At 46.9% G+C, this 72089-nt stretch overlaps 1 protein-coding gene across 1 annotated transcript; it reads right to left on the reverse strand.

The window, feature by feature from the left end:
• Positions 1 to 3739: 3739 nt before the first annotated feature.
• Positions 3740 to 54640, reverse strand: LOC129387218 (uncharacterized). The gene is made up of 3 exons (XM_055075979.2): positions 54204 to 54640; positions 29390 to 30437; positions 3740 to 4023 (listed from the first exon to the last, which is right to left on the reverse strand). The coding sequence occupies exons 1-2, from the start codon at positions 54599 to 54601 to the stop codon at positions 29420 to 29422; spliced, it is 1416 nt and encodes a 471-aa protein (XP_054931954.2). The 5' UTR covers positions 54602 to 54640; the 3' UTR covers positions 3740 to 4023; positions 29390 to 29419.
• Between the last annotated feature and the right edge of the window lie 17449 nt (positions 54641 to 72089).

A 72089-nucleotide genomic window follows, 5' to 3' on the forward strand; every position in this document is an offset into this window, starting at 1 on the left:
GTTTGTCAGTTCTTTTTTGCGTATTTATGTCAAGGAATTACGGACATTCCCTTTCGGAACTTCACGGAAATCCACAAGTGTGACTCAATGGGAAGAAATTAAATATATATATACATTTCAGAATATTGGCGGGGCATCAAAAGGTTTGAACTGACTACAACGGGAGGGTAGTCCCTTCTAACAACATATTCATTCATGACACTTACAGTCGGAACATTGCTGGCGCGTTAAAGCAGTGTTTTAGTGAGGGATGGGCAGTGAAGTCACACGACAGGAGGAAGTCGTTTTTCAGACTCCCGGCAGAGGGCGCATAGACTTGAAGAAGCGCCAAACTGAAACCGTAACGCGATCTATTACAGCTGGCGTTGGAACGGCAATGGTAGAGGGAGTGTTAGGCAGTCTGTTTGTTAGGCAGTCTGGTTTTTGAGAGACAGCCGAGACGGTAGTGAGTGATTATGCATGTGCGCCTCTTGAGCTTGTCTATATGTATGTGTGCGCCAGCGAGTGCCTCAGTATTTGCGCTTGCATGCGCGAAGTACGCGTATGCGTGTGTGAGCGTTCGCGGCGCGTGTGCATGTCTCCATTTGCGTGTGCGTGCGCTTGCGTTGCGTGCGTGGGCGCGTGGGAATGTGCACGTGTGCGAACGTGTATGTTCGTGTTTCACCATGCACGCGTGCGAACACACCTGTGCGTGTTTATGTGGGCATGGATGTCTGTGCGTACGTATAGCGTGGGTGTGCGTGTGTGTGAGAGAGAGCAGACGCCTATGTATTTCGCAGTAACAGTGCAAGAAGCACTGCAAGCCGTTGTTCTCTGTCCATAGCGCGAAACTGCGTCCCGAGAATGTATGCCTCTGTGGCAAGCGCCACTGCGACGGGCGAGGGAACTGGAGCGACTACGCCCTCTCTGTACGAGGGGGGGATGGCCTAGGAAAGCAAGCACACTCCGCCAACTCAATAATTATACAACGATAGGCGCACATAAACTTGTAAACTGTTTTCTTTTTTTTTTTGTTGAACGCTGCCCAGGATATATAACTGAATAACTCATTTGCAAGTTCAATAATGGTCGAGAGATCATCACTGTTGCATGATGCGCAAGATGGAGCTAGCATCATTCACTGGAGCTAGTTGGCCACGGAGGCGCACGAAACACTTCCAGTGTACTTGGCTTCAGTTCATGCAGATTTGTGCCATTGTATATTTGAAACAAAGAAATAAATAAAGAAAAACGAGCCCCCTCATTTCGGCTCTTCTTGAAGCTCACACACACAAACCTTATACACCGACATTCAATGACTTAAGAATAAATCAACATGACGTCGTCAATGACGTTTCCGTGGAGCAAAAATCAACGCGAATATCACTGACTATATTTTGTGTAGGGTCAATAATTCATGACACATAATAAAAAAATATTTATTCAACATTCACTCAACGATACACTTAAAAAAAACATTGTCATTTTTTTAAGCTTTGGTGCTTGCTCCCCGTTTTTGTCACAGCAAAAAATAACTGGTAACAACGCATCTCTGTCATCTCACGCCGAGGCTAAAGTTCCACTGATGTACTTGCATAATTAGAGATAACAGACTTGTTTCGACGTCATGAGCCGCGATAGTGCTTTTGAGATGGCGCCACAACATTAGGGTTGCCGATGCGCTGACGACGACGAGTGTTTTAAAACTTTCACTCAAGCATTTTTACATCCACGCTTGATGAATTCCGCGTGATAGCGTGCTAAAACAATGATCGCTCAATATGGCAACCCGCTGTGGTTGCTCAGTGGCTATGGCGTTAGGCTGCTGAGCACGAGGTCGCGGGATCGAATCCCGGCCACGGCGGCCGCATTTCGGTGGGGACGAAATGCGAAAACACCCGTGTACTTAGATTTAGGTGCACGTCAAAGATTTCCGGAGTCCCCCACTACGGCGTGCCTCATAATCAGAAAGTGGTTTTGGCACGTAAAACCCCATATATTATTACTCAATATGGGAATCGATCTTCCATGGAAGGTTCCGCATGCGCACTGGGCCTAACACATGACATGTCACGCAAAGCTGAAACACACCCAGTGTGTGTTTCAATGCTAGCCGTAGATGATTAAGTAGACAGCTAAGCAGGTTTTGCGACTCGTTACAGTTCTGACAAAGCCGGCTTTGCGAAGTTTGCATTGAAATGAAAAAAAAAGGTCTAGGCTATTCTGCTGTTAAAACAAGGAGGAGGGGAGCTGAGAAGAAAGCTTCAAACTGAAGGAAAGGTCGCCCGAGAACCACAAAACATTACCACACTTTCCTATGCGCTTGATTTAAGCCACGTTGTGTTTTCATGAATTTATACACCAGAAAATCGAGGAAATAGCGATGATATGTGGCTCATCATAGTCTTGGTTCATTTTGTGCCATGAAGCCATACCACGCGGTCACCCCTAGAACAGTTACAACCTCCCTCTCTTTTATCGCATAGACTGCATAACTACAGCTACACCCGCATTGGCGGCACTACACATGATTTCAGCTTCTCCTCATTCCCGCGCGTCTTTTGCGAACATTTACTCAAACATTTCATTGATAACACTCAGCCCGTCCGCTCGCTAACGTGATTGATACAACTTACGTCTTATGTTTTGCGTATGTATAATCCATTGCGCATTTCCGTTATTGTGTTCCGTGATACACAGGTGTTGTCTTGTACTTCATATCATTTCTTCCGAATTGCAACATATTGCAATCTAATATCCGAGATCATTAGTTTTGTACTTAGCTCTGCCTTGCTGTACTTGCCGTTATGTTTCTTTTTATTGTTAAACTACTTTGTGTAGGTTTTTTGTATTGGACTCCCCTTACACAATGCCTATGTTGAGGTCTGTAAAGTGTAAGTAAATAAAAATGAATGAATGAATGAATGAATGAATGAATGAATGAATGAATGAATGAATGAATGAATGAATGAATGAAGTGATATTACGCGCTTTGCTTACTTCTTTATGTCGACGTGAGATGGCGTCAACTTTCCGAAACGACTTCCGGATGCCTTTGTTACTTTGGCACGAAGATGTCTTCTTAGCTGTCAACGTAGAGTGTGTCCTGGACTGGCTAGAATTTGAACACACATTTAAGAGGAAGCTTTAGCTCGCAGGCTCCTATTCAAGTACACGGGAAAAGTGAAATCGTTTTTATCGGCAACGACGGCACCACATTTGATGAAGATTGTTGCATTTAAAACAAAAGTTAAAGTCTAGTGACTGGTAGAAGCGAATTTTTATTTCAGCCTTCAAATTTTTAATGAAAATTATTTAAATCGCCAATTTTGAGTAAACTAAACTATGAAGTTTACAACTCTGTGGCTGAGCAATGAAAAACGATATCGCAATTTTGTAAAATGCACCTATAGTAGGTATGAAGCGGTCATATCTAGAGTATCAAACATGACTCTCAAATGCAGCACTACTACGTGAGTAGGACTTTGTAAAACCAAGTCTTTTCCCCTTTGGACTTTCTGACGGATGCAGTTTACAAAACTGCAATATGCATATTTGGTGGAGAGTTACGGATTCGTAAACTTGGTGCTTATATATTTTTTCAACCTTACCAATGTTCGGCAATTCTTGTAAAAACATCAAGGTCACAAATCATATTTTCGCTTGGAGCAGTCACTAAAACTTAACTTTTTCTATCAAATGCACCAACTCTCATTAAAATCGGCCAAGGGTTTAACTCAGAAAAGCATTTCTGCGTTTTACATATATGTTAATAGACATCGGTGGAGTTGGGGACGAGCGAAAGCTTCCTTTAAGTAGAATCAGATGACTGAAGCGTCGTTGCTGTCCTTTTGTTTTATTAATCACGAAAAGATCCAAAGCATGCGAACGGAGACAAAAGCCAGGCACCACGGAAGGTTCATTCACTGAAGAAATCGCAATACCCTTTGAAGACGCCATGTTTGAGCCGAGAACATCAAGTGCGTTTCACAGAGCCAGGCTGCGGTCCACACACGCTTGCGCGCGCGCTGCATCAAAAGCGACCTGCAGGAGGAGGACGTCACAAAAGGAAGAGACTACATTTTTCGCTGCTGCTTCACTAAACACAGTCTCATCAGAGGGCTTAAAATCAGCTTTTAGTACGAACGCTACCGGGTGCACCATTTAACGCAAAACAAGCTATTTACGAAAAAAAAAAGAACTCTGATGCACGCATTCTACGAGTATGTTCGGTCGTCAGTCCTCTTCGGCCACCAGAGGTGCGATCCTAAAATGATCGCGTGGCCTCGAGATTGATCAGAATCGCGTTTGTGCCGACCAAAACACCATTTTCACCAATCATTTCAAGAAAAGAGCGCTACGAAGACGCGGACTAAAAGAACGTGTACGACGGACAGACGCTACCGTTTTTGTAGCGCTCTTTAGCGCCTGTCTGTCGTACATGTTCTTCTTTTAGTCCACGTCTTTGTAGCCCTCTTTTCTTTTTTTTCAATTATGTTAAACCAACTCGCCCCCATGTAGCTTGTGCTACCAATCATTCGAGACGAACTGAACAATTCGCTTTCCAAAGCAATATACGATCAGGCCCCTGATCTATGGTTACTATGTCTATGGTTACCCAACGAGAAAACTGTCTGTCCGTCACTCCTTCCCGTAAGATGATCGCTTTCAAGATAAAGCCAGCCAGCTGTGGAAGAACACGACGACGTTCACGTGAGCAGCTGCACTCTCTAACCACGTGACGTCTCTCTAACCACGTGACGCGTACAATGAGGCACGCACCACAACTGTGGAGCAGCCGTGGGTTCGGATCGGAACGTCATCAGCGTATCTGGCGCCGCCACCTGCAGCAGTTTGCTTGCCTCATCAGTTTACGTTACGGTGCTTTGCGCAGCAGTTAGTGTCGCCGCAGCGCACTCTCATTTACCGTAATGGCGCCAAGACGACCGCAGCCGCTTAGTGAGGAAGAACGGAAACGCAGCAATGCAGAGTATCAGCGTGAATACAGATTACGCCAGAAACAAATGAACAACGCTGCGTAGAGCGGCGAACCATAGAGTTTCCTACCGGCGAACTACAGCAAACACGCTGCGGAACGCAACAAACAAGAGGAACGACGCCATGCCGACGCCGCCCGATAGTGACGTTCCAGGGAAAGCTGCACACATTTCTTTCATTTCCCTCATCTCCGTCGCCATTTCACCCCGCGTCCACATCCGCTGCCGACTCTCTAACACGAGTGAACATTACTTCTACTGTCTTTTTCTACGTCGTCTCGTGCAGGTCTCACTTACCAGTTTGGTGTTGAAGCCGCGCTTCTCCATTTCACGATTTTTTCGTGGTCGGTCTCGCAATTCTACCAAACACTAGAGCGCACGGCCACTCAACACCATGTCGTTACTACGAAATGCTTCCGCATCATTCAGATAACTCCCCGAAGAGATTGTACGTACAATTTTCTGTTTTGCATTCTTTCCGTCGCTTTTCTTTTTATTTCAATCTCCCATTGCAAAGCTAGTAATGCCTCCAGAGACAACCCGTTGAATTATCTTGAGCGAGCTACATCATGTAAAATGATATTCACCGCCCCTGACTCGTAGCGCGCGAAAAACGTTAAGTGCTGTGTGATTACGCACTCACATCTGCGCCACAGTGCTGCCAAAGGTCATTTGAATAAACTAACATCGCTCTTTGCCTGACTCGGCAACCGGCTCGACATCACGCAGGCTGGCATCACCATGCGAAGCACGCCGAATTGGGCATGTATTCAAGTCGTCGCTCCGACTCGGGCATGCTAGTCTAGTGGTCTGCGAATGGCCACGATCGAATGGTTGGTAAGCAGAAATATGGGCCAATTATTCTTCCCATTTTGTAAAGAACTACAGGTTAGCCTCGTACATGTCCTATATCGACGATCTGTAAACCTCTCTCAACCGCCGCTTTGCAAACCTCAGAGCTTGTAAGTTGTCCTACCAAGGCACGCCGCCAACTTAAGTCTGTGCAGCCCGCCGTGGAGTTTATGTCCAATATGTTGCAACGGTACACATCTTTATGCTAAAACGAGAGTAGGAGATCTGGGGCCCTATAACGTAAAACTATTGCAGCCTGTTTTTATTCCAATCTCCTGATGTAAAATTTACGTAACCACCGACGCAAGCATCGGGCTGTAACCAGCAGCGTTGTTTATAGGATGTCACTTTTTTATTGCGATAGCAATTATGTGGACACTCCAGGCGGATTTCTGCCGTCGCCGTCACCGTCGCAGTGAAGTTCCGTACGAGTGAAATCAATGTGAGGGTGAGACGGCGAACGCGGTTGAATCTCGCGTACGCGAGCGAGGAACGCGGTCAGGATGTGTGGCCTCTCCTGTGGCGCACGAGGCAGGGTGTGAGGCGAAGAAGGAAGGGCGTTCTTCTACGGTGGCTGCTACGGAGCCTCGATGTCCTCCACACCCGGCGCTCCGTACAGAGTGGACGCGACCGCGGCGTCTACTACGCCGTATCCGCGCGAATCACAGACGCCGTAGGGATGGGTTGCCGGCGCTCGTGTGTCTTGAAAGCGGTCTGCGACGTGGAAGTGGCTGCGAAGTCGGTGCCCGCGCAGGCCTCATCTTCCAAGCGATATGCGATGTTTGCAAAGTGCGCGTAGTGCCGGTGCCTTCTTATGCGCTGTGCTTTCGACTTTTCGACCGCGTTCAAGCGAGAGATGCATGAAGTTCAATTGGCTGGCTGCTGCCGCGATTCGTAACTCCAGCGTTTTCACACGCAGTTTCAGCTGTCATCGAGCGACGTGTGTTCATGTTTACCTGTGCGCGCGTGACGCCATGCTGCTTAATTTAGTTAGAAAAACACGTTGACCGGCTAGTTGGCTAGAATTCATGATAGAATGTGTAAGTGCGACTGAACAAAACGCAGAAAGAAGCAGACACAGAAAGACAGCGCTGTCTCCGTGTGTTTGTTTCTTTCTACACGTCTTCGTGCAGCGAGTCACGCTTACGCATCCTAGCATTGTTAATTTTGTTAGTAAGCGAATACTTACAAGTTTATACGGCCGATAAAACAACTCTCCTTACTTCGTACAGCTATCTACTAATTTGCTATCGCCATCGGTGCTTCACTTTTCCGGCTGAATTGCGACTTTTTTTCTTTCAAAGCAAAAGCATTGCCTACATTGAGCAGATTTTCTTATAATATTGGTTGCAAAGAGGCGAGGAGCACGCTCATATGGAGAAGGGTTCGATAGGGCCGAGCCAGCACAGTGAACACAGAGAAACGGGTGAAGAGGGTGGCGCCGGCGTCTGCGATTGGCCTGCTTCCCCTTACTTAGCTTGCGGTGGCTGGTTGAAAATCGCGGCGGCGTGCAACGGGCCGTTAAGAATTCCACGAAAACGAATCCTCAGCAAAGAAGAGTTGACAAAGCGATGTACACGTGCCGAAAGCGCTTGATAACATTATGCTGCCACGGAAAAATATTCATTACACGCAAATAAATCCATACTCCCCGCCGCTCCGAGTAGCTGGTGCCAGATCAATCGGCGGGCAGACATCTTCTATACCTTTCGAAACGGGCCAGTCTCCGGCTATTTAGAAAAAAAATTCAGTTTTGTTCTGCATATCAATGAGTCTTTAACACGCACACGTCACTTCGGCGCAGTGAGTTTTCGCGGTTTTGTGACGTCGCGCGAGAGACGGGTGAAGTGGGCGTAGCCCGAAAACGTGTGATCAATGGCAGAGTATTATAGCGAAAAAAGGCGTCGAATCAGACATAATTATTTTTCTTTCGTTTGGTATATTCCTGCATAATCAGTGTGCACACATCATATCAGATGGGGCATTTTCGCCGTTTTGTGATGTTGCGTGAGAGACAGGTGAAGTGGGGGTGGCCCGAAAATTTTTTGACCGATCAAGGAGGACTTATTGCAGAATTGGAATAGAAATGGTTGGAATATATTTGCGTTAAATCGCCCCTGGAAGGCAGAACAGCAGGCTATGCAAGGAGAAGAGCTCCTACGCTACGCGACGGACGCTCAAGCTGAATGTGACAAAGACTTGTTCCCGAAAGTTGGCACACTGCTCATATTGTTGACAATGTTCGACATTGGAGAGAGTAAAGACATATTTGTGGAACATGACGGCTGAAGAGCAGCTTAATCGGCAGGATCTTACGTCCATTCACTGTGTGCCAGCCAGCGTCGACGAAGCTATGACCGTGTTTGTGGAGAAGCCCCAGCGTATGAAAATTGCGGTGTGAGGCAAACATTCGAACCCGGGACAAAACCACATTTTGCCAAAGAAAAAGTAACCGCAATAAAGGCACCGTGTCCTTACGGTCACTGTTCAAAGCACGTAGGCAGGAAACGGCGTGGCTTAGTAGAATTACCGCGTCGTCTTGTCACTGAACATTCTTGTGTTTCCTACATCTGCAAGAGTACAAACTCTTTTCGCGGAGAAGGTTGCTCTACAGCAACAATATGTTGTGCCCCGCGGAAGCGCCATAAATGCAAAACAGCTATGAAATTACAACTGTTCAAATGGATGGAAAAATAACTTACTAGAGGAACTACAGAATTGGTTCAGACCAAGCAGACGCTTAGAGAATATTGCTACATGCGTCTGGTATTTGCTTGTTTGAACGAAACGCGCGGGCGCCATCACTCGAGAAAAGAGGAGGAAGAACAAACTAGGCTTGCGCTGTGAATCTAACCGGTCAGTGCTGCAACCGCTGTTGTAAATATAACCTGTAAATAGTTGCTCGTCTTACTGACTCGTCCTTCGCATAACATTGTGGTGGAGGTGGAACGTTCCCTGTCCTCGCCACGGAGCTCCGAAGCGGCCGCACCATCGTCTTCTCAGCCATGGCTTCCGATGGCACCACGCCGTCTCCATCTACAGCTGCGGCGCCTGCCATAACGTATGTTACGGTTCCTAGTCTCCGTGATCCTGGGACATTCTCCGCCCAAAATGACGTTGACGTCGACAAATGCCTCAGCATGTATGAGCGTGTTAGCCAAAGCCACCACTGGGACCCTACCATCATGCTTGCCAATGTGATCTTTTATCTGGACGGGACACCGCGTGTCTGGTTTCATACCCATGACGACGAGGTCTCCAGCTGAGAAATTTTCAAAGAGCGGCTTCGCGACCTATTTGGCAACTCGTCAGGTAGCCAACCGGCTGTGCGAAAAGACCTTGCCACCCGTGTCCAGTCGTCGACCGAATCGTATGTCTCCTACATACAGGAAGTGCTCGCGCTTTGCCGGAAAGTCGACAAGCACATGACCGATGTTGACAAGGTGGGCCATATCCTAAAAGGGATCGCGGTCGACGCCTTCCATTTGCTCGTCTATAACGACGTTTCTATCGTCGACGCCATCGTCAAAGAATGCCGCCGCTTCGAGGTAGCCAAAGCCGCCGCGTCGTTCCACAGTTTTCCCGGCTCCCAAACACCCCTACCACGTCCAAGCTTGCTCCGCTCTTACCGCCACACGACCATTTCAAGAGAACGTCACCCGTATCGTTCGCCTTCAGATTGAAGCGGCGAGACCGGCCCCCCTTCATCGACGATGCCCTGACTGTACCTTTGACCACCCGGCCCCCACTATTTCCGTTATTCAAGCCGTTGTGCGGCAAGAAATTGCAAACCTTGGCATCTCTACCGCCTGCTCTGTCTCCCGACCTGGTTTGGCACCCATTCCCATATCCACAACCTGTAGTGACCAGTATTTCGCTCCCACACTACGCAATCCTGCTGAATGGCGAACCCCAGAGGACAAACCTATCTGCTTTCGCTGCCGCTGCGTTGGTCATGTATCCCGCCACTGCCGCACCACCTGGATGCCGCCGTACTGGAGCTCATTTCCTGCTCCTCGCCCAAACGCCGACGCTCGCCGTTATTCACCTCGCCGTCTGTACCCTACTTCTGATGCCCCTGACACGTCGGTGCGATCGCCGTCGCCTCAACGCCGTCGCTGCCCGTCGCCCCGGCCTCGCCGCTTTTCCTCGCCAAACCGACGGACGGAAAACTAGGCCATGCAGCTCTTGGAGGTAGTGCTGCATCATATTCGTCCTGTCCAAATCATCCGTTGATGCTCCTCACTAACACGAACTTAATTGAAGTAGACGTAGATGGTTTTCCATTGACGGCATTAATTGATACTGGAGCCGAAGTGTCCATAATCAGCGCTAACGTATGTCGTCGCCTCAAAAATGTTCTTACGCCTGCCATCACTCGAGCCGTACGCGTCGCCAATGGCTCCACTGTTGCCGTCAGGGGTATGTGCACTGCTCGCATACGAATTGCTGGCCGCCAAGTTCCAGTCCTGTTCACCGTGCTGACCAGCTGCCCTCATGACCTAATCTTCGGGCTCGACTTTCTGACGACGCATTCTGCCCTCATGGACTGTGCCACCGGTACGCTGTCCCTAGCACTCCCTCGTCTTTCAGACGTTCGCCCCGAACAACCTAACACCCTCTGCATACAGCGTTTGTTCGCTTACCTCCAAGAGCCCTAAACTTCGTTGAATTGGCCTCAACGGCAACCGTGCCTGATGGCGACTATGTCGGCGCACCTGTTCTTGATCTCTCCCTCGCGTGTGACATCTCTGTGCCACACTCCGTCTTAACCATAGAGTTTCTCACTACATTACCTAGAGGCAAATCTGGCGTTGCTGCGCTGTGGTATGCATGGGAATGCCGGTATATTGTGGATTCGGATTGGCATCATTCTCGTAGAGACAGGACACCTTGAATACGTGCTTGGCAAGTACCGTTCGGTGTGTCACAATGATTCATTTTCTACTAGAACAGCACGTGAAAAGCTGTTTTAGCTTTATTATTACGCGAAAACATGTTTTGTTTAACTATGAGAACTTGTTATTGTGTGTACGACTACATGTTACGTAAAAAGTATCAGCGGGCCGCTAAAGTTGGAGGACAGACGACAAGGTTCGCGCTCGCTTTGAATCAGTTGGTCGTCTGTTCTTGCTTTTCTTCGCTTGGTCATGCATCGTGGGTGAGTAAAGATGTAATATGCGTGAATGGAAACATTTTATGAAGATTTTACTTTGAGAACGCGTTATTTGCGTAGCCATATCCACGTTTTAGACGAAGCCTCTTACAACACCAGCCAACACGAGCCTCGCAGACACATATACCGTCATTCCCATGACGGCACAGTGCCCCCTTAAGAAACTCCCATAGACGGTGGCGCCAGATTACCCTCTAGCTGTTATAGTGAGAAACTCTATGGTCTTAACCCTTGCCGCTAATAGGATGTGTCTCCTCGTTATCAATTTTGGCTTGACGAAGCAAGTGTTACCTAAAGGCATAGCGGTGGCCACGCTCCGGTCAGTGACTGACGAACACGTCGCAGCTTTTGCAGCCACCATGTCTCCAAATCCTCCTGATTACCCGCAGGATGCCTTGAAGCTCGACGGCCCATTACTTCCCATGGTCACTCCGAATCTCGCACCTGACCAAGCAGCCGCCCTCTATCGACTTTTGCTCTCCTACCACGACATATTTGACACTGACAATCGACCACTTGGTCAGACGGAAAAACACTGGGGATGCTGTTCCGATTCACCGCCGACCGTGTCGCGTGTCCACGGCAGAGCGGCAAGTTATTCAGCAGGAAGTCAACAAGATGCTCGCCAGAGGCATTGGTGAGCCCTCGTCGTGTCCTTGGGCGTGGCTGGTCGTGCTTGTCAAAAATAAAGATGGCACGCGGCGTTTCTGCGTTGATTACCGCCAACTCAACCGACTTACTAAAAAGCAAGTTTACCCTTTACCACGAATGTACGACACTCTTGATTGTCTTCACGGTGCCAAATACTTTTCGTCCATCGACCTTCGATCTGGTTATTGGCAGATTTCCGTCGATGAGTAAGACAAAGAAAAGGCCGCTTTCGTCACTCCAGATGGCCTCTACCAATTCAAAGTTATGCCATTCGGTTTGTGCAATGCCCCCGCCACGTTCGGACGGATGATCGACTCCCTGCTTCAAGGTTTCAAATGGTCAACTTGCCTGTTACCTCGACAACGTCCTTGTATTCTCTCCTACATTTGAGACGCACTTTGAGCGCTTCGCAGCTATCCTTGACGCCTTCCGCAAGGCTGGGCTCCAATTAAACTCATCGAAGTGCCACTTCGGGCGCCGACAGATTACAGTGCTAGGCCATCTCGCCGACGGTTCGTGAAAGATTTCCCAGCAAATACTCGACCACTCACTGAACTTCTGAAGAAAGACGTACCTTTTACGTGGAGTTCCCCTTACGCTGCCGCATTTTCACGCCTTATCACGATTCTCACCAATCCCCCGGTCTTGGCGCACTTTGACCCGTCCGCACCTACAGAGGCCCGAACCGATGCCAGTGGTTATGGGATAGGCGCCATTTTATCGCAACGCCAACATGGACACGACCGCGTTATAGCCTACGCTAGCCGTCTCCTGACACCTGCAGAGCGCAACTATGCCATTACTGAGCGCGAATGCCTTGCTCTCGTCTGGGCTATTTCAAGGTTCCACCCATATTTATATGGCAAGCCCTTCTCAGTAATCACAGGCCATTATGCGCTCTGTTGGCTTTCGTCGCTCAAGGATCCTACTGGCCTGCTCGGTCGTTGGGCCCTCCGACTACAAAAATAACCCTACACAGTCACAAGTCGGGACGCCAACACCAGGACGCAGATTGCCTCTCTCGCTACCTAGTCGAAGACGCGACCTCTACGTCTGATACCGACACCGACGCCTGTGTTCTCTCTGTTTTTCCACTGCTCCATGTCGCCGACGAGCAGCGCCGTGACCCGTCTTTGCGTATCATCACTGGCCGCCTGGAATCGTCACTCGCCGACAGTTCCCTTCGCTTATTCAGACTTCAAGATGGCGTACTCTACCGCCACAACGTTCACCCCGACGGCCCTGCATTACTTCTTGTGGTCCCTAAACATCTTCGCTCGGCTGTTCTACACGAACTTTACGACCTCACCACTGCCGGTGACCTGGGTGTGTCAAGTACCTGCGACCGGATCCGCCGACGCTTCTTTTGGCCAGGGCTTGCTTGCTTCGTTCGAAGATACGTAGCTGCGTGTGAGAAATGTCAGCGACGCAAGACACCATCGACGCTCCCTGCTGGGTACCTTTAACCACTCGACATTTCCGCGGAACCATTTTTTCGGGTTGGTTTGGACTTACTTGGCCCGTTTCCTCTTTCTACCTCTGTGAACAGGTGGATCGCTGTGGCCACGGATTACGCCACGCGCTACGCCATCACCCGAGCGCTTCCTACAAGCTGCGCCGCAGATGTCGCCGATTTTCTTCAACGTGAGGTGATTTTATTACATGGAGATCCGCGACAACACCTCACAGACCGTGGCCTGACATTCCTATCAAACGTTATCGCGGACATACTGCAGTCCTGTGCCACGAGGCACCAGCTATCCACGTCATACCATCCGCAAACAAATGGCCTCACGGAGCGTCTCAATCGCGCTCTCACAGACATGCTCGCGAAATATGTCTCTTCAGACCACACTGACTGGTACCTCGCTTTACCGTTTGTCACATTTGCTTAAAATTCCTCGCCCCACGACAAAGCCGGTTATTACTCATTTTTCCTTCTGTTCGGCCGAGAACCAGTGCTGCCCCTCGACACAACCCTCTCTGTTCACGCGGCACCGACCAGTGAATATGCACTTGACGCCATCGCCCGCTCTGCCCACGCAAGGGAAATTGCGCGTGACCGCCTTCTGAAATCCCAAGACAGTCAAAGGCGTCTGTACGACCAGCGCCACCGAGACGTGCACTTCCCGCCTGATCCTTTGGTGCTTCTATGGTCTCCGTCGCGTCAGGTCGGCCTGTCAGAAAAACTCCCGTCTCCTTACACAGGCCCATACCGAGTACTTCGTGCCGTGACTCCGGTCACCTACGAGATCGCCCATGACGCCCCATCTGCTTCCCAGTCCAGTGATATCGTGCATGTTACACGGCTGAAGCAGTATCACTCTCCCAGTGATGTCATTTAGACGCTTCGGGACGTCGCTTCTGCCGCCGGGGGATTATGCTACACGCGTGTGGTATTTGCTTGTTTGAACGAGGCGCGTGAGCGCCATCACTCGAGAAAAGAGGAGGAAGAACAAACTGGACTCGCGCTGTGAATCTAACCTGTCAGCGCTGCAACCGCTGTTGTAAATATAACCTGTAAATTGTTACTCGTCTTACTGACTCGTCCTTCGCGTAACAATGTTTGCACTAACTCAGTGCATAGATATTTCAGTAGCGCAGAATAGACCTTTATGGATAGAATTTGTAGATATGAAAGAACCCTACGACAACGTACACAGGGGACTGTTATGTGATATTCTCAAGCACGAAGGCATAAATGACGATTTCGTGGAGTTGCTGAATGGTAAATATAGAGATAACCGAGTACAAATTGGATGAGAAGGCCAGCAATGTAATGAATTGGTGGAAATTTGCGAATGACTGAAGCAAAGATGTCCTCAGTCTCCGTTGTTGTTCAGGCTTTATTTTAGGGGCGCAGAAATAAGACTGTAAAAAGAGTGAATTAGGGTTTGGTTTATCCCAATGACGTAATGGACAGATGGTGGGACAGAAGGCCAATCGTCTGATGTATGCGGACGACATAGTGCTACTAGCGGATAACGCAGGAAATTCACAGAAAATTGCGAATATCTGTGGCAACGCGGCAAATATGGACCTTAAGTTTAGCACAGGAAAATCGGGAATTATGATCCTTAATGAAAAGGCGAGAAATTATGAGGTGTTAACTCAACAGCAAGCCATACCCATAGTCAAGCAATATAATTACCTCACGTATAAATAAACGAAGGAAAGACTTACTCAAGCACTCACCAAGATTGTATGAAAATGAAAGGAAACGGAATGCAGCAATACTGCAACATAGAACACAGGCACGTACCCAGGGTTTTTTTTTCAGGGGGGGGGGGGGGGGGCAACCCAAGGTAACTTTTCTATGCAAATGAGGGGGAGGGTACTTTTACTAGTACAAATGTGAATAATCCCACCATTCGCCATAAATACCAGTAAACCCACAAAAGAGAATTGAAATAACGTGTATCTCACAGGTACGCCTGTGAGATACACCTCTTCTTTACTTGGCAAACAGCGAACCACATCAAATGGACTCGTGCATGAAAGATGGGCAGGAAGAACCTTGCCAAGAACAAGCTAACAAGCGAAAGTGCAAAATAAAGATTTGTAGTAGGGTTTTTTGAATTAGCTCTGGAAGAATTATACAGAAGTGATTATTTTTTCAACAATCAGTTCTTTTGGATCCCTCGTTTGCTGCTCTACAAGTGTCAAAACCGACTCGTGTTGTTATTTGGGAAGTTGCGTAACGATGCGTGGTCACCAGTCCCGTACAACGGCGTAGAGCGCAGGACGCTGCGATTCTAGACCTACTGCGCCCACCACGGAAGGTTAGAAAAACACCCCCATTAGCACAACAGGGAAGTGGCTACGTCAGGCGGTTCGATTGATAAGTGTAGAAGCGTCATTCAAAACACACGGAATTACCTCCACATCCGGCGGCGTTTTCTCTACTTCCTTTATAAATAAAAAGATGTTGATTAATAAATATTTTTACACACAGTTTTCGCTTTTCCTCCCTGTTTGGCTGTCACCTTGGCTTTCTCCCTTAGTAGATAGCTTAATTTCTCATCTCCTTGCGACTCTTGTTTCCAGTAGCCAATTTTGCTCGAAAAGCGCTGTACAATTAGGGAAAGACCAGACGAAGTAACGGGTGACAGTCATGTTGCTTATGGTTTGAAAGGTTATTGCAATGTCTGAAGTTGGACCTGTATCGCAATATTTTATTTTCCACCTTATCTAACGCATATCGCGGATATATGGTTCCGAGGATCTGCCAGCGTCGCGGCGAGCCGTAACTCGAGGAAACAATGAAGCAAAAAGAAAAGTTAAGCGCAATTGTCGTTTTCTCCGGCCACAACTCGTTTCACAAGCATACAGACCAGCTGACTATGAACCGAATCCCTTTCCTGGCCCCTGGATCAGTCTAAACAAAGAAGGTTGAACTAACGAAGCAACAGCGTTGCGCGTGATCGTTGAATAGATGGTGAAATAAAAATTGCGTTGGGCATCATAAATAAAATACTATAATTAAAACAATAAACTACGCCCTGCCTGCTGCAATAGATGGTGACAACTGAACTGATCTTGAGTTAATCGCGCGTGCACCGAATCGATGAGAAAACTCTTCTCCACACCCCAAAAGATGCCGATAACTACCGCCATCCAGAAGGAGTGAAAAAATTGACAACTATTCTACTCTGTGAAGATAGAATGGCAGCGAAAGTTGACAGTAAAGCTTTCAAACGAAAAGCAAAGTGTTTCACATCCGCTGCGGGTCGGCCTGAAGGTAGTGCAATATCGGGCCGACCCGTGGCAAAGGTGAAGCAGGCGTTAAGCACTCCCCATACGTGGGCCGCTTCCGAAGATAGTGCAACACCGGGCCGACCCACGGTGGAGGTGAAGCAGGCATTAAGAACTCCCCACACGTAGGCAGATCACGAAGATATTGCAATACCGGGCCCACCCGCGCCGGAGGTGAAGCAGGCGTTAAGCGCTCCCCATACGTGGGCCCATCCCGAAGACTCCGAAGGGCGCGTTACAGGTTCCCGACTCCACAGGGGTATGTGCCATTGATATTGGACCCTTTTTGTACTATCACCAGGATCGGGCCACATGATAATTTTTCTGTTAACGGACGGCGAAAAAAAAACACTGCGGAAGTTAGTCATACACTGCTTTCGCTGTAAAAGGCAGCAAAATGTTGACCGCCGAGTAGATGGATTTGTCGGCGCTTTAGGAATGTGTGTGAGGGTGGTGGCGTGGGCGGATAGGGGGCGGGGGGGGGGTATGTCGCCTAATTTCGGGGAGGGGAGCCTGGGCCCCCCCTGCCCCCCCCCCCCCCCCCATGGGTACGTGCCTGATAGAACACTTCGGGGCCACAATAAATATGAAGTGTTGCGCGGAATCTGGAAAGGAGTAATGATGCCAGTCCTAACGTTCGTAAATGCCATTCTGTACTTCCAATCGGATATCTTGTCGGGTTTTGAAGTTAACCAAATATAGGTAGGCAGGTTGGCTTTGGGAGCGTACGGTAAAACCCCAAATGAGGCAGTGCAGGCTGCCATGGGTTGGGTCTCTTTTGAAGTCAGAGAGGCACAGAGCAAATCAGTTTTGAAGAAAGACTCAGGAACATGGATAAAAAAAAAATTGGCTGCTAAAATGCACTAATATCTGTACTTGAATAATGTTTAGACAGAATGCAGGAAGAAATCAAGAAAGTTGCTATCAAGTACAGGGTAATCGAAAGCGTAAAGAGACAACCAGGAATCATCAGAAAGGAAGCGAGAAAGATAGAGACAGCGAATTGAATGCAAAGAACGGAAACAAAAGACGACGGATATTTATAATAATGGGAAGAAAAAAATTAGACGCACAAATCTGTTTCGATAACAGAAAAGGCAGCGCCTGGCTTTTTGTGGCTCTAGCTGTTTGCCTAAGAACAAAATTTCGGCAGCCTCATATACCCCTGTCACACGGGCAAACTTAAGTGCACTTTGAGCAAGTGCACTTCACCGCCAGTGCCACTCGCAGGCTACCAAACAGGAACGCGTAGTGACACATACTGCCGAATGCACTCGTCGGCGAGTGCGTCCGGGGAACACACTTCGCGGCGGCGATGTGTGCTCGTCGGCGCAGTTGTTTGGCATAGTTGTTTGCCGGAACGCGTCGTTTGTACTGGTACTGGTCAAGTCTTGCCGTGGCTCGTGATGATTATTCATGTTATTGAGGTTGCAGCGAATTACTTCACTTGTACTTAAGTCGATTGTCAAAGATGTTTCCAACAATAACAGATTTTTGCGGACACATTTTTTAAATTAACAAATATATGCTTTGCCTTCTGACTCCCGACCGCCATCGCCACCACTTTGAAAGAATACTTTTCTTTCTCACGTAGCAGCGAGCCACCAAAATGACACTCAGCGCGCTGAAGAGGACTTTCTCAAAGTGCACTTTAGTCTGCCCGCGTGACAGGGGAATTGCACTCCTCTAACACGTGAAGGCGAAAGCCTGCTGTGCACTGTAATTCGCCATCTCGCATCGTCGTGCTGCTGCTTTCGCAGTTCGGCTTCTATGGCTCGTTTTCGGCACATATAGCTGCGGCTTCGCGCGCTCGTATAGCGGGTTCAGACTCGCGCCAATGGCATTTCTCTTCGACTCTAGGTTACGTATGCCTTTCTGTGTGTTCTATCGGTGATTTCAACGCACATAAGCACTGTTCGCTTGATTTTGGTGAGCGCTTGCAGTTTCAGCCTTACGGGGGTGCGAGCCATTGCGTCTTTTCTTTGCTTAGGGAGGCACGAGCTATGGCTTAGGGTGGTATGTGTCATAGAGAGGGCCACGTGGTATTTTTGGACAATTCGACTAGACGCCGCGATTCTGTACATCGTATGCGTGATTCTAATGAATTTATGCACTGTGCGCTTCACTTTTCTGAGCGCTTGTAGCCTCTGCATTACGAGAGGGATGAGCCATAGTACTTTTTGCTTGCTTAGGAGAGTATGAGCCATTGCTGACCATGACAGTTTTTGTACCATTGCACCTGACGACGCGTTTTTTTCAAAGCTATCGGGAGTATAATCCACTTAAGGTTATCGCCTTAAAAATATACCGCAGCAAATAATCGCAACGAGTTGAGGCATGTGTCTGCTCCAGGAAAAATCTGGAGACCACTCCGCACATCCAAATGAAATACGAAGGCATTCACACAGTGAGACCTGTAGGTAGCGTACACTTTCCAGAAGCGCTTCGACATAAAATGGACAGAAGCATCAACTGGTCAGCAGTCGAGATAAGCAAGAGTCGTTAAGAGTATGGGTGAAAAAAAAAAAGCAGGCAAGAGATCAATACGACCAGATTCATTACAGGGGTAGGTAGCGCTACAAGGTAGATAAAGAAGTTTTAAAGAAAAAAACTTTATGGAGTCGTACAAAAATGCTAGAATGAAAAACATGTACAGATTACCTGTTTAAATCAAGCAGGCTAAGTGATTATTTGTCACCGTCCCTTTTCAAAGGGGATGCCAAGACATCATCATGATCATCGCACGTTGCCTCAGTGAAAGTGCGCGAAACCTAAACCACTACCGCTTCCGCCTTGCTTCTGCGCGATCAGCCGTCGGAAACGGAGTTAGGTATTCGCTAACGCACTGTGCTTCATTCATGATGCAGTATGTGAAGTGGCAGAGGGACGACGTCTGCGGTAATTAACTTCAAAAACAGTGACTGGCATATTACGGAATGGTATAAATCTGAGTGACCAAGGGCGCTATAACGTAAAACTATTCCAAACTTTTCCATTCCAAGGGCACTATAACGTAGAACTATTCCAAACTTTTCTGTTCCAATTCTCCAATCAGCCCTCCACTATTGGTCAAAAACTTTTTCGGACCACCCCCACTTCACCTGTCTGTCAGGCGACGCCATGAAAACCGCGATACCTCTCCATCCGATATGATGTGTAAACACTAATTATGCATGATTTGACTGAAAAAAGAAAAACAGTTATTTCTGATTCGATGCCTTTTTCGCCATTAGCGACCGGCTATTGGTCAAACGTTTTCGGACTGCGCCCACATCACCTGCCTGCCACGCGACGTCACAAAACTGCGAAAACTCATCGCGTCAAAGTGACGTGTAAGCATTAAACATGCATTATTATGCCGAACAAAACTGAATTTTCTTCTGAATAGCCGCAGGCTGCCCCGTTCCGAAAGGAATAAAAGATGGCTGCCGCTGATCGCATAGGCGCTGGCTAGTCGCACCTGCCGGAGAGCATCGGTTTATTTGCGTATAATAAACCTTCTTTCGTGGCCGTATAACGTTTTCGAGCACTTTCGGCACGTTTAGGACCTCATTCTGCCAACTCTTCTTTGCTGAGGGTCCGTTTTAGCGTTATTCTTAAGCTTTCGTCGCATGCCGCCGCGATTTTCAACCAGCCACCACAAGCTATGTAAGGGGAAGTGGGCCAATCGCAGACGCCGGCACCACCCTCTTTGTCAGGTTATTAATTTTTATTGCAGTGGCTCGGCCCCATCGAATCCCTCTCCACTTGAGCGTGCTCCTCGCCTCTTGTCAGCCAATTAGATAAGACAAGCGCTCAGTGTGAGCAATATTATTCGCTTTTCAAGCAAACAAAAGTGACCTCCTATGAACGAGAATAGCACTTGATTGGTCTGTACAGACAACCCTGCGGTTGACCGCCCGATGTCTGCGTCAGCGGATACGCAAATTTGACGTCAGGAGATTTGAATAAAGACATATTGGAATAGTTTTACGTTATAGGGCTACAAATTCATGGACAACCGCTGCGAATGGACTGCATGTGTTGCTGGCCCTTCATGAACCATGGCTTTCCTCGAGGATAAAAAAGAATCGCTCATCCACCCAGGTTGTATCGCTAACTTACAAACAAAGAACTTCAACTCAACACAGCCGGGAAGAGTGTGTCCCACTCGTTGCAGTGACAAAGGGAGTAGCGCCGTTTCCTCGCACAGTAAGTTGCTCGCCACGTAATCCATAGAGATCATCCCCAACTCAAACGCGAACTTTTGTCCACTCTATCGGCAACGTATCAAGAATGAGTGAGCGGGTGCACACTTGAATTAGTGCGTCGAAGTACGCGTGACGGCGACTACACCGACAGCACACGAATGTTCGAAGCTGAACGTTTCGTGGCGGCCCACAGAGCCTAGGAGTGTGTGTAGCGATGATACGTCTTTGCTACAACCGATTACAGTGTACAGAACAGCTACGCTTCAAACCTTATGTGCAGCAAGAACAAATCTATCGCTAACTGATCAGTTAAGCAATCAGATACTGACGGTAACGAGGAACTTTACCCAGTGACAAACATGACAACCCGCTGCTTCAAAGTGTTTCTCAATAAAGAACGAAGAGCAAAACATACTGATCTTGATTTAATACATAAGGGGAAAGTATAGACAGTTTGGAATACATTTCTAGCCCCGGTTTCAGTACAAGCATTTTATACGTGGCCCGCACCGTTTGGACAAGGCGTAATGAGCTCTGGAAGCGCTGAAATGCCTTCTGAAGCTGTAGTCAAAACTTCGTGTCGTCTACCAAGTCACCATCTGTACGATATCTGCCGAAACAGAGGGTTGATGAGTCGCACCGGGGCGTCATGTACATCAAGTTTAAACACGGAGGCAGCGGAGGCAGCTGAGGCAAGAAATCGATGCCTCATGACGTGATCAAAACGGCAGCGATCACGGTGTCGCCGTGAAAAGAGTATACATTATAGCACACACATTTTGAGGAATTGAGAGCCAGTCTATGGGTGGCACGTACACAAAGTTCGAAGTGTCTAAGGTAATTGTTGTCACCATCATCATCATCAGCTTACATATTTTATATATCCGCTGCTGACGAAGGCCTCTGCCTGCGATCTGCAATTACCTTTGTGTTGTGCTAGGTGATTCCAAGTTGCGGCTACAAATTTCCTAATTTCATGATCCCACATAATTTTCTGCCGTCCTCGCCTGCGCTTGCCTTGGCGATTGTTCTCTAAATATTATGGTCCACCGGCTAACTTTGCTACGTATTACATGACCTGCCCAGCGCCATTTTTTTTTTTTGAACGAAAAAAACCAGTCAAAAACACAAAGGACAAGAGGAGAGATTCGCACCACAACGACTGGTTTTTTCGTTCAAGTATGTACCAACTGGCCTAGATTTCAATCCTTCTGCCCAGTCGTTGTGGTGTGAACCTCTCCTCTTGTCCTTTGTGTTTTTACTGGTTTTTTCGTTCAAGTATGTACCAACTGGACCAGCTTTCAACCCTTCTGCAAACCATTTTTTTTTCTTTGTGTGAACTAGAATATCGGCCATCCCCATTTGGCCTCTAATCCTCACAGCTCTCTTCTCGTCTCTTATAACGTTACGCATAACATTATTCGTTACATCCCTCTTTGCGCGGGCCTTAGCTTGTTCTCGAGATTCTTTGTTAACCTCCAAGTCTCTGCCCCATATGTTAACAACAGTAGAACTCCTTGATTGTACACTTTCCTTTTCAACGACAGTGGCAAGCTCCCAGTCACGATTTGGCAACACCTGCAGTGTGCACTCCAACCCATTTTTATTCTTCTATGAGCTCTCGCTTTTATCCCAGACACTGGCAAATTCAAATCTGCTGTTTATAATGTTTTTTTTTTTTTTTGAACCAATTGCATACGTATTTTTCCTCTCCCACTCCTCTCTGTAACGCCATCGAGTCTTGCGAGTATTTGAAATAAATAAATAAATAAATAAATAAATAAATAAATAAATAAATAAATATCAATTTCCTTCTCGCGATCACAGTCTCCTTTGGGTAAGTGACCTATGTAAATGTATTCCTTGTACAGACTCTAGTGGTTGACTGCGATCCTGAATTCTTGTTCCCTTGCCAGGCTATCAAACATTATCTTTGTCGTGTCCGCATTATTCTTCAACCCCACTCTTACAGTTTCTCGATCGAGGTCCTCCATCAGTGTGACTGAACAGGACAATGCCATCTGGAAACCGAAGGTTGCTCAGATATTCGCAGTTAATCCTGACTCCTAAGCCTTCTTAGTCTAATAGCTTGAATAGTTCTAAGCATGCCGTGAATAGCACTGGTAAGATTGTGTCTCCTCGCCTGATGCCTTTCTTGATAGGTAACTTTCTATTTTTCTTGTGGGGAACAAGGGTAGCTGTGGAATCTTTGTAGATATTTCTCGAAATGCTCATGTGTGTCTCTCTTACTGCTTGATTATACAAGGTCTCTATGATGGCTGGTATCTACACTGACAAAAGACGAAACCGACCCTTCGAGAGGCGTACACAAGAGGAGAGGAAAGACAACCACACACGCTGGGTGAGTGGTTATCTTTTCTCTCCTCTTGTGTAGGCGTCTTTCGAGGCTGGGTTTCGTCGTTTGTCAAGTTAAGTACAAAGAGGCCCAGCACCAGACTCTTCTATTTATGCTGAATCAAATGCCTTTTTATAATCTATGCAAGCAATATGGAGAGGTTGATTGTACACGGCGGACTTCTCAATTACCTGATTGATGACATGGACATGATACATTTTAGAATATCCCGTCCTGAAGTCAGCCTGTTCTGTTGGTTTATTCAGTCTTGCATGACCCTGATTTTACTACAAATTATTTTCGCCAATACTTTATACAGTACTGAAAACTAATATGCCTGTAATTGTTAAATTTCATATGGTCTCCCTTGTTATGGATTAGTAAAATGTTGGCGTTCCTCCCACACTCAGGTACACTTGAAGTCGTGAGGCACTGAGTGTAGAGGACCGCAAGCTTTTCAAGCACGATATCTCCATCGTATTTGATCAAATCGATTGCTCTTTCATCTTCACCTGCCACTTTTTCCCGGGTCATGTCTTGCAGGGCACTTCTAAATTCATTGCTAGTTATAGGAGGAGCCTCTGTATCCTGTTCATCACTATTTCGAATGAGGGCAGCGTGGCTGCTCTGGGCACTGTATTGGTCAGTATAGACTTCTGCTGCTTTTACTGTATCACCGAAATTGCTGATGACATTGGATTGCTTTCAGTGCATAGATCATGGCTTATCCTATGCCAAGATTTCTTCTCACTGATTTCATGCTGGGGCCATTCTTACTGCTTCCTCAATTTTTCCCACGTTATATATAATTTCAAATATGTCCTACTTTCTTCTTGTAGATCAGTTTCGACAATTCAGCGAATATTATCTGATGTCTTGAGTTAGACCCTTTCAGGCTTCGTCATTTCTTTATGAGGTTTATTGTTACTTGAGAGAGCTTACATACTGGTTGCCTAGGTGTCTTACCTCTCACTTTAAGTGCTGCTTCTGAAATTATTCTGGTTGCAGTTTCATTCATTACCTTCATCTTCCTGTTAGAAAGCTGCACATTTGCTCGCGAGCACTATCAGGAATTCATATGCTTTTACCCTTACTGCGTCTAGGTTAACCTGTCTCTTCTTGACCAATTTTACTATTTCTCCCTTCATACTGAGAGGAACGGTAGACCTCACTAACCTATGGTAACTCCCCTCTATCCTACCTAGCACTTCTGTATCATGGACTGCGCTGGGATCGGCCGAGAGTATGAAATCTATTTCATTTCTTGTCTCTTCTTTAGGGCTTTTCTAGGTGCAATTCCTGTTACGGGGCTTCCTGAAGAAGGTATTCATTATTCAAGATCTATTCCTTTCCTCGAATTCTACAAATATCAGACCTCTTATTCGTAGAATCGATGCTGTAGTTGCGAAGTGTTTGTTCCCCAGCCTTTTTCTCGCCTTTGGCATTGGAGTCGGCCATGACTATAGTATACTGAGTTTGCACCTATCTCGTTGCTCATTCAACATCTCCATAAAACTACCCTAGTTCTTCATCATCATGACTGGAGGTTGGAGCGCAAGCTTGCACTACCGTTATTCTATACTTCCTGTTCAGCTTTATCACAACGACCGTTACCCTCTCATAAATGCTCTAGAATTCATCAATGTTGCCCGCTACATCTTGATGGACTAGAAATGTTACCCCGCATTCTCTGTTATGTGGAAGACCTCTGTAGCAGAGGACTTGGCCGTTAGTCAGCACTGTATAAGACCCATCAGTTCTTTTGAACTCACTGAGTCCAATAATATCTGAGGCAATGCCTGATAAATCCTCAAAGAACCCTAGTAAGCTTGCGTCACTCGAAAGGGTTCGCAGGCTAAATGTTGCCAGGTTCAGTATTCGGTGGTGGCCTGTCCGGATTCAGCGATTCTTAGCACCGTCTGCCGCGCCGCAGGTCTGACCGCTACCTATGTCAAGTGCTCCTCAACAGCTGGGGACTGAGGGCCATGGGTTAATTGCAAGAGTGACGATGAACGTAGTGGCCGAATACTGCACCATTATGGGGTGTTACTTGCCAAAACCACGATTTGATTATGAGACATGCCGTATTGAAGGACTCCGAAATAATCTGGCCACTTTAACGGGCCCACAGTGCACGGGACACGGGCATTTTTTTTCTTGGCCTCCATCGATATGCGGCCGCCGCGGCTGGGGTCGGATTCCGCGACCTCACACTTAGCAGCGCAACACCATAACCGCTAAGCCATGGGCGGGGGGGCGGGGGGGGGGGTCTGTAGGCAAGCATGTCATGGGCTACGAATATTACACACTAAATATCTATAACTCTCCCGTTACACTCATAGAAAAGGGTGCTTGAACGAATTAAAGTACTAATATACACCCTTTCCGGCAACGTGGTGTTGCCGAAGTGCACACGACCTTTTATTTTCACAGGGATATTTTTTGTTTTATCACAACCTTAGTCTTCAACGTCCGCCAAAGTAATCCTGAAGTGTGTTTCGGGATGTTCATAAAAAACAGACCGAAGAAAAAAAAAACAGCTGAGCCTGTATTTAAACTGTAAACCTACGGATTGCCAGTCGAAAGTGGTACCTCTCGTACCACTCTGCCAACAAAGACACAGTTGATAATACAGCATTTTCATGAGCGCAGCGGCACCTCCAGCTGATATGATAGGCTGACGCCCCGCTTTTCAGTGCTTTGGTTTATCTATATATAATCCCCAAGGTGAATCTATTTAAGCGAAGCTAGCAGTAAGAAGTTAAACGCAGGAAGGAGAGAAAGGGACAAAGTAGTTGTGTCTTTCCACTTTCCCACCAGAGCGCGCCACTTCCGTAATAAATGCGGTGGTCGTATCGGTAGTAGATTGTTCAGCATGTGCAGTCGCGATTACAAGTTTGGGGACCACAACACCAGCAAAAAATTAAAATATGTTCAAGCGCAGCTCAACGGCCTGGAATTTGTTTAATACATTGTATTGGTCAAGCACGCGCCCGTACGCGTGCGCTCTTGATTTCAGCTAGAATGCCCAGGCTGTGAAAAAAAAATTGCGGCCCCTTTGGTTCTCAAATTTTTTATCTTGACTGTTCCTGCGAATTCTTCGCAGGTATTCAACTGATACTTCATGAAGCCGTACTTGTCTTAGTGCGCATAGTACTTCGCGGGCGCCGGTGCTGTACCAGAAAGAACATGTACCTGAACTACGATTGGCTAACACACTGATTCGCTTACGCTGCAGAACTAATCTTTAAAACAATTTAAACGAAGCCAGTAGTAAAATAGTGACATCCAGGAAAGTAAATAAAAGAACCAGCTCACCGCCGGGGACAAAATATGCATGAAGTAGCAAGACAGCCACGCATTGCCTAATTCAAGCATGTGACGAGCTCGCAAAATACATCTTGTCGAAAACTTTTGAGAATGCATATCTCAAAAGTAGCGTTATTCACAGATTGATTTCCACACAGTTTGCAAATTGCAGCATGTGCCGCAAAGTAGAAACCTTGGAAGTTAATTAGCGATACTGTGTTAATTAGTTAAATATTGGTTTTCATTTCTAGTGCTAATAGCGTCTACTTCGGAGAGCAGTCCAGCTAATGTTGCAGAACTGTACCACATGCCACGGGTGATATAAAAATGTTATTGAAAAGCGCGCTGTATAATACAACACACGTGCGATCTATTCTCTCTTTCCAGTTCACTTGCTTCCGTGGAACAATGGAGAGCCATGCACGGCTTATATGTTGTTTATTTACAAAATGTTCCGCAGAAGAAGTCGAAGCAGGGTGAGCAGTATACAGCAGATTATTTACACCGAGCAGGATAAAGAAGTATGTAACACGTTTTTAACACAAATCCTTTGGTCGAAGGAGGTCGAAGGAGGTCGAAAGGTGAACGATTAGGGAAGTGTTAAACAATTTGGTCATGACCGGCGTTGTTGGAGAAGTATGGGAGAGGCCTTTGCCCTGCATTGGGCGTAATCAGGCTGATGATGATGATGATGATGATGATAATGAAACAATTTGGTTTTAATACACCTATAATTATTACACGAAATAGCAACATTATTTCCACAAATGGTGTGCAGGTTACGGGCGCTGGAAATATGCTTCACTTAGTTTATTACACTAAGCTACGGTCCTTGCGAAAATTGGCGTTCGAGAATGAGGGTAGTGGTTTCGAGTGGGTCTGCTTATCACGGGCAATACGTATATTGCGTTGTCTAAGGCTAGGCCATGACTAATCAAGTTTGAAAGAAATGCTACTCGACTTTTCTTTCATCGAATTTGTAATAGTTCAATGCCGTCTGCGGTTAGTAATGCAGTGGGGGAGTCAGTAGCCTTAACTTTACTGTAAATAAATCGTACTGCATTTCCTTGAATTCTTTCTAGGTTATTAAGGTTAATTTGTATGTGAGGGCCCCAAACTATGGAAGTGTACTTAAGTTTTGGCCTAATTAAGGAAAAGTAAGAGAGCTGTTTAACACTAGGCGGGCAGGGTTGAGTTTGTGGCGTAGAAGGCATAGTTTACAGAAAGCGGCAGAGCAGATGGTATTTACGTGAATGTTCCATGATAAGTCACTTGTTAATGTTAAGCCTAAATATTTATAGCAGGCTATTTTCAGTAAAGGTGCAGTAGCCAAATTGTAAGTGTAGTTAGTCTAAGGGGACATTTCTGCGCGTTATGCATGGGGAGATAGACACACTTAGTTGCATTAAGGAGCATTTCCCATTGCTCACACCATTATAACACATTGCCTCAGTTAGAATTAAGGTCACATTGGTAACTAATGCAGGCAACTTCTCAAAACAAAACGCAATCGTAAGCAAATAGACGAATTTTAACGGAGGTGTTAGCCAAATTGACAATCTCCTTTATATATAGCAAAATAAATAAAATGAAGTGTCGCCAGCTACTGCTTCCTGAAGTTCCGCTTGGCCTATTAAACATACTAAGGCGCTATAACCAAAAGCTATTCCAAACTGTTTCTATTCAGTTTATGCCATTAGCCCTACACGATTGTTCAAAAGTTTCAGGTCCCCGCCCACTTCGCCTGTCTGACACGCGACGTTACTAAAATTACGAAAATTCCCCATCTGGTATAACGTGCACACACTAATTATGCAGGATTAGGCGCACAAAAGAAAGAAAAGGAGACGGTATTTCCCACTCTGCACTTTGTTCAAAATTTGCCCTCTACTATTTGTCGGTTTTCTTTGGCGCGGTGCCCGCTTCGCCTGTCCATTAGGCGACGTCACAAAACCAGGAAGACTTACCATGTTAACGGGACCTCTATGCACTAAAGATGCATTCATATGTCGACCAAACCGATTTTTTTAGGATAGCTGGAGACGGCCCCGTTCCAAAGGAATAAAAAATGGCTGCCCGCCGGTCACTCTGACACTGGCTGCTTGAAAGTTTCAGTGAGAATGAATTTCTTTTCGCATAATGCAGATGTTTGCGTTCCAACCTTCTGGGCACTTATGTGACATCGCGCTGTCAACCATTTTTCACTGAGGATCCATCTTAAAGGGCGGCATTTTTTAACGCTCCATTGGAAACCCACCACGAATTTCGACCAGCCACCCCAAGTGAAATCGGACCAATCGCAGACGCGGGTACCACTCCCCCCCCCCCCCCCCGTTTATCTCCACTCGCCACGCTAGCTGGGCCCCATCGAAACTCTCTCCACATTTGCGCGTTGCTCGTCTCTTATATGCCCATTAGTTAAGAAAATATTGTCAAGGTGGGCAATGCTATTCACTTTAAAACAAAACAGAAAGGAACTCCTATACACGATAATAGCCTTTGGTTGGGTCTTTCAAACGACGCTGCAGATCACCGCCCTATGCTGCGTCAGCGGTTACGTAAATTTAGCTTTACGAGATTGAAATGAAATCATAACAGAATTGTTTACAGTAATACTTCACTTAGCTGTACTGTGACACTTTCTGCTCTTCTTCTCGTACATAGCGATATATTTTTTAATTTACAATATTTATTCTGCAAGGCGGCCTACGGGAAGTATACATAACATGCCGCACATCACTATTGCCTAAATTTGAATCGAGCAGTTAGCACACCCAAAAGTCTCACTAATTTCTTTTTATTCAGAGCTTTCGAAACAAACACCGGCTTCGCGGAAGCTATCCCGGCCAGTAACGCTCACATCACGTGCATTTACCTCAAATTCGTAGACAACAGCGTCAGTCCCGAGGTATGCATACCTAGAAAGTGCTGCGAAATTGCCATTTCGCTTATCCGCCCCACATTTCACGGCATGGTGATGACGTAAGTAACTTCCTACGCAACAAAATTTGTTGACAATATCGGCAATTCGTGTTAGGCGGACCACCATAGAGGGGTCTACGCGAACTACATCTGTCTAAGCTTAACACAGGGCTAGATGAATAGAAGAACGAAATAAAATTACCTTAGGCCATCCAGGTATGGTGAGCCATTTTCATGGCGCTCGTCGCACTTTTCGAAGCATGTTAAAATTGTTGTCGTCATACTCGTCCAACTGCCTGGCATCTGGTTTTTCTGTGGTTTTTTCTGTGGACGGCTCAGCTTCTGTCTCAGCAGCCGAAGTGGCTTCAGCTGATGTCGAAGACCCAGCTTCCGTCTCACCAGCCGAAGCGCCTTCCGCTGACGTCGAAGGCTCCGCTTCCTTGCTGCTGGCCTCAGTGATATCTTCGGAGCTGCCCACTTCAGTGGTCACTTCAGCCGATGGAGATGACTCGACGACTACATTCGTGGCAGTTTCGATGGTTTCTGGTGATTGCGTATCTTCATTCTCTTTTTCAGTTGCTTTAGTGTCGTTGATCTCGCCAGAACTTTCCGTGACTTTCGCTTGCGCATCACCTTGGCTACCAGTGGAATTGTCTCTGTCGACATGGGGTTCCACAGTGGCTGGTGTAACATATGGTGCCTCCGTCTCTACAGTCAGCATATCATACGGAGGCGTTTCGTAGTCACCGGGACGCTCCGGCGCCGTCGCTGGATACTCTGCAAGGGTCTCCTCCCCCGCGGGATACTCGTCCGGGAACGCCGGCACCGTCCTCGGGAAGGGCGCAGGGGTGCCGCCTGTCCGAGGCCTAGGGGTGATGATGAAGAAAGGCGGCGTCCTGAGCGTAACTGCTTTGGGTGTTTTTCGTCGGGCGAAGTGCACTTCAATACTGAAGTCCTCGGGCAGCCGTGTTCGTTCACGTAGGTGCAGAGAAGGTTCCTTCTTGGCCAAGTACCTCTCTTGGCCGTAGCTGGCCTGGCTCGCCGCGGTGCGGTTGAGCAGCGTGGCGACAAGAGCGCAGGACGACGCCAGGCAGAAAATGGCCAGTGCCATCACCCAGTAGCCGGCTGTCTTCCTGTCCAACCCAGGTGGAAGCTCAATGATTGGCGCTGACGTCTTCATTTCCGTGTCCATAGTCTGCGACCTTCGGCTGGACGAGCTGCGGACGCTGCTGCTTCGGCGCGGGCTGAGCCTGCCATCGGGAATGAATTGAAACAGATGGCACTAGTGTAGTTGACCGATTTGTTGCACTTCACAATCTAGAGATTCGCCGAGTCTGCGAAATCCGAAGAAGATAGTTCGCTAGAAGATGGCAGGTCTGAAGTGATCAACATTGGTCGCAGAAGAAATCTCAACTGGAGCGAACGTTTTGACAAGAGTCTTCGTCAGTACCGCACGTGCTTGGCAGCTGCGGCTCCGACGAAGACAAGCCCCTTGTTCAAACATTGGCTACAGCGATATTTCTTGTTCGACAACTGTTGCGATAATCTAGCCTATGAGCGAGCAATAAAATATTCCAGGCCAATTCTCGCTGCCATAGGATCTCTTACCCTGCCGGTAATTCTTAACAGATGGGGCCGTTCTGTGGCTACACAAATGGAGTTACTGCGGCGAGATTGTGACGCCGCTACGTCATGCAGAAGGTAATAGTTGCTGAGTCACTGGAACGGTGCAGTGTCGTTCACAAATAGCCTTGTCCATCCAGCAAAGTTGCATTCTTTCTCTTCATTAAAGGTAGACTGCTTTAGTCAATCCGTAATAAAGCTTACACCTGCCTCTATGCCTAGAAGTCTTTAGTCAATACCTTTTAAAACAACCAACCTACCTATAGGAATAAAACCAGATGTGATACTTAGTGTTGGACAGGCGTGAATTGGGTGAATATAAGTAAGGACTGGTTGCTTGTATTGAAAGCTTGATAAAATCTAGGGACGTGAGCTTTTTCCAACAGTAGTTCTATTTAAAGAGTGTAAGACACGACACAGTAAGTAAGTTGATAAACAGCATTTGTTAGCTGCCCGTGTTCTTTGTATTTTGTGGGCGCTGCTGTCTGACCATGAATAAGTAGCAAGCGGCCAACTTTCAGCTTTTTTCTATAATAACGGAAAGATCCCCGTAGCCTAATTTTGCTTGAAGTAGCAAGTTATTGTCAGGGTGTAATAGGACATATAATCCTCAATTCTATGAGTTTTGGAGAACGACCGGCGTACATATTGGTGCATTGGATAAAATTTAGATTTCGTGACTTCTCGTGTGCCTATACTTGTTCACTAACGTGTTCGCAACCCGCTTTGCTCAAGGATGACAAACTTGTACTACAAGGCTGGCATAAATATTTAATATTTCATCTGCATGTTCATGTTTCAGGAGATTCAATAGCACTAATAACAAAGACCAGTGAGCGAAACAGCACACACATATAAGTAGACCAGAAGAAGACAGCCCGATTGCTATAGGAACAACATAAATTTAATTATTGCATCAACCAGAACCCATGATCCAAGAGGTCAACAGGCAAACTCATGTTTCTGCACATGAGCGATTTCTGAGCTGAGTTGGTGCTACGCACATTCATTATTCACGCCCATTATCAGAATCCCATTCCTATAAAGCAGACAATTTCTTTTCCATTAAAGGCAGTGATAAGGCGCTGGGGCACATGATAGAGTGCAACGTAGCCAGCAATGTCGAGTTAAAGTTGATCGAAGGCTCAAGGTTAGATTAACTGATGGAAAAAGTTTGGCCGTCAGACTAGCCATCATTCTGTGCGCCTTCTCCTTCTTTAACAAAACTTCGTTTTATGCATTATAGCACAAAAGTACATGGAACGCCAATGCGTTTTTTCGCAAAGCTCGGGAATTATCCGAAAAGTCGCGTCATTCTGACAATTTGTTCCAAGTGTATCCACCTTGCGAACACCACAGCTAGAATTTGTAAGTTGCAATATGGGCCGTAAGGTAACTAGTTAGGAAGCTAGTTAGTGAAATTTTCCTAATTAGTCGATTAAGCATTTCAATTTTTCTCTGCAAGTAGTGTTCGCCGCATCGAGTAGACCACTTCAAGAGCTAGAATTGTGCTATCTGGCACAGGCAACCTTTAAGAATTTTTTTAAAGTGCTCGCTGAAACGCCCTGTATACTTAGGGGGCAACGCTGCGGAACAACGAAAATAACTGCAGTCATATAAATGTCAATCTCATTTCGTAGTACAGCTTTTAATCTGCGATGCTTTATAAGGACTAATCATTTCATGTACTACAACCACAACTTCTGCACGCATGGGGCGCTACAACGTAGAGTTATACCAAACTTTCCTTATTTCGATTGTGCAACCAGCCCTCCACGACTGGCGAAATTTTTTTCCGGTCACCGCCACTTCGCTTGTCTGTCGCGCGAGATCTAGAAAACTGCGAATGCTCCTCATCTGATATGACCTGTATACACTGACTATGCATGATTAGACAGGAAAAAATAAGAATAATTATTTCCCATTCTATACATTTTCACCATCAGCTCTCCGCAAAATGAATCATCACGGTGCATTCCGCCTATTTCAATTGGTAACAATTTATCATCAGCATGTGAATAATGCACATACTTAGGTGTTATTATTGGCTTTAACTTAAATTTCATCGCCATATAACTCATATCAAAAAGAAGTTATCACTTGGAATATGCATTCTCATAAGGGCACGTCCATTCTTTCCACAACCTGGTTGCTGTCATATTATTTCGCGTTTGTACGCTCTCACATTAATTACTGCATAACCTCCTGGAATAACACGTACACTACTCACATAAAACTGATACAAACCAACCAGAACCAGACAATTAGAATAATCACGTCGAGTCCACACACCGCCAATGCTAAACAGTTACTACAAGCAAATAACATTCTGGACGTTGCAGCCCTTGTCAATTACAACCTTGACACTTTTCTTTTCAAACTAGTAAATGACAAAATCTCATCATCCCTAATTCCTATATCATCTCTAACGAACACTAACTCAACAGGTTTCGTGCTGCATAATAACTTAATTCTGCCCAAATTGCACACTAATTATAGCAAACAGACAGTTGACTTTGCAGCCATATCATCAGGCAGTACATTACCACTTGTAATAAAACCCCAGAAAGCCCCTCGATTTTGCTATGAACTGAAATTTTCTTTTGTTGTGTGATATGTATGTAGCGCAATGTACTGTATAACCCTATATTGATTTTAGACGTGCCATTCTTATGTACTCCGATGTGTTACTTAAGTTTTTCTTTCTTTATTTTCATTATTCTTTTTGCCTTCTCTTCTATGTTAGTTTTATCTGTTTTATCTAGTTTCCCAATATTGCTTACTGCCGATGCATTGTTGTCTATTAATATCTTCAGTTACTTACATCTGTATTTCATTATTTATCATTTCTGCAATTGTACCATTAAGTTGATGTTCCTTGCCAATGTAAATTCTGTGTTAACAATGAACAGGAGGTCCCAATTCAATTTTTACTACAGGACCTCCTTCTGTACACCTCTATCTGTAAAGTATCTTTATATAATAGTAACAAATTTATTAATTGATTGATTGATTGATTGATTGATTGATTGATTGATTGATTGATTGATTGATTGATTGATTGATTGATTGATTGATTGATTGATTGATTGATTGATTGAAAAGTTATAGGGCTAAGGCCACTACGCCTGTCTGTCACGAGACATCTCAAAACCGCGAAAGCTGAACGCGTCAAAGTTACCTGTACTCATTGAAGATGCGCTAAAATGTCGAACAAAGCTGATTTTTTTTTCTGAATAGACGGAGACTACCCCGTTCCCAAAGGAATAGAAGATGGCTGCTCGTCGATTGCTCTGGCACTGGGTACTCGGAGCTGCCAAGCAAAATGAATTTATAGGCGTATAAATTGTTTTTCGTAGCAGTACAGCGCTGTCGAGCTCTTGTAACGCGTACGTTGCACGCCGCTGCAATTTTCCACCACACAACGAAAGGCAAGCAAGACAGCAAGAAGCAGCGGGCCAACCACAGACACTGGCACCACTCTCCTTAACAGGTTATCTCAACAGGTTATTCCCCTCAACTGGGGAAAGGGAAGGAGGGGGGAAGTGATGTAGCAGCCTTATTCGCAGAATTTAAGCGGGAAATGCGTGCTGAACTCAGGGACCTGAGAAAGTCGGTTCAGCACTGCAGTGGCACGTGTGACGATGTCAAAGACGTGACCCGGGATCTAAAGGCACTAAGAGATGAATTAAAAAGCTTGGTGTCTGAGAATCAAAAACAAAAAAACTGAAAGCAAGCAGTTAACTCTGAAATTACAAGAGTTGGAACAGTATCAAAAAAGTAACAACCTTGAGATAAAAGGTGTTACGGACGAGTGCGACTTTTTAGTAGCCGTTCGAGAAATCTGTGAACTAGTCAGAGAGGCAGCTGACGAGAGGGACAATGATATAGGCCATAGAGTCCCAACTGCGAACTCAACAACCAAGAACATTGCTGTTCGTTTTCTGAGGCGTGCTAAGAGAGACTCGGTATCAGCCAAGGCTAAGAAAATGAGAATTGGCACGAAAGACGTTGGCCTGGCTGGTGTTAACAGCGCAATTTTCATCAATGAACATTTGACACGGTACAACAAGCAGTTGCTTGGAGCAACAGTGGCAAAGAAGAAAGAGCTCAAATGGAAGTTTGAGCGCACAGCAGGTGGCAAAATCCTAGCAAGGAAAGACAAAGGTAGCCGTGTTCTGCGAATCTCTTCTTCCGATGAGCTTGCACAAATGAACTAAAGATTGCATCAGCTAATTATGAGCTTACCTTCTCTCTACTGTAGATGAGCACGTGTGATGTATACACATCAGAAGTATTTAACACCGCATTTAAGACCAAGCAATCTAACTTCTCTTTGATTCATCTCAACATTAGAAGTATAAAAAACAAGCTTGACAGCCTACAAATTTTCTTGGAGTCTCTCGTGTTGAGATTCGAAGTCATTGTTTTTGCGGAGACTTGGCTGACGATTACCGATGATACACCCGCCATTAACAATTACGCCTGCGTACGCTTGGACCACGTAGGGAAAACAGGAGGGGGTATGGCGGTATATATCAGTCGTAGCTTTGCTTACACCATCATTGAGGACTCCACAATTACAAATGTAAATGTTGAATGCTTAGTTATAAAACATCTCAATTTCAGCTTGATGTCATATATAGGCAACCAGCTGGTTCTAAACGTGACATCTTAGACTTCCTTGAGCAATTGCTGCAGGTTTTTCAGACAAACAAGTTACCTTTTTTTGTTGTTGGGGATATAAATATATATACGGTTAGTAATGACCAGTACGCGATGAATTACAAGAGCCTGATTACGTCATACGGATGTGAAACTTTGATTTCGGTTCACGCACGTATTGGTCCTAAAACAGGTACAACCATAAACATCTGTGTTACGAATATCAGTGTATCAGAACTAATGGGCGGAGTGATAGTTAGCGACATAAGCGATCATCTACACGTGTGTTGTGTTACTGATCACTTCACACACAGACATGTTGAAGTAAGCAAGTATCGAGTGATAAATGACAAATCGCTGGAAAAAATTTTTTTTCGTTACTGGAGGCAATAAATTGGACTAGCGTGTATGACTGCAGTGATCCTAATGATGCTTACGAGAAATTCTACAACACGTTAAAAGTAAGTTATGATGATGCGTTTCCTTTACAATGTGGCAGAAAGAATAAGAAAGCAATAAGAAAACCTTAGATTAACCCTGCATTATGCAGAAGAATAAGAGAAAAAAACAAGATGTATCACTCTTTTATTAGTACGTGCGATATAAACCTATTTAAGGAATTCAAGAAGCTTCGAAATAAACTAACTTCAGATCTAAAGAAAGCAAAAGAAACTTATTCTGAAAGTTTGTTTCTTCACCATCAAAGTAATGTAAAAAAGATATGGGAAACAGCAAACAGATTGACAAGCAGAAACAGTGCAATAACCAGCGTACAAGAGATTGAGATAAATGGAAATGCGATAGCAGGGCAGTGTTTGGCTAATACCTTCAATGAGTACTTTATACAATCAGGGAAGTCAGATAGCGCAGTTACAGGCAGTCAACACCCAACAAGACACATCAGTTCCTTACCAAATTCGTTTGTTCTGCATCCCGTTTCCCCTCAAGAGACTGAAGAGTTACTTAATAGAATAAAAAATGTCGCCACAGGTTATGAAGAATTTAGGGCTGAACCAGTAAAGTATGCTTCCAAGTTACTAAAACACGTTCTCACCTATATAATTAACTTAATGTTCGATACTGGTATCTTCCCTGACCAATTGAAAATGGCAAGGATTGTTCCGATACACAAATCCGGAGACAAAAACGCCCTTACCCTTAGTTATCCCTTAATTGACCCTTAATTATCGGCCAATATCGGTATTACCTGTTTTATCAAAAGTCTGAGTGGGCAATTATTGATCGCATACCAAAGTTCTTAGAGAAATATAATATCATATCTAGTTCACAATTTGGATTTCCAAAACACAAGTCAACTGAACAAGCGCTACTTCGTGCAAAGGAGAAAATCATTCAAGGTATTTAAAATAAGGATTATACATTAGAGCTCTTTCGAGATTTGCGAAAAGCGTTTGATTCGGTTCGGCACCAGCTATCTTGAGAAACGCTTCCAATTTACAGCTGTTAATAATTATTCCTAGACATCGTTAAATGTAACAAATTGAGTACCCAAAGGATCAGTATTAGGTCCTACTCTGTTTTTGTTATACATTAATTACATAACTAAGATTGACAACACCCTTGATATAGTAATGTTTGCGGAAGATACTAACGTATTTTTTACTTCACGGCCGAAACGTGAACATCAAAAAACGACTAATCATTATCTACAAAGCCTATCCAAATGGCTAAATGATAATTGGCTACAATTAAATGCATCTAAAACGTAATACACAATTTTTTCTCCTCCAAATAAGCGCGACCAACGTGACATGCATATTACGTATGCAACCGAGATCATTCAGCAAACACCTGAGCAAAAATTCCTAGGCGTTTGGTTCCAAGAGTCTTTGGCATGGTCATGTCATGTGGACCATTTGGTAGTCGATATAGCTCGATCAATAGGATGCATTAGAAAGATTTCTACATCGATACCTATTCGGTAAAAAAATATTATTATTACACTCTAGTATATTCCAAGATTGCCTACTGTGCGCTAGTATGGGGTACCACCACTCAGCGCAACAATAATAGATTAACGGTACTACGAAAGTGCGTGCTACGTATTTTTGAAAATTATGCAGGAGAGATCCGTGACTTACATATCAGGGAGCTACTTGTGAAACACAACATGCTTATGGCCAATCAAGGTTAACTTTATAAATTATTGCAATATATACACGCCACAAACATACAAAGACAGTGATATGGTAGTTGGACATCAGTACGGGTTTAGGCAGCATAGGAGGAGGCTTCCGAAGATTAGGACAAATTCCGATTCGATTAGGACAAAGCCGATTCGACCGTCCGTACGCCTGTCACCTATACGCCGAAAACTCCAGCGCTACCCTATGCGCATGCGCGAAAAAGAAAAGAGAGGCGTGCGATTGGCTGCGCCAGTAGTGACGTCGCTGCTCTCCGTCGCAGCCGAGCGCGCGCGCAGCGGTTTCTGTCCGGCTCCAAAATGGGTAGGACAAGCGTCACGCGCATTACTGAGGTGCAGGCAGCTTTCGATCAGCAACGCCGCGAGCAGAACCGGGAACGAACTCGTCTGCGTCGTGCCGATGCTGCAGCCCGGGCACAAGAAGAGGCTCCTGCTGCCAAGCACAAGAAGCACTGCGTACGGAGGATCCGGCAGCCTACCAAGCCGTCGTTTAGTGAACCGTCGGATTAACCCGGTCATAAACACCGGGGCAGAACGTTTCAGCTGCGTGGTTACACATACATACGGAATGCGTGGTTGGTTATTTGTTTGTTGTGTTTCTTTCCGTTTTTTTTTATTGTTTATTGCAGCCCGTGCCAGCAGCCTCGCGTGCATGCTCGCGCGAGTAAACGCCGTTGGCGCGCGACAAAGCCTGCACGAAACGCGCGGAGTGATGAATAGTGTGACCGAAATTCTTGTGTAGCTTCCACAGCGTTGCACCTGATACTGAAAGGGCGTACGGAGCACGTAACCCCCTATAGGTATCCTGATGTGCGCGTAACTAATCACCTTTCCTGGCATACTCACATTAAATATATCATTAACAATACTAACCATGCACTAAGATATCTACGACACAGTTTGCTAAAGCACCAAGACAATTGAAACTATTAGTATATGAAACGATAATAAGGTCTAAATTCGAGTATGCAACTGCTATCTGACCCGCCGTGGTTGCTCAGTGGCTATGGTGTTAGGCTGCTGAGCACGAGGTCGCGGGATCGAATCCCGGCCACGGCGGCCGCATTTCGATGGGGGCGAAATGCGAAAACACCCGTGTACTTAGATTTAGGTGCACGTTAAAGAACCCCAGGTGGTCGAAATTTCCGGAGTCCTCCAATACGGCATGCCTCAATCTAAAAGTGGTTTTGGCACGTAAAACCCCATAATTAATTATTAACTGCTATCTGGGATTTAAGCTTATGTAACCTTGAAGATACGATAGAGTCTGTTCAGTCTCGTTAAGCTCGCTTTATTTCATCAAACTACTTCGGTACTTCCACTGTTTCAGTAATGAAATATAATTTTGGCCTTCCGAACTTTCTCTTAAGAAAAAATTCATGTTTGTCCCTTTCTTAAAATGTTTTTCTTGAAACGGTCACTGAAACCTGAATTTGTATCACAACCGTCATGCGACTCGTATTTGTCATCCCGCACTGATCACTAGTATAAAGTCGCCATGCTATTTTGTCATACTAACCTGTTTCACGATTCACTTATACCCACGACTAGCTCGGAATAGAACCACCTAACCCGTGCCATCGGCAGCATTGAAGGCTCACAGTCATTCGAATGCTGCCGTTGTTGACCACTTATCAGAATAACCTGCACTGCTATTTATCAATTTAATAATGTCTGTATCTTACATGTACAGTTATGTTGGTTACGATATCATCAGTCAGAGCCTCTGGTACTGACCACTGCTAGAATAACCTACTCTGTTAATTATTAGTTATTATGTGATTTTCGTACATAACAATGTTGTTGTTATTGTTTACGTTGTTGCGATTGTGTAAACACAGTGTACCCACCCCCTCTATAATGCTCTTGGGGTCCTGATGGTACCGTAATAAATAAATAAACATAACAAAAACTGGGGTCACGGGGTATGTGCCGCACTTCAATGACAAAAAAAGTAATTTAAAATTTATCCGGTCTCGCGCGGAATTGGGCCAGCGTCACAAGGGTTCCACCGACACAGGATCATTAGCGAGCTGCCCCACAGATGCGCCAGGTATGTGCTGTTTTTCAGTGACTACAAACAAATCCAATATTTCTGCTGCTCGGCTCGGAAATGTAACCCCATCATGTATATTGTCACGTAGTAGTGACGGTGAAGAAGGCAGCAAAACAGTGATTAACGAAACTAGCGTTTTACTGAGCGAACTTGTGCCCTCAAAAGCAGGCTACATGCAAAGAACAACAACAGCGGCGAACACAGTCGGCGAAAATGTGATCAGCTGTCAAGCGCTGTTGCGTTGTCCAGGGTAGCGTACCACACCGCTGCCGAGTTGTTGCGACGCCTGTTTATTGAAGCTCGACCGACGTTACCATTGGGTAGCGTGGCGTTGTCGGCAGGCTGCAGGCATCCAGTAGACCACGGCGACCAGGCAAAGACGAGACGATTTCTAGTGCGAAACTTGCATGGTTCATTCAAAGGTTGGCGAAAGATGATAAGAAGAGAATGAAGTGTAAAAGTACATTGCGAAGCCCCTTTAAATAGCCTCTCTGAAATCGTGGGCGCGATCTTGCACACGTCAATGTCACGTGACAGGTAGTGAGTCTGGTTTGTGGATGGGGGTCTCCCACTTCCAGGGAGACGGTACAGGCCCGCCTCCGCAGGTACCAACCCGCAGGTACGGGATCGGAGACGCTTATCCTTTCTTCTAGGCGACGTCGGTTCGAGAAAAGGCGCCTGGTCCATTCTCCCAGTTGACGTGGTAAGCCCTAGTCGTGGCTTTGCTGCTGCTCTCACTTTCAGTGAGCCTGTAGGTCCGGGAGGGGCGGCTTGATCCTTTCTTCTAGGCGATGTTGGTTCTCTAAAGTTCTCCTGTAGAGCTTAACAGTTCGTGGAAAGGGCGTCTGGTTGAGGATATGTGGCTAATCCATCGTCCCAGTTGACGTGCTCACGAGCGTGTCTCTGCTGGCGGCATCCCGGGGTCCTGTCTGGTTGGCGGAAAGGGTTTCCACGCACACACACACAAAAAGGCCTGTAAGCACTGCGGAGCCCTACCAGACCGGTCAGCCACTCGAGAAAACCATGGCGAATTAGGAATTCACCCTTCGCTTCGATCAGGAATGGTGGTCGAGCATCCTTTTTGCACGGAGTGCTACACGCCAACCTTAACAGCACATCAGCATTTATACATCAGTCGTCGAATATTCCACAGTAATCGCTGGTACCCGCGGTCTTCCACAAAGTTCTACACTATTCGCGTCGCGCATAGATGCAATCAGATTACAGAAGGTTCGGTGACCAGACAGCGGATGGATGCATCGATACCATTCCATAAACTTCCGATACATGCAGGCGCGTTCTGCGCTGTGCGATAACATTTGTTAGGCGGTGACAAGCGGTCATGCGGAAAAGATAAACGAGTACACGTGCCAATACCCCCCTCTTAAGAAGCATTGACCCGATGCTGTAAACAAACGAAAGTAGTAAACAAAAACACGCGTAGCAACTGAACAGCAAAATAAGGAAGTTCGTAAGCGTGCGTAAAAGGGTTTAAGACGCACCATGTGGACCACTTCAGATCGTGCGCGGCGCCGCTGTGAATGCGAAATGCCGTCTGGCACGACCTTATAGTCCAGTACGCCAATACGTTGGATGACCTTGTAGGGCCCGAAATAGTGTCGCCATAATTTCTCACTGCGTCCTCGTCGGCGTATCGGGGTCCAAACCCAAGCACCGTCGCCGGGCTGGTACTCGACGAAGCGTCGTCGGAGGTTGTAGTGTCGGCTGCCGGTACGCTTCTGGATCTATATCCGTAGGCGGGCGAGCTGTCGGGCTTTTTCGGCGCTCTGGATGTAGGTAGCGACGACAAGATTCTTTTGGTCAGTAACGTGCGGCAGCACAGCGTCGAGCGTCATCGTCGGGTTCCTGCCGTAAACCAGCTTAAACGGCGTCATCTGTGTTGCTTCTTACATCGCTGTGTTGTAAGCAAACGTTACGTACGGCACAACCACGTCCCAAGTCTTGTGCTTGGCGTCGACGTACATTGCTAGCATGTCGGCAAAGATCTTGTTCACGCGCTCCGTGAGACTTTTCGTCTGCGGGTGGTAGGCAGTTGTCCTCCTGTGGCTTGTCTGGCTGTATTGCAGAATGGCTTGGGTGAGCTCTGTTGTAAAAGTCGTACCTCTGTCGGTGATGAGGACTTCTGGGGCACCATGTCGCATCAGGATGTTCGCGACGAAAAATTTCGCCACTTCGGCTGCGCTGCCTTTTGGTAGAGCTTTAGTTTCAACGAAGCGGGTGAGATAGTCCGTCGCCACGACGATAGACATATTTCCGGATGTTGACGTCGGAAACGGTCCCAACAAATCCATCCCGATCGGCTGAAATGGTCGCCAAGGAGGTTCGATCGACTGTAGTAATCGTGCTGGCCTTGTCGGTGGTGTCTTGCGTCGCTGACAGTCTTGGCAAGTCTTGACGTAACGGGCGACGTCGGCGGTCAGATGCGGCCAGTAATACCTTTCCTGTATCCTTGACAGCGTCCGGAAGAATCCGAGGTGCCCACCGGTTGGATCGTCATGCAGGGCGTGCAGTACTTCTGGACGCAGCCCTGACGGAACAACAAGAAGGTAGTTGGCGCGGACTCGAGTTCTTCTTCACGAGCAGATTGTTTTGTAGCGTGAACGAAGACAATCCGCGCCTAAATGCACTAGGGACAACGTCGGTGTTCCCTTCCAAATACTCGACGAGGCATTTTAGCTCCGGGTCTCCTCGTTGCTGTTTAGTGAAGTCTTCCGCGCTTATTATTCCAAGGAAGGCGTCGTCGTCCTCGTCGTCTGGCGGCGGGGTATCGATGGGGGCGCATGATAGGCAGTCGGCGTCAGAGTGTTTTCGTCCGGACTTGTAGATTCTTGTCATATTCTTGCAGCCTGAGGCTCCACCTCACCAGTCGACCTGAAGAGTCCTTTAAGTTAGCTAGCCAACACAACGCATGATGGTCGTTGACGACTTTGAATGGCCTGCCATAGAAATAAGGGCGGAATTTTGCTGTAGCCCAAATGATGGCGAGGCATTCCTTTTCAGCCGTAGAATAATTGCCTTTCGCTTTTCACAGTGACCGGCTAGCATAAGCTATTACCCTTTCAAGTCCCTCTTTCCTCTCGACTAGGACAGCTCCAAGGCCTAGGCTACTGGCGTCAGTGTGGATGTCGGTATCGGCGTCCTCATCGAAGTGCGCATGTACCGGTGGCGACTGCATGCGTCGTTTAAGTTCTTGAAATGCGTCGGCCTGCGGCGTTTCCCACTTGGAACTCGACATCACATTTGGTTAGATGTGTTAGCGGCTCCGCGATGCGTGAAAAGTCCTTGACAAAGCGCCTATAGTAGGCACACATGCCAAGGAATCTACGCACTGCCTTCTTGTCGATGGGCGGCGGCAACTTTGTTATGGCAGCTGCCTTCTGCAGGTCGGGGGGGACTCCAGATTTGCTGATAACGTGGCCTAGGAACAGAAGCTCATCGCAAGTGAAGCGGCACTTTTCCGGCTTCAGAGTGAGCCCTGATGACTTGATGTCCTCTAGTACTGTCGCAAGCCGCCTAAGCCGATCATCGAAATTTCCGGTGAAGACAATGACGTCATCCAAGTAAAGAAGACACGTCTGCCACGTCAATCCTGCTACCACCGTGTCCATGACGCTCTGAAACGTTGCAGTCGCCGAGCAAGAGCAAAGTCCGAATGGCATGTCCTTGAACTCGTAGAGCCCGTCTGGCATGATGAAGGCGGTCTTTTCGTGATCTCTCTCGTCGACTTCTATTTGCCAATAGCCAGACTTGAAGTCCATCGATGAGAATTATTTAGCGTTGCAGAGCCGACCCAATGCGTCGTCTATTCGTGGAAGGAGGCGCACGTCCTTCTTCGTGATATCGTTCAGTCGACGATAATCGACGCAGAAACGTAGGGTTCCGTCCTTTTGCTTGATCAAGACTACAGGAGATGCCCACGGGCTTTTTGACGGCTGGATGATGTCGTCAAGCAGCATTTCGTTGACTTGTTGCCTGATAGTCTCACGTTCTCGCGTTGAAACTCGGTGAGGGCTCTGGCGGAGTGGTCTAGCGCACACTTTTATTTTATTTTATTTATACATACTGCAGCGCAATTTGCGCTATAGCAGGAGTGGGTTAAGAAAATGTACAAAAAAAGCATTGGAGTATACAGCGGTATACACAAGTGAACACTTTTAAGGAGCACAGATAAAAAAAGAAAATACACAGAAATATAAGTAAACACTTTTGCAAAAGAGCACTGGTGAAAGAATACACAAGTTATACAAATACAAATGCTGCCAGGCATACCCATGCCTGATTATGCCCATACCTATACCCATGATTATGCATCTGGGATGGCGGTTGCAAAAATTTGGGATGAGCATGAGCGAATGGATCCAGGTAATGAATTCCAGTCTTCGATTGAGCGGGGAAAGAAGCTGAATTTGAACATGTTAGTACGTGCGTAGTAGGGTATCAAGTTTAGGTCATGATGTCTTCTCGTGGATGATCCCGGCGTGAAGTTAATGTAATTATCATTTGAGAGCCTAACTAAAGAATTGACTATGGAGTGCAAGAATTTTAATGAGTCGATACGGCGACGAGAAGAGAGCGTGTTTAGGTTCAAGGAAGAAAGTGCTGAAGAGGGCGAAAAGTCTCGATCGTAACGATGGCATATAAAACGCACAGCTTTTTTCTGTATAGCCTCTAGTTTATTAATCTCCAACTGCTTATGCGGGCTCCAAACTACAGATGCATAATCACGAACAGGGCGGATTAGAGATTTATACATTAGTAACTTTGTGTCTTTAGGAGATCGGGTTAGCGTTCGCCTCAAGTAACCTAACTTTTTTAGTGCTTTACTGCATATGTAGTCAATGTGTTTGGACCATGACATGTTATGCGTAAAAATTACACCAAGATACTTATACTCAGAAACCTTATCTACTGTACGGCCATTGGATGAGTAACTGAAAAGGGAGGGGGAAGATTTGTTGCAGAAAGACATCAGAACGGTTTTATTGAAATTAATGTTCATTTGCCAAGTGTTACACCAATCGCAAAACCTAGAAAACGACTCTTGAAGGCGATAATGATCATTAGAAGATTTAATCACTTCATATAAAACGCAGTCATCAGCATAGAGACGGATGTTAGAAGAGTAGTGAAGTGGCAAATCGTTTATGTATAATAAAAAAAGAAGTGGCCCAAGGACGGAGCCTTGGGGCACGCCTGATGTCACATCAACAGTAGCGGAGTCAGTCGAACTGTAAGAGACGAACTGGGAGCGAAATGAGAGAAAGCTTAAAATCCAGTTAACCAAATGAGGATTATTCAGTACAGCATTAAGTTTAGCAATAAGTTTAGAATGTAAAACGGTGTCAAATGCCTTCGAGAAATCTATAAAAATTGCATCGACCTGGTTGCCTACGTCAAGGTTAAATGAAATGTCATGCGTGAACTCAACTAGCTGCGTTAACGTGCTAAAGCCGCGCCTAAACCCATGTTGCATGTTAGACAATAGATTATTTGATTCCAGAAAGAGCGTGATGTGCTTATGAATGATGTGTTCCAACATTTTGCATGACTGTGACGTCAGTGAAATTGGTCTGTAATTCGACAAACACTGCTTATCTCCAGATTTATAAAGAGGGAGCACTTTGGCTAACTTCCACGAAGAAGGTACAGTAGAGGATGATAAGGACTTTCTGAATATGACTGACAGATATTTTGATGACCACAACGAATAACGAACAAGGAACGCATTGTGTATCCCGTCCGGACCGGTGCATTTCTTAACATCCAGGTTTAATATAAGGTTGAGGACGCCTTCGCAGTTTATCTCAACGTCAGTGATTGCTTCAGAAGAAACTATAGTGGTAAGTGTCGGGATAAGGTTGTTATCGCAAACAAACACGGATTGGAAATACTTGTTGAAAGCATCGGATATCACCACCGGGTCGTTGGTGACGTCATTATCTATTCTGAAAGAAGTGGATGAAGCACCGCGAGGTAAAATAGAAGACCAAAATTTTCGTGGGTTAGTCCTTAACAAATTGTGCAGGCGAACGCGAAAAAAGAAATCCTTGGCATTTTGCAACATAAGATTGAGTTCTTTCTTTGCCTTAAGAAACCTATCCAATGCCATGGGATCAGTGCCTCTTCTGGAACGCCTTAACCTTCGAACGCGACGGGACAAATGCAAGATATCGCGAGTCATCCAAGGAATGTCAGAATTTTTTTTCTTAGTCTTAATGGGCACAAAACGTTCGATACATGATTTGACAAGACGCTCAAAGTAATTAGCAAGGCAGTTGACGTCCTGGTTGTCTGCAAGTGCACTAAACGTATCGAAATGATGAGATAAGGCATCAGTAATGGAGTTGTCGTCCGCACGAGTGAAATCAGGGAAACTAGTAAACGTGTAGGGGGATTTAGAAATTGGACAGGAGAGTGACACTAAAACGCCTCTATGGTCTGAAATACCATCGATTACGTCGCAAGAAAAGTCACGTTCGGCTAGGTTAGCGCTTAAAAAAACTAAGTCAAGGACGGAATTTAATCTGGTTGCGCTAGAAACAACCTGGGTGAGACCAAAGGACAAGGAAATGTTGATTAGTTCTTTACAAATAGCTGTGTCGCGACCGACTGCAGACAATGACGGCCAGTGGATGCCAGGGGCGTTGAAGTCACCCATACAGATAAAATTCGACGAAGCAATGTTGATCTCACTCATGAAGTTAGAAACAGCATGAAGAACATCAAGAGTAGAGCCGGGGGGACGATATATAACACTAATCACAATACGCCGATTGTGAAGGTAAATTTTACACCACACGGATTCTGTTTCTGGGGGAGAAGGCAAGACTGAGAATCGTATATCCGACCGGATAAGCAGCGCCACTCCACCACCAGTACCGCTAACTCTGTCTAAGCGCACGGCAACAAAACCGGGTGGAGTGAACTCAGATTCATAAATACCATTGTGCAGCCAAGTCTCAGTGATGCCGATAACATGGGGGGAATGAATAGATATAAGGGACAATAAATCAGGAAATTTTTTAACAATACTACGAGCGTTTATATTCAAGACAACAAGGTTCTCAAAATGACCAGGACGAATTCAGGAAGTGGATGGAAGGGAAGTCAAATGGCCAGACTCAGAAGAAACACGTTGAGCGGGTGCCATTACTAATGAGTTTGAACTGTCATCCCAGTTATAACGAACCTTGTTAATGAAAGCATGATCGTATCTCAACTTCACAACAGAACCGCTGTCCCGAAAAGAGGCTGATGCATCCCAGATTTTTTTCCGAATTAACCGAACCCTAGAAGAGAAGTCTTCTTTAATCACGAAATTTGAGCCCTTGAGTTTTGAAGCGTTCCTAAGAACCTCGGTTCTGTCGCTGAAGTTAGAAAGTTTAAGAATGACGGGACGAATGTAACCAGTGCGTGCTCTACCGAGCCTGTGGCAGCGCTCAATACGAGGGCAGCTAGTATTCAGGTGCTGAGTAAACACAGATGAAACTGCACTCATCAGGGTGGTAGCGTTTTCATCCATTACTTCAGAAATACCGTGTATTATCAGATTGTTTCTACGAGAATGGTTTTCAAGGCTATCATTTTTTAAGACCAAGTCCGTTACCTTAGTAGTCAAGGCATTTATTTCAGCGCGTAAATCACGCAGTAAACTAGAGTCTTTGGACATAGGAGTGGATTCTAGTGCATGAACACGTGACTCTAAAACATCAAAGCGACGCGCAACTGACTGTTGAAATGACTTAATTTCCGCAACATCTCGTGCCAACTGGGTCTGCCCCTCCAATAATTTAGAGAACATATCGGATACCGAAGGGTCGTTTTTATCATGGCTATCAAAGGAAGGGCGAGCATAGTCATTCTCATCGGGAGCAGAACCGGATGCACGCCTAGACTTAGACCGAGGGCCCGGGCCAGGGTTGATTTCCACATCTCCGCTTAATAGGAGACAACTTGCGCAATACAATGCATGCGAACAGCAAGATACAAGACGTTGTGGGCAAGGGAGCAGCAGCAGAAAGCGATCATCAGATCGGATACACTCGGCATCAGAATAGTAACATACCTGCATGAAGAGCAAGCAGCGGTTAAACATGGTGCCGGTGCCGCTGCAGCCTAGCCCACTGAAGAGACGATCCACGCGCTGGACATTTATACCGTCGGCTGCTGACGTCACAGACCGAGAGTTGTCGATGATTGGCTGATCAAAGGGCAGGGCATCGGGGTGACTGGCATGCTGTAGCTTGAAGTGGGACACGCCGAGGTAATCGCATATGGTCGCGATAGCGCAGTTCTTGGGCAAGCACTCGATGACGTCCACGTGCTCGACCGCCGAGGGAGCCAAGTCAGACGAAGCAGTTCCAAGCCATGTGACACCGCAAAGGGGGGGTACAGCAAGGAAGCCGAAGAACTGCATGAAGAGCAAGCAGCGGTTAAACATGGTGCCGGTGCCGCTGCAGCCTAGCCCACAGCATATTATTATGCGATGCTTTGCGACTGGTGTTTGTCGAATCCTCGATGTCGTCGAAAAACAGTCTGTGTATCGCCGCAGAAGGCGTCTGAGCTGTTGCTGCTTGCTCATGGGGAGACTTGCATTTATGTCGAAGTCTGGTACAATAACTATGGTCGTCAGGATAGATGCGGCAAAATCCTAGCGGACAAACACATTGCTGGTTTCCACAATTTCCTCGATGTTCGCGATTGTCGTAACTTTGTTGACGTGCTTGAACTCCTGGCTGAAGTTGCTTAGCATCGCTTCCGTCTTTCCTCCGTGCAATCGAGCGATCCCTCTTATGACGCAAATTTCACGGTCGAACAGCAGACGTTGATCGCCCTCGATGATGCCTTCTACGGCTGCGGGTGCTTCGATGCCGACGGAAATAACAATGCCGGAGCGAGGCGGGATGCTCACTTGATCTTCGAGCACACTCAAGGCGTGGTGACTACGAGAGCTCTCCGTCGGTATCGCTTGATCTTCTGACAGCGTTATCGACTTCGATTTCAGGTCGAGGATTGCGCCGTGTTGGTTCAGGAAGTCCATGCCGAGAATGAGGTCTCGTGAGTACTGTTGGCGGACAACGAAGGTGGCAGGGTAAGTCTGGTCATGAAACGTAATTCTTGCCGTGCAGATTCCGGTCGGTGTTATGAGGTGTCCTCCAGCGGTCCAAATTTGAGGGCTTTCCGATGCAGTCTTAATTAACCTCCTTCAACTGGGCGGCGATGGGTCCCCTAATAACGGAGTAGTCGGCTCCTGTGTCCACTAAGGCGGTGACTACGTGGCCGTCGAGAAGCACGTTGAGTGGGTGCGTTTCGCTGGCCGATAGGTGGGCGAGGTGGCGGCGACGGCGGTGGCGACGGCGGTGGCGGCGTCTGGCGACGGTATCGCGGCGTCATGGATCCCTATCGCGGGCGCAGAGGGGGAATCGGTCGGTGGCAGACGGCGGCGTATGTCATTGCTTCCGGCTGGGGTGATGGCAGTTGCACTTCAGTAACCCAAGTGATCGCTGAACCTGTTCTTTGACGATGTCGGCGATCGAGGCAACTTGAGGCTGCAACGAAGGTAAGACCTTGCGCAGTTCTTCACGCACAATGGCCCTGATGGTCTCTTGCAGGTCGTCTGAATCCAGTCCTTGGATGTGTCACTGCGGCGCGAGCACCCGGCGGTTATATTGCCGAGTGCGCATTTCCAGAGTTTTTTCGGTCGTCGATGCCTCTGTAGAAAACTCAGCTACAGTCTTCGGTTGGTTGCGAATCAGTTTGGCGAAAAGTTATTGCTTGATGCTCTGCATCAGGGAGCGGACTTTCTTCTGCTCCGACATTTCTGAGTCGGCGTAGCGGGAAAGACGGGCCATCTCCTCCGTGAAGATTGTTATGGTCTCATTGGGAAGCTGTACTCGGGTTTCTAGTAGCGCTTCAGCGCGCTCTTTACGCACGACGCGTGTGAATGTTTGCAGGAAGCCACTTCGGAACAGGTCCCACGTCGTTAAGGCGGCTTCTCGGTTCTCGAACCACGTCCTGGCCGTGTCTTCCATTGCGAAATAGACATGTCGCAGCTTGTCGTCGCTCTTCCAACTGTGAAACGTAGCGACCCTCTGAGACGTCTCCAGCCAGCTTTCCGTGTCCTCGAATGTGGAACCGCGGAACGTCGGTGGTTCCCTGGGCTGGTGCAGAACTATTGGGGAAGGTGCGGCTGCCATTGGGGCTGTCTGCTTGGTCGTGTCTGGACGATCCTCTTGGACGATCTTGTTGGTCGTCTCTAGCAGAAGACCGTGTTCCAGGGGCAGTATCTGTAGCCGGCGGCTTACCCGATGCTCCGGAACGACGTCGGTGTTGTCTTTGCGGTCCGGGATTGAATTACGGCTTGTTGGGGGCGTGCGGTACATGAACGTGAAGCACCTCCACCAGTATTTTATTGAGCGAATTTGTGCCCTCAAAACCAGGCTACACTTAAAGAACAACGATAGCGGCGAACACACACGGCGATCGTCGAAAATCTGATCAGCGGGTCAAGCGCGTCGGCTTTTATACACCAGTCGTGGAACGTTCCAGAGTAATCACTGGGACCCGCGTGTCTTCCACAAAGTTCTACACTATTCGCGTCGGGCGTACATGCAATCAGATTACAGAAGGTTCGGTGACCAGTCTGCGGATGGGACCATCGATAACATCCCAGAAACTTCCGATGCATGCAAGCAAGAGCGTCCTGCGCTGTGCGATAACACTTCTTAGGCGGTGACAAGCGGTCACCCGGAAAAGATAAACGTGACACGTGTCAATATACTGCCAATCTTGCCCGAATGTCTTGAGACACGCGCCACGCATGGACTTCACGACGGTGTCACTTGACGGGGAAGCATGGGCAGAGGAAAGGGCGAGAGAGAAGAATGGCTGCTGTACGTGTGACATATCTAACGCATTTAGGCGGTTGCAATACGATGCGTCGCTACATTGGTGCAATCCTAATCACATTTTACGTCGAATTTTATCGCGAACTTTTCGTTACATCAACTCGCGTTACGTTTAGCGATATCATGCTATCATATGTGACGCAATATCTTTTGTCGCAGATGCGATCAGTGAGGTAAGTATTTCTAGCCTCTGTAGCGTTCCCTGATAGTGTCAACTTGAATATAGTTTAGACGAAAGGTAACATAAGTGAGTTGGGGGTATTCGTTCATTATTTCTGGAGCGCGAAGGACAAATACTAAAAAGGGTACAGAAACGACAGTACCGTGACCTTACTAGCAACTGGCCTTTTACTGATCAGAATAAAGTACATTTAAAAAGGCAACAGCGCAAGTTCAAGTGCCGTTGATAGATAATGGCAGTGGTGATCTGTCGCATTGATGACCATGCACGAGAGAAAGACCTGTTGTCTTTAAAAAGGCGTTGTTCCGATCAGTGACAGGCCACTTGCTACTCAAAGTGCAGTCCTTCTAATCTCTCTTTTTAAGCCTTTGTTCTGAGAGCTGTAGAAACAACCAGTAGTTTTACAAATATGGGACTCAATGCTAGGGGACCAAATCTACCGGGTGTAAAGAAAACAGCAAAAGGTATGCAGAATCATGCAAGCAGTGCCTGCACTATAAACAATTTTGCAATTATAGGAGTGCTTTATCATGTACATAATTCCTTCCATTCGAAATGGGTGTCACACTGGAGATATGTCCTTTGCGATAGTGGAATGCGCAACGCTATAGCCTTACCAGTTTGAGATATTGGTGGGCGTAATGAGAAAATTAAACTATTCAGGCAGGAGTAAAATTATAATTTAACAAGGCACTACAATCTATCTATATGTTTTGAAGCATCCCTTGTAACCTAACTGAACATTTTCTAAACAAGCGAAATCAAGAACACAATGCGACGAGGCTGGCGTTTTGGCACTAACTCACCAACTTATAATCTAAAACACGTTGGTAAATCTTGATCGAAAAGCGCACACTACACAGCAAACATATCACATGCAGCACAGCTTGCTTCTGACTTCTCTTACGAGTTGCAGCACACTTCTAGAGACATAATTATGAGCCGCCTAATCGGTATGTATAGCCGCGAATTCGAGGGCATCACTTAGAAAGGTGAGTGCCTGAGTGTCATGAATATGTGCACGGTCACCTGCGGACAATTGCCGAACTTTTAGTGCTTGCCATTGTGCGTTAGCGAGCAACAGAATTTTTAATTGTGCGTTACCTTAAGACAGATCTGCAAAAATGATTTTATAATATCATCTTTCCTGCATTGCCAAAATAAAACACCCCTCCGCCTTTACAGTCTTATTATGTCTAACGAAATATGTCCTTCGTACACTGTAAACGAAAATAAACCCACCTGGGAGATTTTAACAGGTGATGTGCCCTAAAACCTGCCCTTCTCGATTATTTACTCCGATGTATGCGAGCAAAACAGTGCCATTCCCTCGTTTCACTCCATTCGCTAGCTGCGGGAGTAATAAGGCGACATGACGCGATTTTACTCCGCTTCAAAATCTTGTTCTCCTGTGAAAACTCCGACAGGAAGTTTTAAAAAAAACTCCCCTTCGCCGAAACAGGTTGGTCATGTGGCGCTTTCCATGAGGCTGTGCTCCTCGACAGCGACCGGGCGGATTCGGCGGAGTCAGCGGTGCTCATGGCTGACGGTTTGTTTACATCTGTGAAGTGTCGTTACGTGACAGCGATTAGTCAATTTGTTTCCGGTATTTCCTTCCACAAAGTGTTACAGGCGTGCCTGATGCTCACAGTATCTCAGCTTCAAGTACGTTAGCTCTGATCACTTTGCTGACCACGATGAATGCAAGAGCAACGTTTTCAAGTGCGGAAAAAGCCGAAGCTGCTCGCTGGCACGTGATGTCGGCTCAAGTTCTGACTGTGTTTTCGTGCTGCGTGACCCTGTCTTGTGTTCTTCAGTACGTGAAATGCGACTTTTATGTCCTTTTGGTTGCATGCTGCTCAACGTCCGGTGTAATCTTTGAAAGGACCGCGTAGCAATGGCAACAGCAGCCACTCTTCGAGCGACGACGTTCGTGTTAGTCGCACACGAATGGCGTACCCAAATTTTGTTGTGGTGCTGTGTTGCCAGTGAGAAAGACCGGAGTGCAAGCAACTGTTTTTATGTATCCGTGAACGGATATTCTCGCCCGAAGAAAAACGGTATAGACATAAGTATGCGTACTGTAAATAAAACTTCTTACTGAGCGATGTGAATAGAATTGCTATCGCGCATATAGGTTTTGGTCACGTCGTTGCTTCCGATATTGCATTAACATTATGCATTAACATTAACATTAATGCATTAACATTAACATTAAATTAAGGATTCACTCGACAGATCAGCGATGTATCTCCTTTTCACAACCGAGAGATTGTTTTGGGTGCTGAGCAAGTAGTGCGGTGTAGAAAATGTATGATTGCGCACTTTTCGGTGTTACGTTGGCTGCTGTGGGTCATGCTCACACGTAATAATTTCTTGCTACGTCACCACTGTATCGCAAAAAATTTAATTTTGCTATGAGGCACGCGCACTTACATTTTTCTTGCTTACTGTAACTAACGCACTACTTTTTGGCCGCGAACGCTGGCAGTGTGCGAAGTCGCTTAAGCACTCAAAGAATGGCATGCTAATTTTGAAAAATTACGCCATTATTTTTTTCTCTCACTTCTGAATTAACAGTATAGTGTTGATTAAGGTATTCTGTCAATTTTAGAGAAGCAGATCTCGTATGAATCAGCATGTGAGTCGTAATTCTGAAAACAGCACAGCTGCTACCTAGGCGGTTTCGAGGCACACAGTATCGTGGCTATATATACTCGCAGCGTTGTTTCTTGAGTATCGCTTGTACGTCGGATGTCTTTCAAAGTTCTGCATTGGGCGTTTCTGAAATGTTTATGGATGTCATGATTTATGTGTTTTCACTTACTTGCTTCGTTAAATTTAACGCCGTATATTGTATATTTCGAAATTTGAGCAGTATAGCCTCTGCATATAAGAATGTTCACGCAAACTAACGCTGTACCTTTTTTAATACTCCCATTGCACCTCAAAAAAGCTCCGTCCATTGCAAAGCCAAAAATAAAGAAAAGACCAAAAAACTCCCATGGTTACACGCAAAAATTCCTCTCGCACAAAGTTAAAATTCTACTCCGATCACAAGGAGCGTAATAAACTCCCAACCGGGGGGTCGCTAGAGGACAGGCCTCGACTGGGAGTTATTTCCGTTTACAGTGTACACTCTTAAACGCCTTAACGTTCACGAAAACGTGAGTTTTCGTTAAAGTTACGCACCTATTTAAAAAAATACTGCCGGAAATAAGGGTGTGTCAAGGGCATTTCGTGCGCCATTCCACGTTTAAGGGTGTCAAAAGCTTTCAGCGTGGGGCTTCAAGTACTCAAAGACGTTTGGGTGCGCTACTTTAATAGGTTAATTGAGTGTTATGAGGTCGCCACTATAGAGGTGTTGACAATCGGGTTCTAAAGGAAGGGTGCGCTTACCACGGTATCCTCGAACGGGAATGCTGCGACGGCGACAAGGACATGGACGCGGATCTGGAAGGGGATCGGGAGGGGGAGCGGGACGAGGACCGGAACAGCTGAACTTGATCCACAGCGCTGCCCCTCGGTCGTGCCACCATGGTGAGCGACCGGAGCGATCCCGACGGAGACGTGCTGGAGGACGCCGTCACCGGCGGCATCCCGGATCTTGAGTAGGTCGGAGGGGGCGAATACGCCGAGTTTGGCATGCGGTAGGTGGTCGCGCGGCCTGGCGTCAGCTGCATCCTCGGAGACATGGACCGGCGGGAAGTCGAGTACACGGGTGACACAGACGCGCTGAAAGGGCGCGATGTATTGGCGTATCGGGGTCCGCGTGGCGACGAGTACGGAGAGTACATGATGCGACGGTGCAGAGTTGCTTCGGTGTTTTCTGAACCTTGCCGGTACTGGCTTCGCTTGAGCGAGAAAATGCCCTCGTTGTCGTCTTTGTCGCCAACGGGAAAATTAGGGCTCGCCCTAGCGCGCCGTATGCAAAAAGAGAAAATGTCAACAGGGACCAGGCCGGAAAGTTACAATTAACAAGTTGTAATTCTTCGATAACATGACTGGCGTCTTTTACCGCCTGAGACAATAGGCGCGAATAGGCGTAAACGAAACGGCTTAGATGTGGCTATCGAAATGTTAGGTCATCTCATTTTTGCGAATACGATCTCCTGTGAAGTAGGTAATTGTGACATTGACTCACCGAGTACAGACACGTACTGAGCAGTTATTTAACCATACTTCCAGTACGAAGAAATTATTAGAAAACAAAGTAATGATATCATAAATAAATAAAATGAGCCTTAGCCATGTGTGACAGCTTGTCTAGAAATACCACCTCAATATATGAAATAATAAAAAAATTTCACTTTCTCCCACAATGCAGAGCGGTGACGGGATAACTGGCGCAGTATTGTGCGCAATAATGAACTTTAAACGAACGATTACTTGGGCTGCTTGGTACATGTTGTAGCTAAACAGAGTACCCCCATACGATATAGGACAAATAAAAAGAAAAGACGAAGCACTATCCATATCCTTCCATTTGTCCTATCGCATGCGCTGCTGCTTTATTTATCTACAGCAGGCACTCAAAGGCTTGCAATGTTGCCTGCGGTACTAGATAATCAGTCGCTGATGCGCTCGAGTAATCTGTTTTCAAGAAAAAAAAAACATTTGTATTCAGTGTCCGGTTTGTTTCCGTTTAAGCAACAGCAATAACAGCAGCAGTAAGGACAACAACAATACGAGTTTCAGAATAGGGGTTCCAAAAAGTTTTGCGCGTGCCGGTGTTGGGATACGCAGGAACAACGAGCTTTAGAACAGTGTTTTGCCCTTGCAGATTGGCTCTTGCGCTCTCAGCTGCACTGCGACTTCGAAGCAAAGCCACTATAAGTTATAATATTAAAAAAAATAATAAAGGAAGCCGTTCAAACTTTTGTAATTTCGTGTTTAATTGGAATTTTAACGTCCTTTAGTTTACAGGAAGCCATTCGCCGCATAGGAAAATCTTTCTTTAGCGCACTAAGAAACTGAAAGGAACGAAGCCGACACAGCGTTAACTTACAAAGTTTGGTTTACTTTTTGAAGCGGGACTTGTATATACAAAAAACGGATAGCAGCACACGCAGGTGAATTTGCACTATAGTTTTGTATTTTAAGACAGCAAAGGTCCATGTGCGGCGGGAGTTAAGAGAAAGCAGTAGCAGCAGTATAGAGGAGTTGAGGTACAACAACAGCAGCGTTAGCAGCAGCAGCTGCTGTTGTTGCTGCTGCCGCTGATGATGATCATGACCAACCTCCGGAAATTCGCTTAGACTGGACCTCAGGACACGAACGGATGGTGGGAAATCAAGCAACACACGCTGTGTCCCGAGGACGCGCCCGCCACGCTTTTGTGCGGGGTCCAACCGGCAAGAAAGGAGGAAGACATCCCTTCCTATAAGCTATTCAGCAATCCTCCAGAATTAACATCTTGAACGGCGGCTGTATGCCCCGCCACACCCACATTTCTGCAAAGAAGGAGCACCCGCCTTCCGTCGCCTTCATACCAACACTTATACCCAGAAAATATCCGCATGCACCCGCCACACTTCCTCTAGATTTGCCCTTTCTGTAACGTCCCAGATACACTGCCTCGTATGGCCTTGGGGTGTCCACACCAAGAAGGCTCCACGGACCATGATGACACGCAGTTAGCACCGCCAAGCCGATAAGAAGAAAAAAAAACACTGATATGTCCTAGAAGAAGCCTTTGAATAAACAATTTTTTTTTTTAAATTATGGGGTTTTACGTGCCAAAACCACTTTCTGATTATGAGGCACGCCGTAGTGGAGGGCTCCGGAAATTTCGACCACCTGGGGTTCTTTAACGTGCACCTAAACCTAAGTACGCGGGTGTTTTCGCATTTCGCCCCCATCGAAATGCGCCCGCCGTGGCCGGGATTCGATCCCGCGACCTCGTGCTCAGCAGCCCAACACCATAGCCACTGAGCGACCACGGCGGGTTGAATAAACCATCAGCAACTTCATTGAAACGTTCACGGGCGGCACTGCTCGCTGCGTCGATAACTAAAGACCTGCGAATCCTGGTGGCCAGTGCTAATGCGGTAATCTTCTGTGGTTTCCTGGACTAGAGGGGCTGTCCGCCTCGGGCTTTCAAGCATTAGTTTTTGCTAGCTGTTTCATCAATCAATGTTTATTTCTCTATGTGGGCTCGCCTAACGCGCCAAACCTCTCAATCGCCAAAGAGCCAGACATACAGCCATCGTCATCAAATTAATTTCATGCCAGCATTGCCATACCGGCTTCCTCGTTTTATTGACGTCATTCCGTCGTCGTCACTGCGTCGTGTGTCGCTACGTGTACTGTGTCGCTACATTACTTGAACGTTTTTGACGTAACAGTTCGGCGGAAACCAGCAAGGTGGAGAGAAGTAATTAATAAAGGGAAAATCAGACATCCACCCGTTCGTAGCAATTCCTACAAAGGAAACCCATACGGGTTCCTCGAAAAAAAAAACATCCTCGCAGTTCAAGAAAAATTCGTACTGGACCGGGACTCGCCGCCCTTTGTAGCAATTGCTACGAACGGGTGGATGTGGGATTTTCCCTTTATTAATTACTTCTCTCCATCTTGCGGGCTTCCGCAGAACTATTACGTCAAACTCTTGCCTTTGCTTCGAGTCGTTGACAAATTAGACTTCGCCCTGCCATCTGCAGGCCGCCTGGTTAGCTCAGATGGCAGAGTAGCTGCCCCGGAAAGGCGGTGGTCCCGGGTTCGAGTCCTGTACCAGGACGAATTTTTCTTCAACTGCGAGGATTTTCTTTCGAGCAACCGGTATCAGTTTCCTTTGTAGCAAGGCTTTGAACGGGTGGATGTGGGATTATCCCTTTATTAATTACTTGAATGCTAATTGCAAAAGCGTCGACAGTCATCGTGATACTGTGTCTGCTTGTATTTCTCTTCCCTGCTGTAGCATCGGCGGTGTGGCTGAGAGATAAATTATACCAATTGCGGATATTAAGCGCGGAGTTTGAGCATACGCGGAGCGCCGCGCGTTTTTAAAGAGAATGGATTTATTTTTCTCTTAGCTTTCGTGATCGGAAGAGTTTCCATCCTCGATCGCCCGCGTACTTCTCTCGTGCCAATGCAACCAACTTCTTGCGATGCACGGGCTCTCGTGATAACTTTCTGCCGTCAAAATTTTTAGTTGTGGCCGGGGGTGGCGCTGTACGTGTCAAGCTTTTCCGACCACTTGACTGAAGGCTGCGGTACAATAATGCGGGGCGCCATCGCCACCGAACTCTGCAACTCGCATCTTGCCGAGATACGCCGTTTCATCTTGCCGGCTCACAACCGGTTTGTTTGGAACGACTCCCACAGTGCGTAGAATCTGTATACTTGCAAGCCGGAGGAGGAGTATTCTGTTCTTGACGGACGGAGGAAGCGAGTGGAGAACTAAGTGTCAGTGTGCCGACGTTGTCTTGCCATTGTCATCAGGCTCTTTGTAAGTCGGGTGTTGTCAGGCCACAGCGTGGCACTGTTGGCGTCACGCTGTCGTGATTTCCGTTGTCGGGGCGCCCTCTTCATCATGATACCATCGTCGTAGTAGAGCTATCATCATTTCCGTCGTCCTTATTCCGTCGAGTCGCCGCCGCCAGCTTCGTAAACGCTCGTATGCTGGATCTACCAAAACGGCGAAGTCCTGCCCACGTGCCGCAGTCCTGTCCCAATAATCAAACATCGTTAGCGACGACAGTAGCGTATGTCGTATGTAATGCTTTGTGTCCATTTGATTTATGCTGTTCACAAGAGCTATGCAACTGGTTTTAAACAATTATCTTCGATGGTTTATGTAAGTTGAGAGCGTTCGCTGTTAATGGACTCACTTTCCTGATCATATTGATGTCCACCGGCATCCTTGCTGGAATTCCAAAACCTTTTGGTAGAAATTTGCAAATAAAGAAACAAGAAATACTCTCATAGTCCGGCGATTACTCGAGCTTCGGACCAGCGCACTGCCAGCCGAAGATTAATCGCCCTCTCTGATGATATGCCTTTCTAGAGCGCAGGACTTAGTCGCCCGTTCATGCGTTTAGCGTCGGCGTCCCTCGTCATAGCCGAGTGAACGGGCATAGCGAAGGATGAAACAGTGAACGCGGAGCGCAGCGGGGGTAGGGGGGGGGGGGGGGAGGGTGAAAGACGGTGATAGCGAAGAGAGCGCGAGGAGGAAAACGCAGGAGGAGGGTGCAGCGGAACCATGAGGCGGAAGCGGAGGAGGAGGTATGGCGAAATCGTGAGAAAAAAGCGTAGTGCAAGACAGCCTCTTTGGCGACGACCGCTACGAGATGGCGTCAGAGGCATGGGGCAAGCGCGTCCAGCGACACCATATATGGAAACAAAGCGCTGCATGAGCGGCTGTCTATCTGCGGCGGCGGCTGTGAATCGCGCCAACGCGTCACCAACGCACTGTTTCTCCCACTTAGCGAGGCAGTCGCGCTACACTTCGCTCCCTAGCAATGCGCCCCACGAGTCAGATTGTCCGCGCCACCAAATATATCACGAAATGAAAACACGTATAGACCTGTGCCCATATTTTGCATTAGGGAGTAGCGTGATCGTCGATGAGTTTTCTTTGCCGCCCATGCCACAGAATTGAAGAACGCCACAGTTGGAGAGCGCGATGGCGCAAGCAGCTGCTATGATTGTTTAACGCCCACTCTACTTATTTAGCTGTGTAGTTCATAGAAGTGGTCAAAGCACCTCCTTCATGTTTGAGTGCCCTAGTTTTCCCGTTGCGGAGGCCGTCCTGATCTAAGTTTTCTTCTTTTTGATTGAAACAGAACTATTGCACGTCTTTATGTTTTTTGGCGGTTTGCAGGATAAGTAAGAGGAACGAGGAACGCAACTAGTTTTGTTTGCGGTCTCTGCTTTTGGATTAAGCGACAGGGACGTTTACTCCGCCATCCCGAAATTTTTTCCACGTTGAATTCTTATAATGCACAAATTTCTGATTGAGTACAGCCGAATGCCTGGCTGAATTTGCTTATGCAGAGTATCATTAAAGCTCGTGTCGCGATGAGACCCGGTGTCCCAAGAACGCAATCAGGACGCTGTCTTTCGGGTGATCGAGGAGCCTTCTTTTATTCAGCGAACGCCTCTTATACCCCTGCCACATGGGCGCAGAAAATGACATTAACTGGCTAATGCCTTAAACTTTAATGTCATTCGCGGGGTGCCACACGGAAATGCTTAATGGCATTAAAGCTTAAAGCCATACGCGACGTAGTGCGTTCTCGTAACTCACTTCGCCGTCAAATGGGTACTCTCCATCCCAATGTCTCCACATTCTGACAAGACTAAGCGGAATAATAGTGAAGAACAATTAATATATTCTTCACTTTCTTTAAAAGAATTGCTCTTTGTCGCGGCGTAGTGCGTTCTTACAATTATTACAACTGACTTGGCCGTCGAATGCATACTCTCGTTTACAATGTCCCCGCCGTGGCCGTAGTGACCATATTCTCACGATATTAAGCAAACTTGTTGATAAAAAGAACTAATATATTTGTAACTTTTTTTAAAAGCTCTTTATTTTCGTAGAGATCAGCAGGCGACCTTGCTGCTACTCACGGCTAGAGCACTAATCGTGAGCGCGTTAGCCAGGAGAAGCTGTTCGATTGCACGGCGGCGGCTCCTTGCTTTGTTGGCCTAATACTGAAGCCTTCGAATTGCTCGACGATGCTCGACTCAAAGAAGCACAAACGCCAGAACAAACTGGAGCACACGGTCAAATTCTTCAGGATTGCTGCTTGAGAGCTTTGAAGCTGTGAGCGCTATTTTTTCAATTTCAATGCTTTGGCTGCGCTATAGATTGGCCGACGAGCTAGCTTTGGCTTCAAACAGTTTACGGCTGGGTGCAACAATGACATTCCTGAAGTAAGCTACATACAATACGCCGAATAATGTTTCTCATGCCATTTCTTAAACATCTGCTCCCTAGATAACTGCTTTTATTGTATTGCGATTGGCAAGCAAACAACCGTTTCACTGCAGCTATCGCCATCGCAACGCGTAATGTCATTAGGTATGCGCTTGTAGCAGCGATCGAAATATAATGGCATTAAGAAACTTAAGCTATTAAAATTATAATTGCATTAACCTCGCCCGTGAGGCACAGGTATTATATAGGCTCCGCGCATCCCGTGATGCACCGTGCAGACAGAGACGCTGTTGGCGTCGCCTCTCATGTGGCGTCGCGCGTGCATAACAGAACACATAACTGATTCCAACACATCCCCCTTTTCAAGCATTTGTACAATTATACATGGGGGCCGGCAGGTTAGATACACACCAACAAACGGCCACAAAAACAAAATAACTTCATACATCACTCGTCTACACCCAGCCTGGTGGGTTTTCGAACTACTCTTCTGGACCTAGTAGTCGTCGCAGTCTTACTCTGGAAAGGGTTAGGGCCTGTTTCCTTTTGAGTCAGGAGCACCCAGCATTCGTTCCTTTTGTCGCCTGTGCTATAGTATTCAACGGAACGCTGCTGGGCTGTTCCTCACTTTCTGGAAACTCGTAACTTCCACTGTTTATATCCTCTTTCGGGAGACAGTTGAGCATGCGCCTATTTCGTCGAACTTCGACCATAGAGAAAGAAAAAGAAGTTAAGAGTGGACACTCCCATACACCCCAGCGGCCCAATCGACCCTAGCGCGCCTGGCGGTTGATGAGAGCAACTGGCCTGCACTTCCTGTTTCGGTTTCGCTGGCGCGAAATTTGGATTACCCCTCGTAACCGACGTTAGGCTGTAGCGGAAGCTCGTCATTTCAGACCACTTTTCGTCACCCAAATGGCAACGCTTTTATTTGTCGTTTTGATTTAGCGATTCACTATTTTGTCTAGTTCAATATTTGGTGTGAATTGAGGTCGTGAAGCAATTTTTATTTCGATTAAGTTATAACAGGTGGAGATAGAGGTAATTATAATTCACTACGGCTTTATCCATCGCGCTTGTCTTCTGTGTTTTGGTACAAGCGCTCATATGTATCAAAGAGACAGAGTTTTCGCAATGTTTTTATTCCAAGGCAAGATAGGCTTCTTCTGGGTTCTACCGTTGTCAAAGCACCACGACACACAGCAGTAGCTGCCGTAGCTTGGACCGCCGGACGGCATGGCATCAGCACGGTCTGAAAATGTCAATAAGTGCACGCTTCGTTAATTACCAAAAACATATGTACACGTCATAACTGTACTAGGAAACCGCTTTGAATGAATAGCGAACCGATGCACAATATAAAACCACCGACACATCCTGACCTCTGACGCATATAACTCGGACTTACAAGGATAAATGTTAAGACACCGCACAGGGGTGTTCAAAAGTTCTCAGGCCGCCATCCTATGTAATCCCATGGCATCGCGGCCTGTGAACTTTTGGACACCCCTGTACGTACTCAGTATGAGGAGTACATTGGTAGGCAAAATAGCAGTTTTCATAAGCGTGATAAAGATACATTCGAAACGTCCAAATACGAGGCCTTTGTTCAAATGCGCGCCACGCCACGCCTACGCGAAAATACGTTGTGCCAATGTCTTCCGCCACAAAAAAATGATAAGGAACCGAAAATTACTAGAATGCGCAGTACTTCCCAACACGACCGCCGCAATAAGTACATGCAGTAGTCATTGGTGACTTTTCCCCACCGTTAATTTTCTGTATGAACAATCCGCACGGACGTATACACCAGCGTCCGTCCGTGCGCCGTAGATACACACCTCGCTGAAGTACAAAACGCAATAAGCACGCTCGCTGTTTATGTCACATGTCATTGTTTGCAAGCAATATCAATAAGATATTCAGGAGCCCTTACTCTATAAGGGAAACGAGCAAGCAAAGCTTGGCTACATCGTGCCAAACGTCCTGCTTTTCTTTATTTAGGTAGCGCCCGTCCCAGGAACGGCGTTTTCGGTCTGAATCGGCGAGGCGTCTTTTATGTTCTTTCCAGCGTTCGTCAGCCTCTAGAACGGGCCAACGAAAAGACCGTCAACCGTGACGCGATCATTTAAACGCGGGTAGGAATTCAATTTTCTCGAAACCGGAATTTTCCTGAATGTGCAATTCATGATATTGACCTTAAGCGTTGTCCAGCAGATTGTTTTTAGTCCGCCAACACAAACTATTTCAATGGAACGCCGATACCGTGGTTATCGCAAACAGCGCTGAGCAAGAACGGTTTACCCTCGCAAACCGAGACGCAGCGTCTCGATGGCGTCTGACAAGCTGAGTCTCAGTGCAGTGCACAGCCGTTAACCGGTGCAAGTTAATGGCAGCTTCGCGTTATGATTTTCACGGAACGCAACCAACAAAGATTGTTCCGTTCTCGGCGGGGGTAGCAAGAAAGTACAGCCCTCTCGCTACGCGTTTCTTCAGGGGGCATGCTTTTCGCATTGTTCGCCTCTAGCCGCCTCATATAGAGCCGCAAACTGGTTTTTTTAGCGAACCTCATCGCCCTCACAAGTCAGTTACTCCAGGCTTCACTTGAAAACGTAACTCACCTCTCTCACACATGAAAACACCGCCGCAGCCGACGTTCACGTAACCTTCCCGCTCGCACGCCTCTGGTACACAAATCGTTGATTTTTTCTCTGTGGACGAATGGTGATTGGTGTTGATGGCAGTACGGATGAAGAACAAAAAGCACGGTAGGTGTCTTGGATAAATTCTGTTTTGATGCATAAGAAACACGCCAAATTTGGGCGTATAATTATTATTTTGTAAAACGCTTGAGGAGGAGGAGATAAACTTTATTAAAGAAGAGGTCTTAGGCGGGGGTTGCGGTGACGTTCCCCTCCCCGCGGTGGGCTCCTCTTCTATGCCGGACGCCAGGTGGCCGACCGACGATGTCGTTCGGCGACCTCTTCGGCCCGCTCCGTGACTCGGAGTTGAACCTCCGGGTCCGAGCTGAGCAGCGCGGCCTCCCACTGCGATTGGGTAGAGAGCTGCAGACTGTTCGACGGCTTGTCTTGATTACATGAGTATAGGATGTGTGGTGTGTCTGCCTTATGGTGCCCACAGAGAGAACAGACGGGGCTGAACTGCTCTGGGAACCATATGGAGTATATGTACGGATTAAAGAAAGTGTCTGTTTGGAGCTGTCGCCAACTGACTTGTTGTGTTTTACTTAGAGATCTATGTGGTTCTGGGAATATTTGTCTTTCTTTCTTGAAGTGGGCAGTAATTTCTTTGTAGGTCGTCATTCGCTCCTTGGCCGACCTGAGCTCGGGGTAACGCACCTCCCGGTTAACTACGAATCCTCGGGCAAATTGGTGCGCCGCCTCATTTCCAGGATGGCCTGAATGCGCGGGGTAAACGCTTGAGCAGAATTCATTACAACATTTTCTTTTTTCGCGCCTGCGTCCTCTGGCGTTTGGTGAGAGCACTAGTTCGTTACGTAGCCGTGACGTAGTTCCTGAGGCCAGATTTCTCGGAGTGTCCGCTCTTAGTCTTTTTCTTTCTCTATGCTTCGACCCTGTTCTCCGTCTGAATACGGTATGAACGTGGTTGTGGCGCTGCTCCGAGCACGGTACCTTTTGTACGGAGGTCAGCCACCTACAGCACATTGCCTGTTTTCGGCAAGGGGAGATGTTCAGATCGGGGACGTCGGTCAGAGTAGCGGCTCTGCCTCTTCCTGACCTTCCCATCATTATCCACCGCCTTTTTCGGGGAGCACTGTTCCGGAGTACAGTGCTGAGACAGCATTGGAATCAGTTATGTGTTCTGTTATGTGCGCGCGACGCCACATGAGAGGGGCGACGCCAACAGCGCCTCTGTCTGCACGGCGGATCACGTGATGCGCGGAGCCAATATAACAGGCGTTCGCTGAATAAAAGGGGGCTCCTCGATCACCCGAAAGACAGCGTCCTGACTGCGTCTTGGGACACGGGGTCTCATCGCGGCATGGTGTCAGAAGCTGGTGAAGAATCTTTCCTCTGAACGACGCAGCTACGAGCAACGATGTCAAAGAAGCCATCACTGCTTGTGGGCTCCAGCAACCGCCACCACTGGACTTTGACCACACGTCAGAGTGGCCGGCATGGGTCGAGCACTTCGACGATTACCGGTTTGCAACGGGACTCGATGAACACTGCGGGGAAGCCCAGGTTCGCACGCTACTCTACGCAATGGGACGGCAAGCTCGTGAGGTCTTCAGTACGTTCGCGCTTTCAGAGGAAGAGGCTAAAGACTATGAAGCCGTAAAGAAAAAAAAAATTGACGGACACTTTGTGAAAGAACGCAACATTGTGTATGAGAGCGCCTGCTTTCACAGACGCGCTCAAAAGCCAGGAGAGTCTGCAGAACAGTTCGTCACTGCACTGCATGTCTTGGCGGACCGTTGTGACTTCGGCAGCCTCAAGGAACGGATGCTCCGAGACAGACTTGTTGTCGGACTCCGCGACACAAAGCTCTCAGAAGCTCTACAAATGGATTCGCAGCTCACGCTTGCTACAGCGCTGGCAAAGGCTCGTCTAAAGGACAGCGTCCTGACTGCGTTCTTGGGACACGGGGTCTCATCGCGACAGCTCGTATCTCTATCTCTGTTGATTTTGTATCGTTGTTTTCTTTGTGTACTTTTCAAATAATTATTATTTGAAAAATAATGGTTATTTAGAAAGTAACAAGCGATTACGACTCAGGTGGCTTAGCCGTAGCCTTTTAAACCTCAGTTGTGTCGTTTGAAAGAAAAAACAATGTCCTCACACAGTCGTTACTGGGATAACTCGGACTTTAGGGGAGCATATTTTCAGAGAATGTTCTTACTATCATGAACAGTGAGTTCGCCTTCCTGACCATTTGAACATCGTTGACAAACCTCATTTCTCAGTAAGTAATGTGCTTGGACCGTGTTCATGCCATGGCATGCAGAAGTGGGCCGTGAGTGGCCCTTTTCGAAATTTTATTGAAGGCTAATCTTATAGACTGCCTAGAAGCGACGTTACTGTTTTGCCTTCTCTATATCACGCTTCCTTTTTAACAAGCTAATCTCGCGGTCATGTTGCCCTTATGAACGTGTGAAGAGGCTTTGGACTCTTGCACTCCTGTGTAATAAGAGACGGTCGCACAATTACTGTATTGTGCTTTCGGTCCTGGTACCGGCACATACAATCTTTGTGCACTTGTGTTCACGTGTGTATCATGCCATTTGATATTTACTTCTTTATTTTACATTTTTATGTTTACTTGATCAACGAATTTCGGATTTCTGAATAACCGACTCTCACGTAGCCTATCTTTCCATGTTTGTACATACAAATAAAAAGTCGCACTTTCGCCCGGAAGGCGAAGCATCGATTGTGACAGCAAATTAGTAAACAGTTATAGGAAGTAGGGATAGTAATTTTATCAGCCATATAAACTTGTAAACATAAGCATGCTATACTCACGCACAACATTCTGTGGCTATGAAGGGAGAGCTATGGGGCGTGTGGCTGCTGCACTTGTGCTACCACGCCAAGTAGTCCGGCAGCATCTGACAGTGCTTTTGGTTGCTCGGAACAGACGCCGAATCGACGCTGCTTCCACGTGCGACGGTTTCGCGTTTCCCGAGACACGGAAGGAAAAATGCGGAAAATTTAATTAAATTATGGGGTTTTACGTGCCAAAACCACTTTCTGATTATGAGGCACGCCGTAGTGGGGGACTCCGGAAATTTCGACCACCTGGGGTTCTTTAACGTGCACCTAAATCTAAGTACACGGGTGTTTTCGCATTTCGCCCCCATCGAAATGCGGCCGCCGTGGCCGGAATTCGATCCCGCGACCTCGTGCTCAGCAGCCCAACACCATAGCCACTGAGCAACCACGGCGGGTGCGGAAAATGAGTAAACCTTTACACTCAATGTGTTCAGCCTTATATGACTGTTGCTAATAAGGTGCTTATGTTTTCTCTTGCCCAGCCTCAATGAACGCGGAGAAAAACACGGGACTCATTTCAGAACCGCTCTCACTTGTGCGCCCTTTGCCTCCGTAGCTTTCCCTTCATAGCCACAGAAAGTTTTCCGCAAATATAACTAAATTAACAAGCATGGTGTCACACGCGCACTAGCCGACATGAACACACCTCACTCGACGATCGCGGAAGCTCGCTGTCAAAACGCTGCAGTGAGGAAACGCGGCGGCAGCTGCGAGCGGATTGACCTTCGAGCAGCTGCTCGCATCAATGCGAACTACGCCTTGAAAACACAGTCCAGCGGGGACTCTGTACCCGGCGCAGATGGCTTTCAAGAGTCAGCAGCCGGGCCGGGCACGCCCGGCCGCCCGGGCCGCTCGGAGTAAAACTTGATCCCCCCCCCCCCCCCTCCCCGAAGCCCTGCGCGTGACGGAAGGCGGCGCGCTTCCTCCGCGCTTTCCGCCATTACGTGCGCGAGACTGAGCCGCGATCGCCGGCTCACTCGCAAGATTTCACTCGCACATGCGGCATACGGTGCGCGGCAACGACTTTATCGCCCGTGGACTTTATACGAAACCTCACGGCGACGGCGACGCCAATGGGAGAACTGTGCCTGGTGGGTCCATATAATTGATAAAAAGACGACTCACCCTCCCTTTTCTTTTAGAAAATAGACAGCTCGCATGCCTCGCCGAATAGTAATAATAATAATGACTTTATGGTTTCTTCGTTAAGGGGCCCTGAATTATCCCCCGGGCTTGGTGAAATCACGTAGTCGACGGGTGCCATACACTGCTGTGAACATCAGCCAGGTTTTGCTGTCGTACGCGGTGCGTGGAGCTCGCAAGCGGACCGCGAAGTCACCTTTCTCGCAAACGCTTTCTTTTCAAGCAGAAGGCTGCTCCTCACTCTCTTCTGGACGCTTTACTTCGCAATAAAGTGGCTCCCTATACCTAGCTGCTATTGGTCGCTGCGGTCGGCTACGCAGAGTCGACATCCGTGGCCACCGCGGGTTGCCGCCACGAGTCCACTGGATAAGCGCACCGCGGCTCGCTGAGGACAACCACGTTTGGCTTATGTTTAGCGCGTCGTAGGCACCAAAATTGGAAGTCGTGACGTCTACCTCAACATCCAAAATGAAATTTGAGCTGCGCGCCACGGTGAGATTCAGGAGGCGGAGCGTTGTGGGCACGCCCCACTCCGCCGTAGCCATCGCAGGGCAAGGCATTGATGCAGGAACGGGAGCACAACGGAGGCCATGTTCGATTGCCAATAACTTCACTTCTGCTGAGACTGAAGTACTTTTTTTGAGGCAAAGTTTTTCGGAAATAGACTATTTTCACTTTAAATGCATTTCTCCACTTCGATCAAATGTGGTCCCGGGCCTCTTTATATGTACACAAAGATTACGTTTAACAATCTGCATACTCTCGCTAGTACCACGCGAAACGATTCTAATTCTCTGATTTCATAATTATTCCCGAGCTGTTGCGTCACTACTTCAAAGTGCGGGCAAAAGCGAAATCTTTTTCTTCCTCTATATCTCTGTAAACTTCTCAAAACCCACTGCGACGATTCGTGCGACAGTCATTGACCGCCATTAGTGCCACAGTTTTAGTCAGGGAGCTAACGTTTTACGTACTGCATAAACGTGAATTAGCGTTCTCATTCAGTCTGCCCCACCGATGGGTAGCTCGTGCATGAAAAGCGCGCCACTCAGGGCCAAGCGAGAAGCGTCAGTGTGCTCCAGCATACTTAGTTGTATGTAAGATGCATCAGCTAATTTATTCAGTGCAACAAGGAGTCTATAGTGGCACACTTTTTCATAAGATTACTGCACTGTGGTTCATTCAGAAAATGCAGCAATGCAGAAAGATGGGACACAAGGGAAGAAAATGTTCTAAAAATTGGATCACTATTATAGAATCACATTTATGCGTACCTGAAGTGAACATTGCGCTATGTAGAATTCTATGCATCGCAATGTTCATTCTAAAAGCTGCTATGTGCAGCGCTTCACGTGAGTTAGAGGTCTAGGTCTATCAGTTATGCGCTTACACATTATAATTGGTTTTCTTCGTTAATTCCTCTAGGCAATATATTTTTAGACCTAACTGACATTTCGCACATTGGTAATTCTGAGCACACAGAATTATCTAAAATGTTCTGCTCTTACGGAATGACGCGCTGAAACACCCGACGTATGCCTTCTGTCAGAATACGCCTGAACAGAACTTGTAACGACGACTAATTTATATGTTATTTCAAGCGCTCATACAAATGAGCATGCAGCTGTCTGAGTCGAGGCGTTGGGAATAGATACGTTGTAGTGCTGGATTGCAATGAGACCGGTAACGCAGACATTTATTCGGAATTAAAACCTATCATCCGTTTATTGTAGTGCTTCTTTAGTGCGCAGGTGAAGTTTTGACGTTGAGGAAAATTACAACTCCCAGCAATGACATGTCAAAAAAAATATATATATAGCGCGTCCTAGGGCATTTGGTCCCTTCGCGCCACGATCGTTCATATCATATCACTCGTATCCAGCTTCGCAACAAGTTGAAATCGCTGTCGTTGTAACCGTGTAACCGATTAGCTTGCACTTGTTTTGAGTTGTTTCCCGCTAATAGTTGAGTTACGAATGCGGCTGTGGTGACGGCTGTGGTGCCTCTGACGGGCACTTTGTCGCTGTCGGACACAGGTAATTCTGATAGCAGATTGTTGACTGCGATAGATGCTTGAGGCTCGGAGCTCATGGCTGGCGACGTCCAGTCAGAAACACCTGGCGTCCCTGTCGAGATGGGGGCCTCCGTGCACAATTTCTGTGGCATCGAAGACTCAGTGGTGAGAGACGCCGACACTTCGGCTTGCGCGGAAGAAATCTCGAGCAAAGTCTTAGACTGGAACGATACAGACTTGTTGCGCGCACCTGTCTCCGTTGTGGCAGTCGCTTCAATAAGGTCCCACGAAGCGGCTCCGCGTCCGACCCACGTGGTGTCGTTCGGATTCTCTGTCCCGGAGGCAGCCTCGCCCAATGTGTGTATGTCGACTTCCGTTCCATTCGTGGGCGACGCCGTCGCTCTGCTCCTCAAATGAGGCAATGCGGCGCCGGGTCCACCGGGTCCGAGGTCTGTGGTTTCAGGGAGAGGCGAGTAAGTCTTGTCCAGATGTCCCGGCACTGTCTTTGGATACGTCATGGCGGTCGCTATGGGCCTCGTTCGCCGCCTTTGGGTAATCGAGAAAAAAGGTGGTCGCTTCAACGTCACGCCTTTGGTGGTCTTCCGTCGATGTAAGTGCAGTTCAAGGCCGAAGACCTCGAGCATGCGCGTATGTTCTTGCAGACGCAGCTGAGGTTCCTTCCTGGCATTGTCCATCTCTCCGCGGCGCGCGCTCTGGTTTGGCGCGGCCATGTTGAGCACCGTAGCAGCGAGAGCGCAGAGGGAAGCGAAGCCGAAAATAGCGAGCGCTACAGCCCAGTTTCTTGCCATCTTGTTACCGGGTCTACGCGAAGCCACAGTTGTTACCCGCCATGACGTCATTTCGGCAACCGTCGGGAGCGACAGTCGGCTGGCCGAGCTGCCTATCATGATGTTGCTGTGGCGGCTGATATGGGTGCTGTGTTTTTAGAGACAGAGAAAAATAACAAAAAAGAGAAATGTTAACGTTACTAAGAAAAAAAAAATCACCGTGACTAACCTTATGAACCTTTTATGCACGCCACCACTCCGACAAAGGGCGCCGGTAGTCGTAGTCGATGGTCGACTAAACGACAACTATGGCTTGGTGACCACTTAGCTTCATAATTTAGCGTTTGATTCTGCGATGCCCCGGTGTTATTCTAGCGATGAAGGGGCTGGGTGTTAATGAAATATTATATGAGAGGACAAGGGTATATTGAGGTATGGCCACCGTGAACATGCACCTACGCCAAAAAAACCCACAATGTAGCTGCCCTTGCCAAGTACCTCGCGTTCTCCCGAGCAAATATGGTGGAGGAGAGCAGGCAGCGACGTGATCGGTGGGTTGGAGGTGCTTGCAGCGTAAATTGGTGTTTATTTTATATGTACATCCGCCGTGGTTACTTAGTGTCTATGGTATTGAGCTGCTAAGCACGAGGTGGCGGGATTGAATCCCGGCCATGGCGGCCGCATTTCGATGAGGGAGAAACACGAGAACACCCGTACACATTGATTTAGGCGTGGCTTAAAGAACCCCAGGTAGTACAAATTTCCAGAGTCCCTTGCTACCGCGGGCCTCATAGTCAGATCGGGGTTTTGGCACCTAAAACCTCATAACTTATTTTTTTTAAAGTTTCATACGGGTGCATCGACAACCATTTCCTTTGTTTTCCGTGCCATTCTACAATATCTTTACGCACGAAGATGTCATATCTTGCAAAGGCCGAAAAAATTTTGAACATGTACGGTGACAATGCTGTTATTCGAGGAATTGCGGAATGCTCCGGCCTCTTATGAAAATAAATTTATGACGGAAATGAGACGTGTTCCCGGCAACCAGATAATATTTTCGGAATAATTGACTCTGAGGCAGGATGAATTCACATTTGTTTTTGCAATATACGACCGTTTCACTGTTGCTTTTATGTCACTATTATTGCAGCCATGACAGCGCTAAAATTCGAAGATAAACTGCGATACCGCTGGATTGTAATTTGTACACGGCTGACCACGACATTGAATTCACTTAACTAGACAGTGAGAATCGCTCTACAGGCACAATTATATGATAAAGTGAACGTGTCGGCTAATTGGTTAAACATCTTGAATTACGGAACACGAATTGCGAATTGCGAAAGACGAGGGCGCATGAGAGGCCCATAACAAGCACAATGTTACGTGTGGTTATGTGCCTCTTATGCGTTCTGGTCTTTTCCTAACTGTGTGAACTAAACTCGCTGTGTGCGCTTATGCCCCTGGATTCTGAGAGCACAGCGCTGTGTTTAGCTCGGCGTGAGCACTTATACTACTCAGTAACAGGAATCAATACTACCAGAAAGGACTTCGTGGCCTCGTTTATGTCCTAATTCTCGTAGTTGCCCGATCTCATGCCTGGAACGTCACGTCATTCCAGTCGTGCGACGCTAGTCTTCAATGATCGAACCTTAAATGCAGGGTTGTAGAGCAAGGCAGATTAGGCACTTGTCGCGTCCATTGTTTACTCGACGACCCACCAAAACATGACGATGAGAGAGCGTTTGGTTGAGGTAACTGTTCGCATACGTAGAGGGAAATAAATTTGTTGATGATGCACAAATTCTAGCATTTTACAAAGCACATTAGGCGGAACCCACTTGTATCTACACCCTGCCCATTCGCTATGCGCCAAGTCTTAACTCGACACTTTTCCACTGCTTGCTCCACCTA

The sequence above is a fragment of the Dermacentor andersoni genome, chromosome 2, assembly GCF_023375885.2.
Source record: "Dermacentor andersoni chromosome 2, qqDerAnde1_hic_scaffold, whole genome shotgun sequence".
Classification (NCBI taxonomy): domain Eukaryota; kingdom Metazoa; phylum Arthropoda; class Arachnida; order Ixodida; family Ixodidae; genus Dermacentor; species Dermacentor andersoni.

Bases quoted from the DNA above. Each gene is read 5' to 3' on its own strand.
- LOC129387218 (XM_055075979.2), bottom strand. From the start codon at position 54,601: ATGTACTCTCCGTACTCGTCGCCACGCGGACCCCGATACGCCAATACA. The intron at 30,438-54,203 runs GTAAGCGCACCC...TCCCGATGGCAG, and splicing joins TCCCGTTCGAGGATACCGTG to GCTCAGCCCGCGCCGAAGCA.